Raw genomic sequence first — 72,089 nt, 5'->3', positions numbered from 1 at the left:
CCAAGGGGGGATGTTGGTTCCCCATTGCTTCCCGTTGTTTTTTCCCAGCCTTCCGGGGGTGTGCATCTCGTTGGCGACGCCTCGGCTTCCCACATTCACCCATCCCGTGTCCTTCTCCAAGCCTAGGGGGGCGCCTCTTGATTTTTCTGACCGGCGGCATGGGGACTTTGGGCTGAGGCCGTTGGGTGTGGTTGGGCGCTGGTGGGGATTCAGCGGTGGCTCCTCTGGGTGCGGGTGGGGGGTTAGGCGCTTCGGTGACGGCGCGGTCCGGTCTGAGCGGCCGTAGGCGTAAGGCTCCTACTACCGCATGTCTTCCTGTTTCAATACCGAGTGGTTTGCTGGCAGCCCCAACAGCGGTTTCTGGGGAGGGGAGAGCGGAAGGGGTTTCTGGGGCAGATTCCTCTTTTCAGCCGCAGGGTGTAGTGCGCATTGATGGTATCCAATGGGAGTCTTATGATGGAGGTGGGAGAGGTACGTGATTGGGAGGTTGGTAATGTTGCACCGGTTTGGACACACTTTTTTCCCTTGTACAACACAGTATACTTCCGCTCACATTTTGTTTGCTTTTGATACTTACACAGGTGCCCCCATTGCCTACGTTATGTTTATGCTGGTGCCTGGTTGTCTAGCTTTTATTGCAGTATTATACCTCTACTTGTTCTTGGTTTTGCTTTGTAACCTGCACACTTGTCATTTTTTCCTTCTGGCGCTTTTGCTACCCATGCCTTTTGTTTTCTCACAATTGTCGATTTTACCTCATGTTACTTAACGCCTGCTTTTGTAATCTGTTCACGTGTAATGTTCTCCTCATGTATCAGTCTGTTCTTTTTGGGGAGCGCTCTGGCGCCTTCTGGTGGGGTTTGCGCTTTCTGGAAACGCTTGAATGGCTGACTCACTACATACATATATACCTTTAAGTTTTGCATGAGTTGCAGGGGTGATGCTCAGAGGGAACTTGTGAGGGTGCAAGCTGTATGGTCGCACAATGAGGAGGCTGATGCTTATAGTTATCTCTGTATACCTGGGATGGGATACGCATGGGTATACTCTACGTGTTACTTAAGAATTGTAGAGTACAGAGGGCTAATGCATATACTAGTGCTTAGAGTTATTTCTATATACATAAGGAGGGGATACGAGTGGATATACTCTAAGCGTCACATCGGCATTGGTTCTGGGTACAATGGCCCCTCCTCGTACCCCTGTTTCTCCGGTGTGTAGTGGGGCTGGCCAGGTTTTCGCTACGTCTCTCCAATTAATTGGCAGGGCTTATGTGTGAACCCCTTTCCCAGCAGGTTCAGCCTGGGGCCCTTGGTTCACTTGTTTCCTCCGTCGGTTTGTTTGGGGGCATGGGGGTGTGTTGCCACAGAGCTATGCTCCTTTTCCTTTGGGAAGCAAGGTGGTTGGGCCTGACTCTATGCATGCTGCGGTGTCCTGGTCCGGGAGCCTGCTCCAGGTGGCGATTCATGCGCGGTTGTTTCCACTGCTGTGGGTATATCAGTACGGTGCAGTCTGGCTTGAGCGGCTACAACTGCAAGGTTACAGCTACAGTGCGTCGGTCCTCAGCTGACAGGACACAGTTACGGGCGGAGCAGTAGACGTTTCAGTCTGGGGTGGAGGGCACTGGAAGGGGATCTGGAGCGGATTTCTCTTCTGGAATGTGAGGCGCAGTGCGCAGCGAAGTTATCCAATGGAATTCTAACGTTGGTGGACTTGGTGATTGCAAGTTGCTTAGGGGCTGTGGGGTTTATGTTGGACATGATGTTGACCTTATTTTGGATGTCTCTAATGATAACCGGGAGGGGATGAATTACGAATTGAGGATGTTGCACATGTTCAAGTCACAAATGAGAGGGGTGGGTTGGGGCAATCTGTTTCTATCAGTATTTTGCAGGAGTACTGTGCGAACATGCAAAAGTTCAAGTCTCATCGTCAATCAAGTCGCGTCAAGGGGACCCTGAGTGGTTTCAACAGAGAATGTCGCGGTGTCGAAATGTAAGGAAGGCTGGTGGTCTGTTTGGCAACAAGGGGAGAGTCTCCCAGTTCCGTACTAGATCTATTGGTATTCGGGATAAGGTTGTTGGGGAGCAAGTTGCTCTTCAAATGCTGCTTGTGCGGCAAGCTGATGTGAATTATAAGTTTGGAGGGGACGATGCCGCCACGGACAGGGGACTATGTTCCGGGCTGCCCCAACGGCGGTTTTTTGGGGAGGGGAGAGAGGAAGAGGTTTCTGGAGCGGATTCCTCTTTTCAGGAAAAGGGCGCAGTGCGCAATGATGGTATCCAATGGGAGTATTACGATGCAGGTCAATCCCATGTCGTTAGTGTTTGCAGGAGTCTGGTGCGGACCATGCAAAACAAAGCCACGCCAAGGGGATTTCTGCGGTGTCTTGACAAAAGTTGGCGCAGTTGCCTAAAGGTCAAGAAGGTTGGTGGTCTGTGTGGCAACAAGGGGAGAGTCTCCCCGTCAAACGTACTCGTTCTCTTGGTTGGGGATGGGATGTTGGTGAGCAAGTTGCTCTTACCAAGCTGTCTGAGCGGCATGCTGCTGTGAAGTAAGTCAAGGGGATGATACCGCCATTCGAGCAGGGCGGACAGGGGATGATGCTCACACAATGCCTTCAAGTGAACGGGACCAGTCTGTTCGCAAAAAGTTGCCTTACTCTGGAATTGGTATGCCGTTAGGTTCACACTTATCGGAGAAAACCTACGTCTGGGATTTGGAGTAACGAGTTCGTTGATTTTTTTTTTAAGTTACCATCTCTGGCACATTGGCGGGGGTCTCTTTTTATGAGCTGCTGCCGTGGGGAAGAGATCCGGTGGGGGGGGGGTGTTGGTCAAGGTTTTGAAGGGCCTGGGTAGGCTGCAGTCTGTTTCCAGCTGTTTGCGCCGGCCGGTCACTTTGGATTGCTCCAACAAATGTTGTTTCAATTAAAGGGTTTGCTGTTCTGATGAGTTTGAGTATTTCAAATTTAGGTTGTGTTTTGGTGTGGTTGTTTTTTCGAGGGGGCCTTTCAGGCCTTTGAGGTTTTGGGCTTGCGGACTAGGGTGGGCATGACCAGTGAGGAAGTGATTCTTGAACCAGATAGGTTGCGCATCTGTTTGCGTGCTTCCAAAACGGACCAGCTGGGTAGAGGTAAGTAGGTTTTCTTGGTAGGAGTGGTGTTGTGGCTTTTTGCCCGGTGTGTGAGGGGGAGTGTTTTTGAAGTCTTGTGCTTTTTCGTCTGGTGTGATCTTTTGTCACGCTGATGGCAGTCCCGTTACAGTTGTCCGGTTATTGGCTGTGTTACGGAAGGTATTGTTAGCTCTGGGATTGGAGCTTTCACAATTTGGTACCCCTTCCTTTTGGAATGGGGCGACCACTGAGGCTGCCCGGCACGGGTGGGACTGGTCTCAGATCCGGAGAATTGGGAGGGGGAGGTCAGAGTGTTGCGAGCAATATGTGAGAAAGTAGCACATCTGTGCTTCGTTAACATTTCTTTTTCTACTAGGTCCTGGCTCAGGCTGGCTGGTTTAAACCGGAGGGTTTGGATTATTGGACACTCCTTCGTGTGGTGGGCCTCAGTGGCTGCAGAAGGATAACTTTGTGGGCGATCTTTGGGGCCCAGCAGTATAACACACGAGGTTGTTTGGCATGGTATTGGAGGAATGCGCTGGGGGGGGTTGCTTCAGTTGCTGGCTACTCTTTGTCTTAAGGGTGGGGGCCCGCCTGACCTGCTAGTCCTTCATCTGGGCGAGATTGACCTGGTCTCTTTATCTGGTTTAACTTTGATTCAGACAATGCAAATGGATCTGGAGGTCCTCAGAGAAGCATGTGCGAGCACCATGGTGATCTGGACAGAATTCCTACCTCGACTTCACTGGACTGGTGCAAGGAAGGATTCTGCGATGGAGAAAGCACGGAAGAAGGTGAACAGTGCTATGAGACTGTTTTGTAAGGATTTATGTATTTATGCTTTGGCTCACCCTCATTTGCAGGTTTCGGAATGGCACCTATTTCGTGCGGATGGTGTCCACCTTTCTACAATAGGGCAATCCTTTTATCTTTTAGAGTTACGTGATTTCATTGCCAAGGTGCTTGATGTTCAATTGTGGTGCTCAGTTTAACTCTTTGGGTGGGGCAGGAAAACTCTAAAGGTTTTCCTGGGTGGCGGATTTTTAGTGGGGGGGTGGGCAGCCTGGAGCGGGTTGGTCCATACTCAAAAGGCAGTTGTAGGAAAGGAAGGGGTATACATAAGAGTTAGGGGCTTCTGGTTTGTTTAGGGTTAACTTGGTGGGGGGGTTTATCAGTTGGTAGGAATAATCTGTTAGGCTGAGAGCTGTTTGAATTAATAATTAATTAAATAAATAAACAAGTTGTTTGATGTGTTCACACCTGTCTTATTAAAGTGGCCTTTCTTGCTGACTAAGAAGTTGTGGACAATGACTTTCTTGCGCGAATATGTATATATATATATATATATACAATCTGATATGGCGAAAAAACACCAGCGCCGACAGTATCACGGCGGGCCACAGCAGGGTTCGCCAACTCCAATATAATCCAAACAAACAGTTGTTTTTTGATATTTTGTAAACAACACGCTGCAGCCCATTCAGTTCCTTTGTGAAATTTATTCAGGCACAATCACCTGACGCATTTCGCAGCAGCCGCTGCTTGTTCACTGGTACGGGTACTAACACACTCCAAAAAATTATTTTGTTTGGTTACATCATGTGATAATTCTCACCAAAATGTGAAGACAGACTTCGTAACATTAAAAATATTCATGTCGTGATACAAATTGTTACATTCTTAAAGTCAAACCAAAACATTGTACCAAAATTAATGAATAAATCTTTAGGCATGAGCCGACATTTATCATTTACTCATTTTAAACGGTGCTCGGCAGTCAAAATTAGACAACCACTGACCAAGTACTAAACACAATAATTATCTAATGAGCATTAAGTCAATGTTTCTGCAATTTAGTACAACATTGCAAACAAAATAAATGGGAGAAAAAAATTGTCATTTCTAAATCCCAACAGAAGCCTCGAACACCTGTGTTACATGAATCAAAAGGGTTTTGTATTCCGTGCTTCTATCACTCCAGCTACGGAAACTATGTGATTAATTATCACAGTTCAGTGAAGGTATATACATAAACTTGTTGCCCCCAGTGGGCTAAGTAGTAATAAACACAATAATGCCACGATTTACAGCCTTACAATTATAGGTAACGCGACATGCCCCATTGGACTGATAGTTATGTAATGTAGCTTAAAGCTTAAACATAGCTCATTTAAGTCAAGGAAATATTCCATTTATACTTAACTATTAAGTTCTTCCCAAGTGGGCCAAATTCACATGTAAAATACAAAATGATAGCACCCCAAGCATTATATATTCACAATTTATACTTTGGCTCTTTAACTTTTCTTTGTGTTCTTCAAAGGATCACTGAAAGTCTTAAATAAAAAAAATAAAAAAAGAATGTCATGATTAAAACCTTATAATAACTGTGATGATAATCAGCAATCCCAAATTAATGAATAAAGTGAATCAGCTAAAAACAATATCCTACTCAGTTTTCATTATATTCTTACGGCAGACAGCATAATATATTAACCCAAATGTACGGCCAGTACCTCATCTACATTATGGCCTGATGGATGTAATGTATGATATCTGATAATCATTCTTGATTCCAATCTACGCAGTTCTTTTATTCTATCTGCTCCTCTTTCTCGTCTCGGAATGCAATCCAATACGACAAAAGACAGGAGACTTGTATTTTGTCTGTGTACATTAAAGAAGTGACGTGCGATTGGATATTGCTTGTCATGGTGGGTTATTGCCCTCAGGTGTTCCTGCACTCTTTTTTTAGCTTTATGTATTGTGCTCCCTATGTAATACTTATTACATGGGCACCTGAGGGCATATACCGCACACTCAGTTTCACAGGACAAATGTTTTTTAATCCTGAACGTGCTACAGTCATCTGACAGTTTAACTGTCTTACAACTGGAGCTGTACTTACAGGCCTTGCACCTGCCACATACATAGAACCCCTGTACAGCTCCAGTTGATTTTTTGTTGATTTTGGGTAGCAAAGCAGGGGACATCATATCTTTCAGAGACTGTGCCTTTCTGTAGGTGATCTGTGGGGAGCTACTGATACATTTTTCTAAGTCTGAATCAGTTTGCAATATACCCCAATGTTTTTCTAAACATTTCCTTTGACCCAACCATTTGTTGCTGTAGGTGGTGATGAACCTTAATGTATCTGATTCAACTCTTTCCATAGGTGTATTTTTTTACTTTTAACAAAGTCCATCCTTTTGCATGCCGTTTTTATGCAAGCCTTATTATAACCTCTTTTATCAAATAGTTTGATCATTACTTTCTTTTCTGATTCATAACTTTCCACCGTACTACAGTTTTCTTTTAGCCCTCAAAAATTTCCTATAAGGGATACTTTGGACTAAATTCCTGGGGTGGCAAGTTCGTGCATGTAGTAAGCTGTTGCCAGCTTTACTTTTGCTTCCGAACTTTCTTTTTTTTTTAACCATTTTTATTAGTATTTCATCACCCAGTCCAACCTCCTCCACCCCCCCCAACCCCCCGGAGAACAGGTGCCCCTTTTTGTTACACACAGGTATATGGAGACATAGACATAAACGTAACCGTTTCTCTTTTTAATGATAATACAACATTTCGGCCAAATATGTATATAGAAGATACAAAGAGTAAAGGAGAAAAAAAGAAAGAGAATATCAGTACACAGTGCTTAGTAACGGTTGTTCCCCTTAATTCAGTTGGTGCGCTTGTATCCATTCTAGTAGCGGAGCCCAAATTTGCATGTTCTTTCTCCGAATATTATGCCCTTTTTATTCCTATATATGGCAACCTCAAGGCTGCAGGTCGCTAGCAGCCTAGCCCTCCATTGCAGAAAGGATGGTGGTATCGGATCTAGCCAAGCTGATGCGACGCACAGCCGAAAAACGGCCATAGAGACAAAGATCATTCCTTGAATCGGATTGGGGCAGTTAGTGCTAGATGTACCCAACATGACCTCCTCCGCTGTGATGTTGACCCTTTCATGGGCAATGTCCGATAGGACGCCAGATATTTCACCTAGTAGATTGGTTAAAAGATTACATGAGGCAAACATATGTATGAGGTCTGCCGCAGGGAGTGCAGAGCCTGGGCATGTTGTGCCTTTCCCCGTCCCCCATTTTGAGATTTTATACAGGGTATAGTATAATGAAAAAAAAGTTTTATAAGATTGTGTTTGGAGTTTCATGGACATTAAACAGGTGAGTGACATTTCGTATGATTTGAGAGAGGCTCGGGTGGGGATGCCAAGTTTAGTGTGCCATGCCAGCACATGTTTGTCCATATCATCTGTTAGTAATACATTCAGCCCTTCATAGATCTCACCAATTCTGGGAGGAGTTCCAATACACAGATTCTCTATGGCTTGACAAGTTTGGAATTTAATACGGCTGCCCCCTTTCTTTAAAAGGAAATCTCTCACCTGAAGAAATTTGAAAAAATCCTTCTTCGTAATATTGAAATCAGATTTCAGCTCATCATACGATTTGATGCCATTAACAGTAAAAACGCATCCGAGCTGTCTGACCCCTGAGTCAGTCTATCTCCCTCTTCAGTCATCATGAAATATCTCTGGGAGATCCGTGTTCTGTGGCACGAGGGTATAGTGGGAATATCGATCTAAGCCTAATAGCTTTTTCACATTTCCACATACTTTGACGACACTGGAGATAGTTTTGAATTTGACTTTTTTTAAATAACCATCATTGACATGTTGCCACAGGCATCCCGCACTCCCATCCCCCAGGATAAGTTCTTGTGGAGTGGGTATATTCATTCTACACAAATTAGCAGTTAAAAGTCTCACGCTGTACCTCAACTCTGAAGCCCAATAATAAAGCTTAAAATTAGGTAGGGCCCATCCTCCACGCTCTCTTGGTAAAGTGATCCACCTGAATGTGCTGCGTGGTCTATTATATCCCCAGATGAACCGTGAGAACATGGTGTCTATATTTTTAAATACTTGCGGGGAAAACTCTAAACAGATTGCTCGGAAAAAATATAAAAACTTGGGGTAAAAAGAATCTTCACTACGTTAGTTCTGCCACCGATAGTTAAGTGCAGGTTGTTCAGTCGGATCAGTTCTTTCTTAGTGCGCAGTATGAGTGGCTCCACATTATTGGCAACTATGTCATCAACATTAGCACTAATACTGACCCCCAGATATGTCGCCTTATCGATTACTCTCGGATCCCTCATCACAATTCTGCCGTTAAGTACGATCTGGGTCTTGCTAGAATTTAATTTATATCCCGAGACTCCACCGAAGACTTGCGATTCTTTTTCAATCAAGTTTATTGCATTTCTCGGGTCCCCTGTGACGATAGCAATGTCATCGGCATATGCGAGACATTTTGTATCTAGATCATGCACACATATAGGAGGAATTAACACATTATTTTCAAGTTTGTATATGAATGCGTCAATATAAATTGCGAACAAGAGGGTGAGCAAGGACACCCCTGTCTCGTCCCCCTGGTGATTTAGAAATTTTCGGGCAAAACCCCATTGATCAGTACCCTAGCACTGGGATTTACATAAAGCTGCTGGATTGCTGTTATAAATCTCCCTCCAGTGCCACAGTTTGACATGGCGGCCCACAGGAATCTCCAGGAGACCCTATCAAACGCTTTCTCTGCGTCAAGTAGTATTAGTGCCATAGGGTCTCCTGTTGTTCCTGTGTAATCAAAGAGAGAGATGACTCTTTGTACATGATCAATCGTGGATCGCCCTGGTGCAAATCCATGCTGTCTTGCAGAGACTATTTTATTTATCATGGGGGCAAGTCGTGTTGCTAATAATAATAATAATAATAAGGGAGTTTTATAAAGCACGCGGTTACGCTCAACTAGCGTGTCCCTGCACTAAGACAGAAAACTCATGCAGGCAGGCCGCAGAGTCAGCTAGAGTTACCGTGTGTATAGATGTGTTTTTAGCTTCTTCCTGAAGTTGGCTTCAGACAGTTCTAGGCGAAGATCCAGGGGTAAAGCGTTCCAGCCCTTCACTACCAAGTAGCGAAATGATCTGCCTCCCATGCGAGCCTTTCTTATCCTTGGGACCTTTAACAGGCCACCGTGGGAGGAACGCAGTGCTCGCATAGGTTTATATCTGGAAACCAGACTCTGGAGTGGTGCAGGTGCCCTCCCATTAAGGATACGATGGCAGGTGCAGAGGGCCTTAAACTCTACCCTTCTCTTCACTGGGAGCCAGTGAAGAGTCTGAAGGGCAACTTTGGAGGCTGATCTTTTAGGAAGCTTCAGAATAAGGCGGGCTGCCGCGTTCTGCAGCACCTGGAGACGATTAAGTACCTTACTGGTTGCTCCTAAATACAGTAGGTTGCCATAATCCAGGCGCGATGTGACGAGGGCATGTAACAGCGTCCTGCGGGCAGATATGGGAAGTAGATCTAAGACTTTCCGCAAACTTTTTTAGGACGCTGAAACAGACACCCACCACCCGGCCTATCTGAGGTCCAAAAGACAAATCAGCATCCAGCCAATCTCCAAGATTCTTGGCTTCACGACAGGGTGTAGGAGCCTCGCCCAGGCAAACGGGCCACCACGCCGAAGGGCTCCCCCCCCCACCACGAGCACCTCGGTCTTATTGCCATTAAGTTTGAGGCAATTGGTGGACATCCAGGTTGCCAACTCCTGCTAGTTAGTTATAGTTAGTAGATAGTTTGGAATATATTTTTGAGTCCCCATTGATCAAGGTAATCGGTCGATATGACCCCATTTCCTGGGGGTCCTTATTTTTCTTAGGAAAGATGATTATTTTAGCTAATGACCAGGACTTGGGTGGATTCCCTCCCAGAAAAATATATTGAAAAAGTTCTGTCATAATGGTCCTCAGTTGAGGTGCAAATTTAACATAAAACTCAGTGGGGATCCCGTACATACCTGCAGCTTTCCCATTAGCTAGGGAGTTCATAGATAGTAGAATTTCCTCCCAACAGAGTATGCTCTCTAATAGTTCATGATCTTCTGTTGCCAGATGCTCTGTAATGAATGGGTCCAGATACGTTAAGGGGTCTCCACATTCATTATCAACCTCTTGATATCGTTTTTGGTAATACCCCTGAAATGCCTTGCTAATATCTGAGGGATCTGATTTTAAACCATGTTCTAGGTCCTTAATTGCTTTTATTAACATGATTGATGTCTCTTCCTGAGTTCTAACAGCTAATTGGTGCCCCACCTTCTTACTCAACTCATACGTTTTTTGTCTACGGAAACTGGCTCTGACAATCGCTTTTTCAGTTGATATTTCAGAGATATAATTTTTAGCGATTGCTACCCTGCTAACTTCACTATCTGTTGCCCTTCCCTCATGAGCTCGCAAACTAATTGTTGCTGCAGCTGTGCCGGAGGAAAACTATTCCGGTCTCGGTCCATCATTGATTGGCCGAGTGTTTTGATCGTAAACGTAGTGGGATCGAGCATTTTCTCTCCCTCCTTCTTGGACTAACAAGAAGTAAATGCACGCCGCTAATACACCTAGTATCAAGCGGAGTAATCGTCTAAGCAGATGTTAATCATTTCTACTGGCTCGGGGTAAAAGACGAGTCCCATAATCGTTGGATTTCCTTTGCTTCACGCACAAGTACTGTCCCCAGATAAACAGTCCTGATGAGACCCGGTATCTAGAGAGGGTCGAAACGCGTCGACGAAATAGATTAAAGAGACACACAACAAACAAAATCTTATTTTATACAGTGTCCTTTTCCTTTTGTTTCTGTACTGATAACCTCGATTTTGAATATGTCACAATTTTTCACTGTAAATATGGTTACGGTCACCACACTTGGGGTTATGTGAATGTTTTTTTCAAAAGTTGTTTTCAATGTTTATTTAATGTTTTTATGTGAAATGTATATAAATTGCTGACTTTTGTAGAAATAAAGTGCCTAGTTCAGTGAAATAGGCTATAACCATTGGGTTGTTCAGTGAGCTTGTCAGTGTAAAATGTAATGATTGAATCATAGTAATATACAGAAGAGATCACCAGTATATAGTTTTCTATCAGGCAGGGCAATCAATCAAATTGCCACAAATCTGTTATCAAAAATTTTAAATGAGTTCCTTGTGAACGTTGTTTCTTTAGTACAACTGTACTTACCCAGTTTGCAAGGACATATGGGTTGCTCTTGTTTTGTTTAATAAGAATACTTCCCTCATGTACTGCCTTAATCAAATCCTCCTCTGCTCTGCACAAATTTTGTTCTAATACCATAATTTTCTGTCTTTCTGCTTTATTGTGTTGAAAGGAGAATCTCATAGTTTCTCCCCTAACGCATGCCTTCAACGTGTCCCATACCATGTCCATTGATGTAGACCCCATGTTATCCTCCAGAAAAAGCCGGGATCCAGGTTCTCATGTGCTGGCAAAACTCATCATTATTCAATAGTGCCCTTTCAAATGTCCACATGCTAACTGTGGGACTATCAGGGCAACAGGTAAGGCTGAGTTTAAATGGATTGTGATCCAAAAGAATTCTTGGTAGCTTATCCATTCGACAGGCTGACTTTAAAGAGTTGGACATAAACATGTAGTCTAGTCTTACATGCCTAGAGTATGGGTGGGAATAATAGGTATAGCCGGAATCACCAGGATGTTTCTCCGACCAGCCGTCTATTAAGCCATGCAGCCCACACATGTCTTTTAAAGCTTGGAAAACTTTTCGTTTTCTGCCCTGGAATTTAAATTCTGAACCTGAAGACCAATCACCTGACAGGTGGATATTAGAGTCTCCACATTCTATCAAAGGGAGAGGGCAATGTACAAGTTCATTGGAGACACTATTGAATACGTCTGGGTCGTTGCTAATATTGCCATATATAGTGTATATTGCCATCTTATTTCTCCCCTTATTGTAGCAACATTCTGCTATTGCATATCGTCCAAATGTATCCGCTATTGACCGTGAGAACTGCTCCCCCCTCCTTTTGCTAATATGGCCACCCCCCTAGTGCGTGACCCTTGTGTTGTGGCAGAGATAAGTTGGTATCAGAGTGTTATGAGTAAATATTGTTGTGACCCCTCAATGTGTGTCTCCTGTAGACAAATAATATGTGCACCAGACAGTTTAAATCCCTCTGCTACTTTCTGCCGTTTCTTTAGATCATTCAGGCCGCATATATTTAGTGACAGTATATTTAGTCTAGCCATCCTGATCTCTGCCTACCCCCCGGCTGGTTTATGTGGCTTTTTTTCCTGCCATTTTCTGTGTGTACCCTATGTCCTCTGTAGAAATCCTGATCCCTGTTCTCCCCCACCCCCCAACCCTCCCTCCCCACCTTTCTTGAAGCTGCCAGGCTCAACCTGAGCCTGTGTGATGACGTCTGTCCAACCTCACCCACACCCCACACCACCTCTCTCTCTCCTCAATTCACCAGTGCTCCCTGTCTGACCTGAATAAATTAATCCTAAGTTATATCACATTATACTTTATACATTCTACATTCCAAATTGCTAGTAGCCAAGACAAAGCAGTTAAATGGACCACCGCCCCCCAAAAAAAAGAAAAGAAAAGAAACAAGCATTTACAATGCAACGGTTTCGCCTTTGGAAAAGTTTGAGCTATTGGCATTGTGAATGACAAACTTTTTATTTATGTGTTGGTTTTGAAAACAGATAAATAAATGGCATTGTCATTTACAATGGCAATAGCTCTAACTTTTCCAAAGGCGAAACCTTTGCATTGTAAATGCTTGTTTAATTTACAGATCCAAGATGGTGAACGCCACTTGCTGCAGAAAATATGTGTAAAATAAATTCTATTCGATCGAAGTGCCTTTTCTGGAAGCGTAGTGGCTAGTAGCAAACCGGAGTTGACAGGCCCACCAGCAATTGTAATATTCATTTTTAAAATGCTGTATAAGGACTGCGAGGGGTGGGCGAGCATTGAAGGAGTGGATTAATTAAAAAGAAAGAAAGCGGGGGGAGAAGAGTTGGAGGAGGGCAAAACAGGAACGAGGGCTGCATGGGGTGCTGGCATTTAGTAGGGGAGAAGCACAGGAGTGACGAGTTTAAACACATGCTCCAATATGTAGTCAGCCAATCAAAAGTATGATAAAAAGAGGCTATGCTGTAGGGAAGGAGCAAACACAAGCGCACTACATTTTTGGTAGGGTCCTCTAGCGGCTTTCATCAACGATCAGCTAGAAGCTGGCTGGTATATCTGGTAATGGGTACCTGTTAAGGATTGCTGTAAGTATACAATGCACGGACAAGATGCAGAATTACATTTGTAAAAGGCTGAGTGTACTTCCTAGATGGAAAATAGGCATGCATTCTAATGTAGGCAAAAGGATCTACCCGAAACGGCTAATCGAAAGAAAGTAAGATTAAAAGGCAAATCTTGAGAGATTCAAGTTGTGATTGACGATGGCTCAACAAAACAAACTGAATCTTCCTGTGTCAAAGAAAGCATCAGCTAATGGAGCTGAACCAAAGCCCCTTAAAATGTTTAGAATAGAGTAGGTTGACCATGACATGTCAAGACTGTATAGGACTCAGTCTACTGTTGCAGCCTCTGCAAACATGTAGCAAACACATTCTCGACTGCATTAAAATAATTCTAATTCAAGTGGTATACATAGTGAGAAACGAGTTCAAAAGTGCTGTATTTTAAGGCAATTACCCCAGTCACTGCTTACTTTATGACGAGCTGTGGAAATGCAATCTTACCCGATGCAGCACATCTCTGGAGTGAGAGGCAGCAGGACTGTAGGCAGCATCTCAAACCTGTCAACTTCTTGCAAGGCATGCAATGCTGGAATAGCCAGAGCAATGGTAGAGAAACTCTTTAATTCAAGGCATTAAACAGCAGGTTTTACCATGGCTCCCCAAAATCTAATCCTGAAGCACACTTCCTATATTTTACCAGAAATGCATTTTCCTGATGGAGAGCTCACATGATCCTTCCACATCTCGGTGCTATCTTTTCCAAGAGAAATCTCCATGTATTAGCTGTTCAAGCTTTTCCTGCTGGTCTTTTCCTGAAATTTGTACATTATTTCTTAGTGACTGAAACAGCCCAATTTGATATTTACTATCATGTTCCTTAGTCCCTAAGCAGCAAACCTGACAACAAAGCCTTGATACATGTTTTCAGTATCTCTGCCTTTATTTAGTCTAAGGATTCTTTTCTTTACCAATATTCGCTGCGTCTACATTGAAAACCAATTCTTATTTTCTATCAAAATTTGATGATGGTGTCAGATACATTCTCCATGGTATTTTCTGCACAGGTTCATATCACAGGGTCACTGCCCACCTGCTGTTCGCTCGAATGTTGGGCCTGTGTGTTTTAAGGATACTAATAAGTTGTTATCCTCAGTTATGCACACGCTTAAAGGGGTCTGGTTAAACCACCTCATATCAAGCCTGAACTTTTAATAGATTTGTTTACCAAGTGAGAATTTCACCTCTAAACTCTAAAGATTAGCACCATTACCTGCAAATAACAGTGTTCGGGTCCATGAAATACAAACACCCTGCTTCTAGAAGGAAGATGTGGGCTAGCACTTAGGTGATCTGACTGTAAGACATGAGTTGAAGTCACAGGTTCCTGACTTCATCACTTTGGGTAATGTTGGGCAAACTTCACCATCTTGCTGGGCCTCGGCTGCTTCCATATCTGCAGAAGTGGCCGAGGGCTTAGAAATGTGCTAATTTCATTTCAAATGCTTTATAAATCACTGGACATCATGGTCGGATTCGGGAAACTAAAATCAGCCCTGACATAAATGCTTAAACAAGCTTGTCATCTCGTCACACAATCTCTTTACACCTATCCATTCCCTCTCTCTACTTCTCTTCTCTCTCGCTTTTCCCTCGCTGATCGCTTTCTCTCTACCTTCCACCTCCCTCTCTCTTTCTCTCTCTCTTGAAACCTCCCCTCGATGACTCCAAGTAACCTCGGGGAGATGTGGGGGATTGACAGAGGCACCAAGAGTGGGCTTGGGCTTTAAGAACTGGCCTCAAGGGCTCCACCCTAACGGGGAAATGCCTAGTTGAATAAAAGACCTGTACGGTCATGCTGAACATTCATGTCTATCTTCCATCTTGTGTATTCGGAAATCTGTATGTACCTCAAAACGCTGATCTAGCATTGAAAGGCTTGTTTAAAATGCATTAGAAGCTGGACTAGCCCTTGGTCTTTCAGATTCCTCATTTCTGTCTGTGTAGTAGCTTGCTTGCCCAGCATCTCGAGAGCAGACTACTAATGTTCATGGGCTAATAAGATCCAGTCTACATCGGGTAATTCCTTCTTTCCATAAATTTAGCACTGTTGCTAATCTCACAATTACAGTTGCTTACATTTTTACAGACCATGTAAAAGGATCATCCTTAAGAAGATAAATGGGAATTAAATCTGTACCAGAAGCTTTCAGTATTTCTTAGACCTCGAGCCATTCCTCGACCATTGTATATGCTGCTACTGAAGTGGAACTAGGTATAACTTTCTGAACTTTTCTATCACGGATATAAAGGCTAACCTTGCAGGCTTAAGCTTTGCAATCTCCTCATTGCTTATGTTCCTTATACTTATTTGAAACTCTCTTAATTAAACAGGATGTAATTTATATATATCTGTTGGCACGGGTAGGACGTTTGCTGCACTGAGCTTTGCTGCGTAGTTTAATTCCACCACGCAGCGTCCTGCTTGCCTGGTCTGTCTGGGGCGCCCCAGACTTTTCGCTTGTGTCTACCCCCAAGAGACGTTCTTTATGTCCATGTAAAGTATACAGGACATGCACTTTATTGTCTCCCTTTTTTGCATATTATTCACAGGGCATGGTTCACATAGCTTCCATTTTCCCCATCCCTGTGAAGTGTAGAATTAGGTCTTCCTGGTCAAATGCCACGATCCACTATGGACTGTAATAGGTATGAAACATGTTGACCACTCCACCCATTAACTTTGTAGCTAATTAGATTGTTACATAATTTCTACGCTCACATCAGGTTTTTATCCTTGAAAAAGGGAACCTGGAATTAAAACTTTACTTCCTGTCCGGATCCCTTCAGTCAATTTTAACACACCTTTTTTTCATCCATTCTACCTCACACTTCACCACCCGTCAATGCAAAATACATTGGCTAACAAGGGTTCTCACCTCCAGCCATCGCTGCGCCTCGGTGAAAGCCGGCTCGCAGTTTTCCGTGGGGCTGTCTCTCCACTCCATGGCCGGCGGGACTGGTGCAGGCGCGGGCAGGGGTGGTCAGCGGGCGCGCCGAGACTTTATGCCGCTGCAGAGCTGAGCTGGAGTTCCCTCTGCCTGGCCCGTCAGTCCTGCTGCTTCAATGAATTGAACGAGGAAGCGGCGGGTCACACGCCCCTTCCCTGCTGCTACCGCTGTCTGGGGCACCAATGTAATAAAAAACCTGCGCACTCCCGCCACGGAGGAGGTTTGAAGCGATCCACTATGGACTGTAATAGGTATGAAACATGTTGACCTCTCCACCCATTAACTTTGTAGCTAATTAGATCGTTACATAATTTCTACGCTCACATCAGGTTTTTATCCTGAAAAAGGGAACCTGGAATTAAAACTTTACTTCCTGTCCGGATCCCTTCATTCAATTTTAACACACCTTTTTTTCATCCATTCTACCTCACACTTCACCACCCGTCAATGCAAAATACATTGGCTAACAAGGGTTCTCACCTCCAGCCATCGCTGCGCCTCGGTGAAAGCCGGCTCGCAGTTTTCCGTGGGGCTGTCTCTCCACTCCATGGCCGGCGGGACTGGTGCAGGCGCGGGCAGGGGTGGTCAGCGGGCGCGCCGAGACTTTATGCCGCTGCAGAGCTGAGCTGGAGTTCCCTCTGCCTGGCCAGTCAGTCCTGCTGCTTCAATGAATTGAACGAGGAAGCAGCGGGTCACACGCCCCTTCCCTGCTGCTACCGCTGTCTGGGGCACCAATGTACTAAAAAACCTGCGCACTCCCGCCACGGAGGAGGTTTGAAGAAAACTTTCTGCAGGACGCTCCTCCGCACAGCGGTAGAGTCGTTCCACAAATTGAGTCACCCGTTCGAGGAAAGCGGCGGGCGAGCTTCTTTCACTCCGACTGACTGGGATAAAAGTCAAACTGAACACATTCGGTAGGAAGAGACTCCTGAACTGAAGCAGCCGTGGGACTGGGAGCACGGTTAGGGGCTGGGCGGGCCCCGGGGTGGGAATCGCGTTCCGCTGGGGGCGTGGCACGGGTGGGAGAGTCAGGCGCTCCAGGTACTAGTCAAGGAAAAAAGTAAGAATGCAGACTATTGCGGTGGATGCGCAGGATCGGCACACGGAGGGGGGGAGGGGGGACGGCGGGAGGGGGAGGGAGGCGGGAAACATGCCGGGGAAAAACACTCACGATACCTCCGCCCCAATACATCGGTCCCAGTGCTGCTCTGGATGTGGTGCCTCGGGTGACTGCTCTGAAACAAACAAGCACCTACGAGGACAACACTCACGATGCCTCCGCCCCAATACATCGGTCCCAGTGCTGCTCTGGATGTGGTGCCTCGGGTGACTGCTCTGAAACAAACAAGCACCTACGAGGACACGGGGGGGGCGGGAGAGGAAAGGACGGCGGGAGGGGGGCTGGAGAGGACACAGGGGGCGGGAGGGGGGCGGGAGAGGACACGAACGGCGGGAGGGAGGCGGGAAACGTGCACAGGACAGCGAGGGGAGGGGGGACGGCGGGAGGAGGGACACAGAGTAAGGCAGGACAGCAGCAAGCACGGCCCGGCCGGACCAGATTCGGGGGCGTTCCCGGCTTTTGGCTGACGTATCATGACGTAGCCAAAAGCCAAAGACTCTCGGGAACGCCCCCGAATCTGGTCCAGCCATGACGGACGCCTCTCTGTTCCAATGGCTAGCCTCCATTTATGGAGCTAGCCAATGAAACAGAGGGGCGTGTTCAAAGCACCCATACTAGAAACTACAGATTTCTCTGGAGGCGGAGCTTACGCTCCGTTCCCCAGCGAAACCTAAAAACCATTGCATAAAGAGACAATTTACAGAGGCTCAAAATAGTCCAAGCATCTCAGATCACCGATCTGCATTTGCTTACATCATTCTTATACTAGTATCATAACAGTGGTGATAAGTTCTTATTATTGTGCTTCTATTGTCAATTTATTGATGACTTCCCCCTGCCGCCCCATTTTTTTCCGAAGTAATAGCTTTTAAAGCCTGCTCTGACTGTGTTTCAGAGGTAAAAAACATGGTCTTGCCCCGTGAGATAACTTTTAATTTGGCTGGGTTTTATAGAAAGGCAGTGGCACCGGCGCCAGCTTTACTTTTGCGATGCAAAATTGTATCCAGTCTGCCATTGCATGTTTCAAGCATCACATCTAAAATTCCATCTTATGTGAACTAATGTGACTTGTTAAAGATAAATTCAAATTGTTTTTGTTCAATGTAATTGCAAACTCTTCAGCTTCACTTTTTGTGCCCTCCCAAATGCAAAATAAATATCATCAAAGTATTTTGACCATACCCTAACATTTTTCTGATACATACCAAGCCCTGGACAACCTGCTCCTCCCACCAGCACAGTTCACTAAACTTTCTCCATCTTTTGAAATCCATTTGCAATATTTATTTAATTCACTAGCCCAGTAGTCTGCCAATAGGTCTTTCAGCCAGTACACCCAGAGCTATTCAGGGGTGCATGAAACAACTATTTCTGTGGTGTCTGTGGAATTTAAACAACATTTAGGGCATGGATCTCATTGGATTGAAATGCAAAATGTTTTAAAAAAATATATATATATTTTTTTTTATGTGTGTTAAATAAATGCCTTTGTTGGATAAGTGTGGTTGGTGTGTACCTTGCAAACCTTCTTTAGCCCTGTCGGTTTTCGTTTTTGTCATTGTTGCATTAAAGCTGTGTTGTTTAGCATGCTTCCTTTGTCTGGCCAATGTGTGTGTGCTTGTAATAGTGGGCCATCATTTGCCTTGGCTAACCCTCCTAATGTGGCATGGGGCCATTTTGTAAAGTCTGTGTCCAGATAGACCCGCTTGAGTTCATTGTTTTCGAGGCCTCCTGCTTGTTGTGAGTGACCATGTGGCTGGTGGCCATTTTGTGGTGGTAGTTAGTGTGCTTTTGCATGTATTTCCTTTGTTCCTCCTGGCTTTTTGCTTCTTGTTGTGGTAGTCTGGCCATGTGGCCGTTGGCCATTTTCTGAAGACAGCCAGTGTGCTTTTGCCATAGGGCTGCATTGTTTGTCTTCCTTTTTATGTTATTGTGGCCAGGCCATGTGACTGGTGGCCATTTTGGAAAGGAAGCCAGTGTGCTTTTGTCAGTGGCCTTCATGGTCTATCTTTCCTTTCTTGTTGTGGCCTGGCCATGTGGCTGGTGGCCATTTTGGAAAGGAAGCCAGTGTGCTTTTGTCATTGGCCTTCATTGTCTATCTTCCCTTTCTTGTTGTTGTGGCCAGGCCATTTGACTGGTGGCCATTTTGGAAAGGAAGCCAGTGTGCTTTTGTCATTGGCCTTCATTGTCTATCTTCCCTTTCTTGTTGTGGCCTGGCCATGTGGCTGTTGGCCATTTTCTGAAGACAGCCAGTGTGCTTTTGCCATAGGGCTGCATTGTTTGTCTTCCTTTTTATGTTATTGTGGCCAGGCCATGTGACTGGTGGCCATTTTGGAAAGGAAGCCAGTGTGCTTTTGTCATTGGCCTTCATGGTCTATCTTTCCTTTCTTGTTGTGGCCTGGCCATGTGGCTGTTGGCCATTTTGTGAAGGCAGCCAGTGTGCTTTTGCCATAAACCTGCATTGTCTGTCTTCCCTTTCTTGTTGTTGTGGCCAGGCCATTTGACTGGTGGCCATTTTGGAAATGAAGCCAGTGTGCTTTTGTCATTGGCCTTCATTGCCTATCTTCCCTTTCTTGTTGTGGCCTGGCCATGTGGCTGGTGGCCATTTTGTGAAGGCAGCCAGTGTGCTTTTGCCATAAACCTGCATTGTCTGTCTTCCCTTTCTTGTTGTTGTGGCCAGGCCATGTGACTGGTGGCCATTTTGGGAAGGAAGCCAGTGTGCTTTTGTCATTGGCCTTCATTGTCTATCTTCCCTTTCTTGTTGTGGCCTGGCCATGTGGCTAGTGGCCATTTTGTGAAGGGACAGCCATCGTGCTTCTGCATTAGGCCTGCAACGCTTTTTTTTGGTGGCCATGCCTTCTTGCTGGTTGTTTTGCATGCAATTTTTCTTCTTTCATCCAGCAAAAAATGTAGCACAGTTCACTACATTTTGTAATAAATTTGCAATGTCATTTATTTGAAACTAATTATATCCACTTTCGCAAAACTCTTAAGACCTGGCTTTTTGATCAATAAATACATCTGACTGCCCCACGTTCTTTGCTCCCTGTCCGCCATGGCGCCCGGAAACCCTTTTTGGGTAGCTGAGCGCCTTACAAGTCCAATAAATAAATAAATTGATTCCCTATGAGGCCTAGTCTGCCAATAGGCTATCCAACCATTAGGCCCAGAGCTACTCATGGGTGCACGAAACAACTGTTTCTGTGGTGTCTGTTGAATTGAAACATCATTTAGCGCATGATGGCGTTGGATTGAAATGCAATGTTTTTTCGGGGTATTTCACTTTTTTTCATGTGTGTTAAATAAATGCCTTTGTATGTGTGTGGTTGTAACTTGCAAACCTTTTTTAGGCCTGTGGATTTTCATTTTTGGCATTGTTGTATTAAAGTTGTGTTGCTTAGCATGCCTCCTTTGTCTGGCCAGTGTGTGAGTGTGTTTGTAATGGTGGGCCAGAATGTGGCATAGCTGAGCCTCCCCATGTGGCCAGGAGTCATTTTGTAAAGTCTGTGTATAACTCGATATAGGCCTGTTTGAGTTCATTGTTTTCCAGGCCTCCTGTATGTTGTGACTGAGTGACCATGTGGCTGGTGGCCATTTTGTGCTGGCAGTTTGTGTGTTTTACTGTTTTTGCCATTGGCCTGCATTTCCTTCCTTTTTTCCTCTTGGCTTATTTCATCCATCCATTGTCAGCTGCAGCTCAATGATTGATGCATCCCACGTGATGCACAATTTCAAAGCAGGTCCGTTACATTTGTATTTTTATTGTTCTTCTTTCCTATCATTCCTGAGTATACTGCACAGTACACCAACCTTGAAAGCCCTTGTTGTTGTCTAAGTCTCACAAATGACTACACTGTATTGTTATGTTTATTTATTAATTGAGGTAAGACATGTAATAATAATAACACTAACAAGTATGACCACACACTAAGTTATATATTATATTTGTTTGTTTGTACTAGTAGTAGTTGAACCAAAACAATGGATGCCACGTTTCACTGATGTTCTTCTTGCTTCTTTGATTTTAGGTGCACAAAATAGGAGATAATATCACCCAGTGTACTGCCAGACAGAATTCCTGCTGCGCACGATGTCCTGTGACGTGTGACTACAAACATTTCTTCAACTTGTGCCACTGCGTGCTGCTTACATCTTCAAGATGGCCCCAAAGAAAGGTACCAGGTCCAGTAACAAAGTTGTCAGTGAGAAGAAGGCTCTGCCACTTACCAAGACCGGTATGTCGCCCAAGACCTTTTTTGGGAAACCAAAAATTTCACCTGCAGCACCAGTGTCCGGGGAGCAAGCTGGGAGCAGCACACCCACATCAATAGACCCGCCCAACCAACCTAGGCCCAAGCCTATGTCTGTCGCAGCGGCAGCCAGTCTAATCACGAGTCCAATGCCAATGAGAAATGATGTTGAAATTGACTTATCGATATCTCAAAGTAGTACCCAATCAATGCAGGAAACTCAGATAAGTGGGCAACAACAGCTGCAACCACCCCCAATAGTAGTATTTCCTCCCGAAGTAGGGGCAGTTCAAGAGATCGAGCTTCCTGTAGAAGACGAAGAAGAGTAATCCATTCTTTCAGAAGATCCATTGTCTTCCGGATCCCCAGCAAGGAAAAGAAGGGTTAGTCCATCAACTTCTAATGCAAGCCTCCCTTCTGATGATCTAGATGCCACTTGGAAGCTACCTTAGTCTCAGAATGAGACTCACCATGAGATAAGGCTAGGGAAAAGGAAGGTTTCAGAAAGCCATAGAGTTATTGAGGTAGATGTAGAAGAGGGAGATGATGACGAGCCAGTCATCATGGACATCAGTCCGGCCCAGTGGAGACTGACATTGCCCCAATCCATATGGCTGTGAAGGGTATGACACGGATACCACCAACAAATATACCACCACCAACACCACCTCCGCTTCCATACTTTGCTGGCCTAGAAGTAGGTACTGCATAAGTGTCACACCCACCTACCAGCTCATCTGACATTGCAAGTGGCACAATCAGTGCCAGAAAATTGACCTCTCCAGTTTGGGACTTTTTTCGGTTAGCAAGAAGGAGGTGAACATTGCTATATGTTCCATTTGTGGACAGGGTGTTAGTCAGGCTAAGCTTGGTACAAACTATGGTACCGGAGGCCAAACAGCCCATCTGAGAAAACACCACTTGATCCAGTGGGAGGAACACCTTAGCGGCCAAGAAACTGGACATGTTGTTGGTGGAAGGGATAAAGAAGAAGATCCGATCACGGTGGAAGGTGAACAAGAGGGAGACATTTTCTCTGTTACACAAAGCAGCCCTGTCCCCAGCAGTGAAGTGGTACCGCCAACATCATCATCAGCAACATTGCAATGGCACAAGAGTCAGGCTGAGACACCAAGGGGTCCAAGGCAAGAAAGTACCTCAATGAAACAACATGCATAGAGCATAACATCTGGTGTCAAGAAGTCACCTTCATCAGTGGCACCAAAAAAAAAAAGCCAGACTGCCATTCTCAGCATGTTTAGGTCGGAGGGGCAGTGCGAACGCAATGAGAAGCTGGCTAAAATGTTAGTGCTAGACCTCCTCCCTTTTTCTTTTGTGGAAGGGGTGGGTTTTCATGAATGTGTGGCAGCCATCCGCCCCAAATGGAATGTTCCCAGCCGGTACTATTTCGCCAGAGTTGCTGTTTCAGCACTAAATCATAACGTGCTGGAATTGCTTGGACAAGCTTTCACACTAGCCACCTGAAACAGATATGTGGACCAGTTGCCAAGCCACTGATTACATGGGCATCACTGCACACTGGATCTCTTTTGTGGGGGGAATAGAAAAGATATTTGCAGGTGCTGACACTGCTGAGATTAATAATGCCGCTCGCAAACATGCAACTGTAGCCATGTTAATCATGGAGAAATCTCATACTGCTGCAAACATTTTGGAAGACTTTGACAGCAAGGTCTTTAAATGGCTGCGACCAAGAGGGCTCAACATTGGGGCTTTTGCCACAAACCATGGCAGTAATATAGCTAAGCAAACACAAGGAGATGATGGACAAAGTGCTGAAACTTTTCAAGCACTCACCCCCAGTCACAGATATGGGTTGAATCCATCATCATTCTTTAGCTCACTTTGCCACCCCAGTTCAGACACAGCTATATGAAAATCAGTCTTGACCCTGTGTCTCATGGGAACAGTCCAGCCCGAACTGCCAATCCATGTCTTCCCTGGACCAAAAAAAGCATCCTGGGACCGGTTTCAGGCTAACAGCCCTCTTCAGCCAGGCTAGCTTGAATCCAGTGGCAAAGTGAGCAAGGGGCCCACGTCTGGGCATACCCTGCCAACTTAGGGCAAACAACGCAAACACAAGGAGCCGATGGACAGAGTGTGAAACTTTTCAAACACTTACCCCCAGTCACAGATCTGGGTTGAATCCATCATTCTTTACCTCACTTTGCCACCCCAGTTCAGACACAACTATATGCAAATCAGTCTTGACCCTGTGCCTCAAGGGAACAGTCCAGCCCGAACTGCAAGCCATGTCTTCCCTGGGCCGGAAACAAGCATCCTGGGACCGGTTTCTGGCTAACAGCCCTCTTCAGCCAAGCTAGCTTGAATCCAGGGGCAATCGAGCAAGGGGCCCATGTCTGGGCATACCCTGCCAATTTAGGGCGAACAAAGGAAACACAAAGAGCTATAGTTAAAGCCATGGCCCATGGAGGCCATTTCAGGGTCCTGTGTTTGGTGCACTATATTAACATCATTGTTCAAGACTTTCGGAAAAAAAGAAGACCCAATCAGCAACTTAGAAGAATCTGCACACATTTCAGCCATTCTTTTAAAGTCCGGAAGCTGCTGAAGATCATTCAAAGTGATAATAGAATGCCAGTTAAAGCACTCATGCAGGAGTGCCAACACATTGGAACTCAACTTAGTACATGCTTGAACATCTGCATGAGCAGTACAGACCAATCCATGAATATATCACGCAAAGAGGGGATGCTTTTGTGAAATGCATGATCATTGAGATGGACCAATGGGGCCTAGTTAAATGTCTGACAGAGATGCTACTTCCTTTTGAGGTCTTCACACATGAAGTCAGCAAGGGGGGCTCTACTATGGGCCAAGCTATCCCATTGTTGCACATGCTACTACAACAGCTGAAGGGGGAGTCTGCAATGTATGTAGGTGTGGAGAAAGAAAAAGAAGCATAGAAAGTTGCAAAGAGGCATTGTCTCATCCAACCATTCATTACATTTGTGCCACAATTCTTGATCCATGGTACAAACCATTACTGCACACTTTATTTTCTTTTTCGGTCAGGGATGTTGCCAGCTACAAAACTTGGATAGCTGTACAAGCCAATCTACTAGAGAAAGAATGGCCGGGAATTGGAGGCCCGTTCCTACAGGGCACAACAAGTACTGCAGGTCACCCTTCAAGTTCAACTTCAGAGCCTGAGTGCAGTGCATTGGCTCACAGCAGCCAAAACCACCAATAACAGGATCAGGAGCATCAGCCTCAAAATCGGCACAGGAATGGTTTCAACAGGCAGGGCTTAAGTCCCGTGCTGAGGCAAAGGCAAAAGAGGTTGTGCAAAGCGGAGCACCCATACGCATTGAGTGGATGGTCCAGGCCTATCTGGATGACCCAACTGAGATCTGCTTTGATCAAAACACATTGCTGTATTGGCATTGGAAAAGGCGCCAGTAGCCAGTGCTCAGCAGTCTGGTGCTAAACTATCTGGCTTGCCCTGTCGCAAGTGTATTTTCAGTGCAGCTGGTGCTGTCTGACAGTGAGAAGGACCAGTCTCTTGCTCCAAAATGTGGAGAGATTGACCATGATCATAATGAATCTTCACTTTATACCACTGGAATACACCATACCTGAAGTAGCACAGCAAGAAGATGATGACGGCAACTCAGGTAATGGAAGTAGTGTGTTAGGTGACCTACTTCTGGGTGAAGCACCAGAGTTTGAGGATGAGCTTTACTTCCCTGACAACTAGACTTTTGAGTTACTTTCTTTCTTCCTTTGACGCCCCAAAAAAAGCACCCAAAAAGATATAACTAAGGAATATTATTTACTTTATTTGTGTGTTTCACTGTCTTTCTGGTTCAAATCACAACAAATCCATCAGAGTCTGTACTCACTCCAGATACTACAGAGTTGGACACAATGACCATACCTGTCCTGTACCAAGCATACCTTCTGGGCCCTACCGATGCTCAAGATGGGTCCACCTCTTGAGAGCCCCAAGTCTGGAGATATATATTACGCAGGCTTTAGGATGGTCAAGCGGGAGAAGGAAAGGATGGTGACAGCAGGGAGGGAGACCTGTTGAAATAGGAAGAGAACCTTGTAATACACTCCTCTAAAACCACATGAGAACTACTCTTCAAAAAACATAGAGGAAAACAATGCTCAATTAACTACCTGCAAAGGAGAAAGACATAACCCCCTGACAGGGGAGGAGAGCAGGTGATCATGAATCCTCAATACTAATACACTTTAAAGGAGAGAACAGGGAGAACGTAAGTATCTCCTATTCTATACCTACATAATCTACCTAGGAAAAACAATACCTATCAACCTAACCTCTGTATCAGGTTGAGATCCCCAAAGATTATGTACCCGCAACTGAAACTGCAGTCCCCTACTACTGACCACCCCCTGTCAAGTTAAACATAAATAGTTGTCAATATGCTGATTATCAAAGTTTTGAAAAGATCCATAGATGAGCACGCATCAATATGTTATCAATGTTACTGCAAAGGATGTGTTCTTTCAATAGTAAATCACAAATAAATCAACATGGATTATAGCTGGAGCAGGTCCTTTCCAACCGGAACCTGCTCAGGCACAATAAGAAAGAAATCTCTCATATGGTGCTAAAACTGTATATAGAGAGTTTACTTCACTTTCCGAATTTCCTGTTACCACACTGTTAACCTGTAAATCCTCTTCCCTGCATGAGCCAAGGAAACAGGCTCGCCAAGATCAGGAATAATACTGTTGTTACTCTCAATACTGAATTGTACGCACAGCATAAGAGCAATTGCTGCCCAGCCTCTTGCTCCCTCGCATCAGCCCAAAGAAAATAGGAATCGCCAACATAGGGAGACCTTCTGGTATATTTCATGAAGTGGCCTAAAAGGTAAACATGTCCGTGTAGTGGTGGAGGCGAGTGTGGTCGTGTGACTGACAGCAGTGCATTAATTTTGTTACTTAATTTGGAACATGCTATGTTGCTGTCTGTGTATGTGTGCTCGATGCTATCGGTCTCAAATTCTAAGCTAAGTGGAGGTTGGGTGGGGGGGCCTGTTGGAGGTAACTGCTGAAACAGGCATGATTTAGCCATGCTGACTCTGAGTCTTCTTACTGCACTCCTTTAAATTATGCAGTTTAACTTTTCTCCTTGATTTTTCAATATCCTTTTTGTTTTTCAATTTACAGGCCGGCCTTTACCTTGCGCTATACTGGGAACAAAAAAACTCACACTTACCTTACAGTCCAAGGAAGGACCAAGAGGAATGCGGAGATGCAACTCCCATTTTGGCAATAATTATAGAACCATTTCATTTGATTTATTTTTTCTCTTCATTCATTATGACTGTGTGTGTTGTTTGTTTTCTTATATATTTGACTCCTACACATATTCCTTAATTTTCTTTGCTATCTTTCAAAGGAAGGCAGGTACAACAACAGAACATAAAATGTATGTAACTTGGGTCTCTCTGGGGGCAGACAAGCAAGACAATGCATATTAATTAATTATGTACTGCCCTGTAATAGTACTACATTCATCAAGTCCTCGTCATGCATGCATTTCCTTTTTCTCCCTTAACAGATTTATGATGGTCGGCTCCCAAGATTATGTGTGTTGTGTGTGTTGTCCATGTGTAGTATTTGTCTTTGTCAAACCTTTCCCTCAAATCCACCTTCTCAACCATTCGTCAAACCCTATTCCTCTTCCCCCGGGCTGTGTGGTTTATATAGAGGTGTGACTAAATTAAATTTATACCAATTATTGATGGCACACTTGCTGGGGCGGATGTGTTGAAAGCAACTCTAACTCAAGGCAGGGTGAGGATCTTCTTCTGCTGTAAGTATATATACTATAGCCCACACTGGCAATATTAGATTGCCCACCCATGGACAGTATTAGATAATCAAATTGTTTATCCAGAGGAAAATAATCCATTATAATATAATTGGTTGCCAGCATCGAGTCATCAATCATACTAGTTCCAGCACTAAAGGTTACAAAGCCGCTTCTCCGCTTCATTGCTTGAGTCGACTTCAGTTTGTAACTTGTAGTAGGACAGGCATTCTGGTTTATTTTACTTTAGCATTGCTTATTATCATCATGGTTTCTTGTTTGGCAGTTCTCTTGTGTACTGTACTTCTACTACTTGTTCCCTAGTCTCCCTCAGGTGACTGACTGTCTCATTTTCTTTTTTTGCAAATGCTAGTCAGTGTCTACTACTCCTACGTCACCTTCGGAAACCAACTCATCACCATGCCGCCTAAGTATAAACATCAATCACAGGTAAGATAAGAAGTGTGGGGGAGGCATAATGTATTATAATGTATTGTATATAATGTATTATAATTAATTAAACACCCACACCCTTTCCGAGTCCATAGGGGTTTTAGTTGCAGATGCATAGACTAGGAGGAGAGACTGACAGTACTAGAAGGACAAGTGAGGGTACCGCATCTATCTGTTGGCGTGTTACACTATCGTAGATTTCAATCAAATACTGGCTGCTGCCCTGCAGTAAGGGAAACCGTGTGAAGTAAAAGAGTAACCCCCCACAAGAGATTTACATCATATGTAAACTATAAATAATATATTCCCCTAACAAACTAACTAGACCCGATCAATGTCCATCATTAAGAGTCCAATGTCCATCAATTAAAATGTCCATAAAAAAACCCAGGTTTTCCCTAGCGCCCAATTTCCACCCACCAATAAAAAGATTAAAAAGGGGGCAACGCAACGGAGGTCTAGCGGCGGGCTCGTCGGTTCTTCCTCTCCAGGGTGTTTATCCGCTCCTCTAGGTGTGCCATTCAGAAGAGCACACAGCGCTGAAAATGTCTTGCAGTTGCATGAACAGGGGTGGGCAGCAGTGTTTAAAGAAGTGTGGCAGGTGGGTGCCAGACACAGCGCTGTACGACTTGAGGCACTAAGGGGGGCCTGGCTGGGGCCTGCGGCGTTGGAGGAGGCTGCAGCTGCTGCCTCCTCCTGCTCCACCAGAACCACCAGCTACCGATATTCATCACGGATGGACTCCAGCTTCCATTCCTTCCGTTGCCGGGCCGTGGCTACTAACGCCTTCCTGTTGTGTGGTTGTTTCGGTTGGGAAGGAGTAGCTATGTCAAAAAAGAAAGAAGACCAATACTCTTAGCAAAACAGTAACACAAAATTAGTTTTACACATGAAATTATAGTGGCAAAGTAGCACTAGCAAGCACAGTACATAACATTTGTGGTATTCCCCCACTTCCTCGGCTTCTTCTCTCTCTTGTTCAGCTAAATTAACCTGGTAGGCATTCCAGCTCAGTCAGCTTGCACCCTAGACAGACATACGTGTGTCACAGTTGCAGACTCATGTTACTTTACTACTGTCTGCAGGTGGGGCAGCTGTAGTCTACAACGACACAATTATCAATTTTTCTGTTATGGCCATACTCTTTTAAATCAATGGCAACTGCTCAATTTCACTTTCGCCCAGACTACTACAACATGCAGATGTTATCTGATATGAAAGATTATATGGGACAAAGTGAGATACTATTATTGTTTGATTGTGTAACCATGCAGCCGCAAGGCCACTCATGGCTGACACGGTCGAAATGCCATAGGTAGGGAGTGGGCCTCGGAGTCGGAGGGAGGCGATTGATAATGGGTGGGTGTGGGTACATACATATACCATATATATGTTGTGCTCCCAAACTAATATGAGTCAAGAGAGTATTCTAAAATTCGACCTTGAATCGGAAACCTTAAAAAAAACTCCTTGTTTCTTCCCAGCTATTTTTACATTTATCATTGCATTGCTCTGCTAGCATTCTTTTTTTATTGTAATATTATTCTTTGCATCTTTTTCCTTTTACATTCTCTTCATCCAGTGACAGTCTGCACCTATGCTATGATTGAATACCATCTATGCATCCTTCCATTCAAAGTAAACATGTCTAAAATTCGTCTTAATCTCTCAACATACCTTTCACCAACAATATACATTTCTAATTGTTTAAACCCCCACCCATGCATCCTTGCTTGCTTTTGAGTTTGACCCATTAAACCCCCCAGGAAGATTCCTATCGCCCATACAGTTTCACTCACCCAGGCAGGCATCCTTTCTTTCTCCTTTCACCCATCCTTCAACCACCCCTGCATCCTATCAGCCACCTTTGAAGATTACATTTCTGCCACCATTGATTTTAAACTGTATTGTATTTTTAATGTTTTGTGTATATGGAGATTAAGTATGGGCGAATTTTGCGAATCCGCGATTCGTGAATTTGCGTATTCACGAATTCGCAATCTGCAAAATTCGCAAACTTTCGCGAATTTTCAGATTTTTTTTTGTGTTTGCAAGGGTTTCCGCCAGTTCGCAAGGGTTTTTTACCAGTTCGCAAACGCGAACTTACTTGTCGGATCGCAACGGTCGCGACCATGTTGTTTCTACGTCTGGTTCATCACAGCACCCTCTGTTTCACCACTGCCACCCTTTGGTTTACCATGCCACCCTCTGGTACATCACTGCCACCCTCTGGTTCATCACTGTAGATTATGGGGGAAAAGTACACCTGCCCTGCCTCAACTGACATGAATTAATTTGGGGATGATTAATGTGTCACTGAATTTGAGCTGGCACCTGCTTCCTTAGCTGTAAATGCTTCCTGATTAATGATGAGCTTGAACTTTTGCACCTGCTAAGTGCTTTCAGTTTTGCTAAATTCGTTAGCACACCTGCCCTGCCTCAACTGGCATGAATGAATTAGGGGCTGATTAATGTGTCACTGAATTTGAACTTCCAGTCTGGCACCTGCTTCCTTATCTGTAATTGCTTTCTGTTGCAGTGTAATTTTTTTTAACAGGACCTTTGTGGCATACTTGTAGCTATTCACTGAGCCTGCTGTGAGGGTCAGAGCAGGGTCATAGAATAGTTACAAGTAGGCAACTGAACCATGGAGGGCCCCCTCAGGAAGCACTACAGGGAATGGTTACTAATGATGAGCTTGAACTTTTGCACCTGCTGAGTGCTTTCAGTTTTGCAAAAATCGTTTGTCTGCAATTTCGCGGGTTTCGCGGGGCTCAAATTTGCGGGAGATGAATTTGGCAGCCACGAATTCCATTCGAATATGCGATTTGTTTTTTTGTGGCGTGTTAGTTCGCGTGTTTTTTTGCGTTTTCGCGAGCCGCTTGTAGTGCAACGACGCGAAGTTACCCTAGCGGTCGTACATGGGCGCGGCCATCTTGTTTGCGTGACATATTTCCGTTTCCGGGCGCTATGTGTAATCTCACGAAGTGTGCGGCTCGCTAGTACAAGTTCACGTGTGATCGCGGGGGAAATCTCACGCAAACTTACCCACGCGGTCGTGAACGGGCACGGCCATCTTGATTCTCATTCATTGCTATGGCTCTGGGCATGCTTTCTGTATCCTCTCTCAATCTCTGCCATCCTTTGCTTGTTTGAAGTTTTTTTAATCTATTTTACCTATTAGCTATCCCTCTATTTTTCTAGCTCTATATTTTTGTGTTTTCTGCTACTTTTGGTTAATTTTAAACTACTTTTTTAAACTCTTTTCTTCTTCCCTATTCTATTTCTTATTTCTTATTTACCTTCCTTTCTGCCCAGACCATGGTAAAGGGAGCCAGGAAGCAGCCCGAGAAGGGGAAGGGTCCCGCACCCCGTGCCCGGCTCCCGTGCGGGCGTTTAAGGGGGGAGCTACTGATGCCACCGGAGATCTTTAGCGCGGAGGAGGTGGCCGCACTAGTGTTCTATGTACAGCGCCGCCTCCCCAGGACCATCACGGCAGACGGCAAGATCGCAAGCAGCTACGGGCACCGGGAGCGCCGAAAGCGGTGGGCGGAGGTGTGCCGGGCCATGTATGAACACTCTCGGGTCCAGTGCACCTACAACCAGACCACCCACCGTTGGACGGATCTCCTGGACTGGGAACGCGACCTGCTCGACCTGCTCGGCGTCGAGATCCCCGGGCTTGGTGAGTAGTAGTAGCTATTTCATCACTACTCTGTTTTCTCCTGCTCTGTGTGTTATTATATTGCAAATTTTTGTTTTTTACCAAGAGCAATAATGCTGCCGATTACATTGTAGATAAATTATATTTCATAATCTTCTGTGCATTTCAGGTGCGCTGCTCTCCTTCTCAGTAGCGTTGCCACTATGCTTATTTGTTTTCGATTATAATGTATGAGTGTAGTTTACAGAACTCCGTAATGCTAGACACTAAGGGGCAGATTTGCAATTACCGGCACATCCCTGCAAAGTAGCAGGGATGCGCCAGTAATTGTGCGCCACGCCACCACCACCCAGGGTGCGCCATATTTACAATGCGGCGCACCATGGGCCCAAAACTTTACCGAAGCGTTACGCATCTGTGCCGTAAAGGCGGCGGATTGCTGGAGTTGTGTTGCAATGATGGCGCAGCTCCAGCAATGCTCTGGGGTGCCCTATCTCCCCAATGCTGCGTCAAGCCATACGTCTGCTTCAAGCAGGCGCAGGGTTTGAGTGACGCATCATTGTCTTAAAAGTGACTGATTGAAATCTTGTAGATTTCCCTCAGCCACTTTTAGGATGCGTTCCTGCGCAGGAACGCCCTCCCTTGCGCCGGAACGCCCCCTGATGGCGCAGGGCTTTACAACGTGATGCATTTCCCATATGCGTCACGTTGTTAATATACGCCGCACCGTGGCGCCTCTTTTGTTCTGTCGCTGCGTCACAAAAGTCAAGCAACAACGGAGCAAAAGTGCCGCAAGGGGCTTGTAAAAGTGCCCCTACAGACTCAAGTCCAGTCCTTCCTTTGTACACCTGGCAATATGAAGAAATAGTGGTGGTGGATTGATAGTTTGAGTATTTTAATGACTGGTTAATGTAGTAGGAAACTTTTTAGTGTTGTCACTGATCTGCAATCACAATGGAGTTTGTCTGTCACTTCGCGTGCTGTGGACTGCTGCCTGCCAGTCCTAGGCGAACCTTTTTAGTAGGTTGTTTAGTGAGTTACATAACTTTCCAAGTCGACGGTCCGCAAATCAAGCAATACTAATATCGTAGTAGACCACATGAGATAGGCCAATATATCCTGTGGAATAGTTGTCTTTTTGCTATTTTGCCAAAATACTTTGTTATTGTTCTTTTGAAATGTTTGATTTGGTTGACGACAATCATCCATGTTTTCAGGTCTTTCTTTCTTTCATGTTGTACATCAGCTCCCCTCAGGGGCAAGAGGACAGAGGAGGAGGTGGTATCGGCTGCTGCTGCTGTAGAAGGCCAGGATCGGTCAGGCGAGGGCTCCTTTGCTGGCCCCGGTAAGTTTTCATTTTAATATAGAGTACCTATTTTTTTCCTAGCGTTCCTCATTCGATTTTTTTTAAATAGTCTTTGATCTTCTTGTAAACTGTATCTAAATTCTTATCCTGTCTCTACTATGACTCCCTGTGGTATTACTAGATTATTCTTATTAGTCTGTCTGTGTAGCTAACTAAGATTGCACATTTGGCAAAATGTGTTAAACGAAACTCCCAAAAAAATCACTGCTATGTTGAAGTAAATGTAGAGGAGGCTACTACCTGGTTGATAAAAACTTTGTTCTAAATTTGAAAGTCTTCTTAACAGTATAGTAACTTAACTGTAGAACATATATACTACACCCGTGCAGAGAGCACACTCTGCAGTCTGCAATCTCAATAAATAAGGAATTAAACAGCTTACCACTGCCCGCCACTACCGTGGCAACCCTCACAGCAGTTTCCTCCGGCACTTGCACCGCCTCCTCCCCAGAAGTGTCCTCCTCCACCTCCGCGCTGGCCCCGGCACCAGATGTTCCACCTACAAAGTACTTTTAAGAATATTAGATGTCATAGACATACACCACTCACTAGTATTTTGTCTAGAAATGAAGAAATGTGAATACAGAAACCAATCTAATAATTTGTGACTGTCTACTCTAAAGTAAAAATGCGCATTAGTACCCAAGACGGCGCAGATGAAGAAAGAAAGACCCGGAGACGCGGCGGGCAGCGGCGCGCAAGGTAAGTGCCTTTTCATTATTACTAACGTTTAAATTAAAGGATTTAGGGAGGGCGGGAGGGAGGGTGGCCTGCGGTGCGTAGTGGGGCTACGCGGAATGCGGAGGTGGGCATAGTTTCTCGCCCACTTCACGAAGCTCCGCGAAGCCCCACTACGCCCAGGGCTAATTCAAACCACTTGCAAGCAAGCAAAAGTATCCATACCCAGCATTGCTCCAAGACTCGCAAACCCCCCCCCACAAATACCAAGAACCCCCAGAAAAGCCCCCCGAAAACGGTAGAGTGAGCGAAATCTCAGAAAATGCAAAAACTTTTTCCCCAGGGATTGCCTCCAAAACACTTTCTTTCGGGTATTAGACCTTCCCAGCAATGGCCCCAGAACTTTCAACCCGGACAAAAACAAGTTTAACACCCCCAACAAGCCAAAGGCAAATCCCGGGAAAAGCCACACTTGGAAAACTTTGAGCCTACCTGAAATTCAGTCCAAATGTGCTCTGCAGCTAGGCCCCAACTCCCCTTTTCCACAATGGATTTCCTGAAAAACAAATGCAATCAATATTAGACTGTGGCAGCAGTGCTCCCAGACCCCAAAACCCACCCCCAACAACCTAAAAGCCCCCCAAACAGCACCCCAAAGACAGGCAAGTAATCAAAAGCGCAAAAACTTTTTCTGCTCCGATTTTCTCCAAACCACTTATATCCGGCATTAGACCTTCACAGCAATGCCCCCGACCCGTCAACTCACCCGCAAAGAAGTAGAACACCCCCACAAGTGTAGAGTCTTTCTTCATTGGGCATAATCCAGCCATCTGCTGTGAGGGAAATAGGAGTCTGGAGGAGGAGGATAGAGGAGCATGTTCTTGTGAACTTGTGAACCTGAGGAATGCAGACTGCGTCACCTTCAAATCAATAAGCAAATAAGTGAAGACAGTTCTGCTGATGGGCTTGTTTTTGTGATTAGGTGATTAAAGTTTTTTTTTATATAGACTTTGCAAAACAAAGAAAGACAGACTGTGACGAGGAGGACCCGGACTTGGGCCCTCCAGGCTTACCTTTACCTGTGTCCCCTCTTTTTGCACAGCATACCGACACATGGAAGACGGCTGAAGACTGGTACAACGCCGCACAGGACCCCCGAAGAGCCGTGTTACTTTAATTGGGCGGAGCTGGACCCTGAACACGCCCACCAGCCTGAGGTAAAACAATGCCCAAAGCACTCTCAGGTGTGTGTTACACCCGGAGGGAGTGGAGAGTGGTGGCGTGAGGAAGGATCGGAGTGGCATACGGAGGAAGGAGAACCAAGGACGAAGATAGCGAGCGAGGAAGAGGCAGGAGACCAGTGGCGGAGGACGGGAGAGGAGAAGAGCGTAGAACATCGGCAGGAGGAGGCGGGAGAGGAACAGCGGAGGACGGAGGCAGGAGAAGAGGAAGACAGCGACTCACTGACCCGCGGAGCGGAAGGGAGAAGTACCCGAGACGACTGCGACAAGCTGGGAGGCCAACGGTAAGGCGCATCGCCCAGCCACACTTCCCACGAAGTGGGGCTAGAGCAGGTACGGTCACGGTTCACGGGGTGGGCGGGACGTAAGTGGGGCAAGCCACCGTGAGACAGAACACCCGACCCTCTGTGCACCAAAACCCCACCCTTCACCATATCGGCACCATAATCTTTGAGAGCACGTGTGGTCCCTCACTCCCCTACCCTAAACAGCCATCAAAACCTTTGCCTAAATACTGGTTTCTTTCTTTCTGGGGCGGCGTTCCGGACGGGAGACGAGACGGCAGAAGCAAGGCCTACAACTCCCAGGAGGCACCGGGAAATTCGGCGGTTTGGGACAGCGAAACAACTGGCAGAGGACGCCGAAAACCCACTCCCCTTTTACAGAGTGCCTGTACAGAAGAGACGTCAATACAAAACAATAAAACTCTTGTTACCCAGATCTCCTTTGTCCGTGAGTTTATTCGAGAACCCGCACGAAAGCTCACACAGACACACAGGAATAAAAGTGAATAAGGAAAAAAAGAAAGTTAGTGATTCATTGACTCATTTTCAGGGCTCGGTGTCTGGGAAGAAGAGCTCATCCTCAAACTCTGAGAATTCAGACGGGAGTAGGTCAGTTAACAGAGAACAGCACCTCATATAAGTTGGTGTCCTCCTCGTCTTCTTCCTGCCTGCATTCTCGTATTTTGTAATCTGGTGGTATGAGGTGCTGATTTATCTTGATCATTGTTAACCTCTCCACATTTTTGAGCGAGAGGCGGGTCCTTTTGGAAGTTACAATGCCACCAGCAGCACTGAAAACACTTTCAGAAGACATGCTTGCAAGTGGGCAAGACAAGTAATTTATAGCTAGGTTGGTGATCTCTGGCCACACATCTCTTTTCCCATGCCACTACGCCAATGGGTCATGATGAACATAGACCTCTGTTGAGTCATTCAGATAGGCCTGCACCATCGACTCAAGGTTCTCCAGGGTTCCTCCACTTTGCTTACTTTTTTCTGAGACCTTTTGAGAAGCAAACCCAAGCTGAGTTAGCCAATCCTCTTCTTCACACAATGTTACTGTTATCTGGTGCAGATGATACGGTTGCTGGTGTCGTTAACGGCTGAGAGAGAAAATCACTCACTTCTGCCACAGCCACAGATGCAGAAGTGTTTTTTTTTTACTCCGGATGGCCTGCTGATGCTTATGTACTGCCTTTTTCTTTCAATTTCCTGCCGTTCTCTTTCAAACCGAGTGGTTGAGACAGCTAGCCAATGTTTGTACTTTGTAACATCTGCGTCATCAAAAGGAAAGAATGCTCTGCCTGCCACTGCCTTTTTGTTCCGTGGATCCAGAATAGTAGCAGAAATGTAATGCTGTTCTGCGTGGATCTTTTCAAGATGTTCATCGCAAAGTAGGCGCTGTAATAACTTCTCCGCCAACTCAAATGCTTCTTGCTTTCCATCTTTTTGAAACGTACAATACACCGCCTTCAGTTGGTGCTCTAGCAGGCGCAACAATGGGATAGCTTTCCCCAAATTACAGTCCTCCCTGCTGACTGCGCGCGTGAAGACCTCAAAAGGACCAAGCATGTTGGTCAGGCTTTTAACTAGCTTCCATTGCTCCACCTGTATCCTCAGGTCTATCATAGGTGTACCCAGTTTAAAGAAATACTGATCGACTACTGCATTCTGCTCATACAGATGCTCAAGCATGTAGAAGGTTGAGTTCCAACGTGTTACCGCCTCCTGGATGAGTGCATTCACTGGCACTTTACGTTCATGTTGCAGGCACCTCAGCTGCTTCCGGGCCTTAAAAGAAAGGTTGAAATGTGTGCACATTCTTCGGCAGGTGGTCAGTAACTCGTACACTGGACTTTCTTCACTCAAGAATTTTTTTAACAACCAGGTTTATACAGTGCGCCAAACACGGCACTCTGAAATAGTTACCCTTATCCATGGCCTTAACTACATTGGCGCCATTATCCGTGGAAACATAACAATCATGCGTTTTCTTGGGGACAGCCATTGAAAGACCTTTTGTGTTAAACTCATGCAAAATGTTTTCTCCTGTATGATTTTTCTCCATGGCAAACATGGCTAGTGTTGCATGTTTCCGAGCAGCTTTATAAACTTTGTCCGTGTCAACACCTGCGTTTACCTTTGCTTTAACCCCTGAAAAAGAGACCCAGTGTGCAGTGATGCACATGTAATCAAGGGCTTGGCAACTGGTCCACATGTCTGTTTTCAGATGTATTGTGTGAACAGCACTCTTCTGCAAAGCTGCCCCAATCACCTCCAGCACATCTTCATGTAGTGCTGGAACCGCAACTCTGGCAAAATAGAACCGGCTAGGAACCTTCCATTTAGGGCTGAACGTTACCACTAATTCAAGAAAACCCACCCCTTCCACAAAAGAAAAAGGTAGAAGGTCCAGCGCTAGCATTTTAGCCAGCTTAGTGTTATACAGACGCACCGTTGGGTGGTTGCGTTCAAATGGCGCATCTGAAAACAACATGCTTCTAATGGTGGGCTGGACCATTTTACGGGATGATGATGACTTCTTCGACCCAGTTACGCTCAGTGATGATGAACTTTTTCGCATTGGTGTCTCACTCTCTCCCACACTCTTAGTGTGGCTCATATATCTTGCAGGGGGTGTGCTGCTGACAAGGGTACTGGGTGTAACTGAAGAAATGTTTGACGCTTCTTCCTCCTCGTCATCATCAGATGAAACATCAACGGATACAATTTGTTGACTTGCAATTCGGGCTGCCTTGATCTCCCTTAGGTGCGCATGCCATTTGACAGTGTGCTGTCTCTCAAGATGACCTCTCTGGCCTCCGGTACCATAGTTGGTACCAAGCTTACCACGACTAACTCGAACCTTACAAATGGTACAAATGGCTATGTTTTCCCTTGTTGGGCTATCACTAAAGAAGTCCCAAACTGCGGACTTCAAATGTCTGTGGGGGGTGGAGGAGGCGATACTGGGAATGCTAATGCCAGATGAAGTGGAGGATGTGTGTTTCCGAAATTTACTACGTTGTGCACTTACAGCACCACTAATTGAGGAATTGGAGGTCGAGGTGTGTAGAGGTCCCTTCTGGCGAGAAAATTTGGAAGCTGTAGGGGGTGGTGTACTAGTTAACTGCATCGGTGGCGGTCCCATTGACACGTCACCAACATCACACTCAGCAGCATTTCGGGATAGGGTAAAAATGTCTGTTTGCTGCATGCCCGCTGAGGCTGGAGTGACAAGTATGATGTCTGCGTCGTCGTCGTGAGAGTCTTCATCAGCAGGAGAATACGCCACTTCTTGTTCAGCGTCATCATCACACTCCATAACTATGAGACTTTCGGGGACCTTCCTTTTACGCTTAGCTCCCTTTGTCAGATCATGGTGTGCCTCACTCGCAGACGGCACTGGTGGTTCCCAATTTTCATCCATATCATCAGAAAAAAAGGGGGTTTGCAGAAGATGTAGACACCATCCTTGATCTTTTCCTTGCTGGGGATCTGGAAGACAATGAATGATCAGGAGGAGTGGCTTCCTCAGATGATACCTCGGCTTGAATGTCGATTTCCTGATGTGCCCCTACTTCGGGAGGAACAACTATTGTGGGCACTTGTGCCGCTCCATGCACCTCTGCTTGCGCCTCTCCTTGCGCCGTCTCTCCTTCCACATGTACTTGGGCTTGTACTTGCACATGTGGTTGTTGTTGTGGTTGTGGTTGTTGAACACTCGTCAGATGAGTTACAACAACCTGTGTTGATTGAGGGATGCTGCTACTTTCTAGCGATGAGCCAACATCACTGGTCGATGGTGATTGAACAACTATACTGGCTGCCTCTGCAGCACTCAAGGGCTTGGGCCTAAGTTGGCGTGGTGGTGGTGGCACTGAGCCCAATGGAGCGGAGGTGCTGCTCGCAGCTTGGTCCCCAGCAGACCCCGCCGCTGCTGCAGGCGTACTTTTTTTTCCAAATAAATGCGGCGGTCGGCACACCAGTCTCCTTGGTAAGTGGCGCCACTTGCTTCTTCTGCTCCTTACTGGCAACTTTCTTGCTAGAGGAGCTATGGGAAACTTTTTTTGGGGCCATCTTCTTCAGATGTCAGAACAGTAGGCCACAGTTGCACAAGTTGCAGAGTTGTATGTGGCCACACGTGATGTTGTGCTGCACACACCACAGCAGCTCTTGTTCCTGGCACTGATGAGGAACAATGAGGCTGATGATTCGTCTTTCTGCACCTAAAAGCAAACGAAGCCAGAGGAACATCAGTTAAATAAATGTTGCATATGTAGCGCTTCAATTAATAGTTTGCAAGTAAGCATTTTTATTATACCCACCCCCCAAAATGGAAAGACCAATAAAATGCACCACTCACAGAGTACCCCTGGGAATAATGGATGAAAGCATGGCAGACTGGTTGCAGGCCTATGGCACAACAAAGCACACTGCCTGGCTTCAAAATGGCCCTAGACCCCCACCCACATGGCCAGGCCCTGCCTGGACCAGGCCTCAAAATGGCCCCCACCCACATGGCCATGCCCCATCAACACCCCAAAACAAAAACACACAAATCACCACAATTCAATGCCATCCATGCCCTCCATGATGTTTACATTAAAGAGACCCCACAGAAAGACTCAGTGCATGCACCACTGAGTACCCCTGGGCAAAAGGCCCCAACAACAGCCAAAAAATCGAAAAACACACAAAAATCACCACAATCCAATGCCATCCATGCCCTCAATCATGTTCAAATTCAAGATACCCCACAGAAAGACTAGGCCCATGCACCACTGAGTAACCCTGTGCATAATGGATGAAAGCAAGGCACATTGGATGCAGGCCTATGGCACAAAGCACACTGCCTGGCTTCAAAATGGCCCATTGACCCCCACCACATGGCCAGGCCCTGCCTGTACCAGTCCTCAAAATGGCCCCCACCTACATGGCCATGCCCCATCAACACCCCAAAAAATTGATAAACACACAAAAATCACCACAATCCAATGCCATCCATGCCCTCCATGATGTTTACATTAAAGAGACCCCACAGAAAGACTCAGTCATTGCACCACTGAGTGCCCCTGGGCAAAAGGCCCCAACAACAGCCAAAAAATCGAAAAACACACAGAAATCACTACAATCCAATTCCATCCATGCCCTCCATGATGTTTACATTAAAGAGACCCCACAGAACGACTCAGTCCATGCACCACTGATTACCCCTTGGCAAAAGGCCCCAACAACAGCCCAAAAATCGAAAAACGCACAAAAACCACCACAATCCAATGCCATCCATGCCCTCAATCATGTTCAAATTCAAGAGACCCCACAGAAAGACTCGGTCCATGCACCACTGAGTACCCCTGGGCATAATGGATGAAAGCATGGCAGACTGGGTGCAGGCCTATGGCACAACAAAGCACCCTGCCTGGCTTCAAAATGGCCCCTAGACCCCCACCCCCATGGCCAGGCCCTGCCTGGACCAGGCCTCAAAATGGCCCCAAGCCACATGGACAGGCCCCAACATCACCCCCAAAAATCGAAAAACACATAAAAATCACCACAATCCAATGCCATCCATGCACTCAATGATGTTTACATTCAAGACAACCCACAGAAAGACTAGGCCCATGCACCACTGAGTACCCTGGGTATAATGGATGAAAGCATGGCAGACTGGGTGCAGGCCTATGGCACAACAAAGCACACTGCCTGGCTTCAAAATGGCCCCTAGACCCCCACCACATGGCCATGCCCTGCCTGTACCAGTCCTCAAAATGGCCCCCACCCACATGGCCATGCCCCATCAACACCCCAAAAAATCGAAAAACACACAAAAATCGCCACAATCCAATGCAATCCCCCCCCCCCCCCCAAAAAAATGGACTCCTTGCAAAAAAAAGTGCAGGCAAATGTCAACCTGAGGAGTTATTCTGATAAAAATCATCATTTTCAGAAGGTTTATGCTGCCTGCTGGTGGATCTCTTGTACAGAATTGCAAATTTTGCAATTTCGCAAACGCGAGATTGTTGCTGGCAGCCGCATCTACGTGTTCGCAATTGTTTACTCCCGCGATGCATGATCACTGGCCTTTATGACGTACTCGCGTTGACAAACTCTCGATGTGCAAGGTGGCAAGCCGCGATGAAGTAATCGCGGTCTTCAAACTCCCGCGGGATCCCGCAGCAAGATCCAAAATCCAAGATCCGAAAATCCGCAAATTCCGCGAGCGGAACGGATTTTACGCCCATACTTAATGGAGATAATTATAATACCATCTATATAATGTCATCAAATTGATGTCTTTTTGAAGAAACAACTGTTTCAATATGAATGTCATATCCCTGCTGGCCCCTGAACTGGTGGTCGGTATGCCTAGACAAAACATTACACATTTTTTAGATGCCATATATGCCATATATGCCTCCCCCTATTTTTTTTTCTCTAGCAAGATTGAAAATAAAATACATACATACACCATTCACATCACTAGTACAAATCGGGTACTAGGGTAGAGTAGACCGTATGTCCTATCGTATCAAAAATAATAAAATATCGATTGGGCATTTTGTTGGTGCCAGTTCTCGAAAAGCCTCTCAAGAAGAGGACAATCCAAAGGACTAGACTCCGTGGCAAGAGCTATTGGTAAATCTGAGTTTTAAAACTTCAAAAAAAGACAAAGTGTGGCAAAATGGGCGGACAATTGGACATGAGGTCTCTTGAGTCTCCTCTTTTGGTTGGAAAATATAATTGTGCCCTCCTCCTCATACTACCTTCCAGCCATGGTGCACTCTAATCAGTTGTTCACAAGCAACTGCTGCTAATAATAATAGTACTAGGCCTAGATGAGAAAAGGTAAACATATACCACTCTGGGGTGTCCAACGTGACCATGATTTAATTTACTGATTGAGCATGAGAAAGAAAGTAAAAGGAAAGCCTTCTAATCTCAACAAACATGCGTAGAATACCTTAGTTGGGCATGCAATCTGCACAGCAGAGTAGTAGTAGTAGTAGTAGTAGTAGTAGTAGTAGTAGTAAAGGACCAATGTGGTCTCTGAGTCTTACAGTAGTAACACCACTAGACAGTCAACAAAATAAGAGGAGAGGGAAAACTGACTGAAAAATCTGAATAAATTATAAAGCAAGCTCCAGACAGACTAATTGACATTAGAAATATAAATAACTAAGTTGGTAGATAATGCAGGGATAACAAGAATTTAGAAACGGATAGATCAAAGAAGATTTGGTAAAAATGTGAATTAGGAAACGGAATTTAATCGTTCGAAAAACATAAGGTGCAGTAAAAGTTAGGGAAATATAATTATTAACAACAGGAGGACTTACTGGGGCCTGCAGCAGAGCCAAATGTAGAAGAGTGATCCTAGGAGGCACCTCCAGGTCCCGCCTCGGCAGACCCCAAATAATAAATATTTGAGAAATCTCTCCAAAAGATTTTTTGACAGGAAATTGCAATAAAATTGACCTATGTAATCAGATCAACTAGTAGTAATAGACTAGTGTTGCGGGCCGTCCTATCTCTTTATTATTCCACTGTTCCATTACGATTCCAAAAGCCTAAACCTAAGTACCACCTAGTTTAATCATTAAATATTTCTCCCAGCACTGGCAAGTGTCAGCATACATTACATAAATTACAGATATCAACAATTCTGGTTTTTCGTTGTATTGTTAGATTTATTCTCTTACTCCTTGTTTAGTTCTCTTTTTAGCCAACACGCGTTTCATCGCCAACGGTAAGAGATGGCGACTTCATCAGGGCTAAAAGATACAAGATTATTTATTTGCTTCAAGGATATGATGCTTTGAAAGTCTTTAGGTATAAATGACTTGTGTGCCTCTATTAACCTTTGTTCTCATTCAAGTGACTTCATAGTGGCAACCCATGCACATTAATTAGAGCGTAATAATGTAATTACACAAAAAAAGAATTTTTGAAAAAGTTTCCAAATTTAGTACACAGACTTAGGGGGCCATTATGATGGCGGGCAGATCACCATAACTCCCCGCCAGCCCGCCATTTACCCCTGCCATATTACCATGGCGGGGGTACCGCGGCGGACGGAAAGTCCGTTGGGTGCATTTACACTGGTCAGCAATCGTCACGATTACCGGCCGGGCGGAACTCTGACATTATATTGTGGCGGTGTCTGGAAGACCGCCATCCATATTAGGATGTCTGGCGGTGAAAGTCTTTCCATGGCGGCAATGCCGCCATGGAAGGGCATGCAGGAATTGGTTTGAGAGCCCGTTACAGGCCTGCTTGGGGCTGCATTGGGGGGGGTACCATATACATTGACATACACAAGGTGGCAGGCACCACTCAGTGCCTGTCACGTTGTGCATGGCAATGCACAACATGTCTATTTAACATTGCTGCGGTGCTGTTTACTGCACTGCCTGCCTCAATGTTAAAATCCAGAATGCGCCCGGCGGACCCATCCTAATTGGCCTTGTGGGACCGCCACACTTCTGGCGGTCGGTTCCGTTTTCCGTTACGGTGGCGGGCGGACTTTGTAATGGGGGCCCTTAGTATTTCATTTTCTCACCTTTGATTGTTCAATTTATGTCCCCGATTTTTCAAAGTTCCAGCTCAGTTAAATATTTGGATTGACACCATAATCTATAAAATCCTGAAATGCATTTAAAATCGCTTCACACATTGGTTACCTTCATTTTCTTATATCCTACATTTATCTAGGAAACATGTTCCCCAGTAAAACAAATTGCAGGCCTGTTTACCTGTATATGAAACGCCAAATGTTTGTGAACCCCAACATCATATTTTCTGTGACGCCGTTATAACATATAGTGTACCTGTTGCATTGTTGCGTTAGTGTTACTTGAAAATATATTGAATAGAGACAAGAAATTTGTCAATTAAAAAGTCCATAATTTGCTATTGAAATCCTAATGTCAATATGTTAAGTTCAGCATGTAAGGGCTAAATGTCCCTATCCTTCAGCTGGTTTTAATTCAGTCCCGGTCTCCACAAATCATCCTGTGTTTTCGATTATGTTTTCTGTTCCAACAGTATCAATGGTGTTGTCTCAAATAAGTTTTTTCTCAATTTTCCCGGATTCTGAAATTTTAATAGGATTGAATTTTCAGACTTATGTCCCATATATAAATCTAGCTGAACTTTTAACCCCCTCCTCTGCGGGAAATGTTTGAATATTTTACCCGAGTAATTACTCGTGCAGCCTTCCATCATCTAAGCGAGTACGCTTTGACAGTTTCCCACGATAAGCCAGCATTTTAAGTAAATACGCGTGGGAGTAGAAAGGGGACTACCCACTCATCAGTCTATGTTTCTATATTCGCCATTTTGAAATGGCATATAAACTACTTTCACAATTCAATTTAACACAATATATGTGCTTGGATATGCCGAAGTACATGTCTAATGTAAGACATGTTTTCTACCTAATCAAATTTAACAAAATGAGGAGCCAACAAATTAAGGCAGTAGTTTCGCTTCTATGTTAGCGATCGGGTTTTTGACTTGTTTCATCTTTTCCAGGGCAGCCATCTTTACGTGGCATCTAGTATTTTCTTACATTGAGGCCGAATATGTATGTCAATATGTGTCAATCCTCTCAGTCGTTCTTTGTAAGGTTTAATATTATAGTGTAGAGTTACTTCAGTAATTTCCCCTGAGAAGTGGTGGCTGAAGCCAGAAATTCCTTTTGTCTCGATTGTTTTCTTGGGTCTTATGTATGTATTGAATAGTGGTGCATGTTCACCAAGACTTGTACAGCTATATAAGCATCAGCAATTCAGCATGTGTCCAGATCTGTGTTAAGACCCATTTCAACACATCTCAAGCATAATACCCAAATAGCTTCCTTCCTTCTGAGGATGAGTTCCCTGTTTCCTCCACGAGGGTCTCTAGGAATGTGCTCTATACCATAGAAGGTGAAAGATCTGTGTTCCCCTTGCTTGTTTCAATTCAGTTTGTGTGGCTATGCGGTATCTCATGTCATTCTGTATGACAGCTCTCATATGTTCACTGATTCTTTACCGGAAAGTCCTTATTGTACTGCCCACATACCTCAACTTACATTTATATACAATTGAATATATCACGTATTTAGTGTTACAGTTAATGTTTGAGGTAATCTCAAATATGTGTTTATGGACACCCTCAAACTCCTTCTTTTTATCTGAAGCCCATTTTCATGTGACACAGTGACCCCACTTGATAACGCCTTGTATGTGTTCCTGCATCCAATGGTGTTGTGAGGTGTAAGACCGACAGCTGGGACTCAAAATATTTCTGAGAGAGATTCCCTCACGAAAGGTAAAGTCAGGTTTGTCTAAGGTGAATCTTTCAAAGCTTTTATCTGCCTAGAGGATATGCCAGTGTTTGCCCATGATGTGTGTCAATATTTTGGAGCTGTTGCAGAAGTCAGTCACCATGTGTACCTTGTTTTTGTTGTCTTGTTTCTCTATCTTTCAGTGTATCCGTTATATGCATCTTGTATATTCTCTTGGTAGCTTTCATTAATGTGTTCTTATTGTAACCTCTATTAGTGAATCTTGTGTATATATTAATTACAAAGTTATGAAACTCCAAATCACGACTGCGGTTGCGTCATGCACATACCAGCTCTCCATATGGGATGGCATTAATCTGATGTTTGAGATGGGAGCTGCTGGCATGGAGTAATAATACATTGCAGGAGCTTGGCTTGCTGTACAGTTTACTGTGTATCCTGTCCTTCTGTATGTAAAGTTCTACATCCAAAAATACCAGTCTTTGTGTACTGGGTCGGTACAAAAATTTAATGTTGCTCTCATTATTGTTTAAGTGGTGACTGAATTTGTATAATTTATCTATGGATCCAGTCCAAATCATGAGACAATTGTCTATAAATCTGCCGCAGTATAGGATGAATTATTCCATTGTGATGCCTTATGACCCCAAATCCATTCCACCTCTAAGCGGCACATAAACAAATTGGCGTACGAGGGGGAAAATCTTGAGACCAAAGCCAGTCCTTGTGTTTGCTTATTCCAATCATTTTTAAATAGAAAAACATTATTGGACAGAATCTGTCTCGTCATTTCCACCAGCAATTACTTTAGGTTTTCATAAGGTTGCAGATCTTGTATTTAACATATGTTCCAAAGCCTGGATCCCCAGGTCATATTTAATGCGCGTGTATAGGGAAACAACGTCTAATGTTACTAGTCATGTTGGGAAAGGGAGATTTTAATGTATTTACGATAGGGTGTATATGCATGGATATCTAGGGTGGTTTATTTTGAGATACATGTATTAATTTTAGTCTTTAAGACATCCATTGTGCCTTTGCCTTAATGAGTGGTTGATTTTATTCATCAAGACCCATATTTGGTTGTTATCTAATTTTTCATGGCATATATGGTCATTCAGCTTTGGGAGTATGTTATGTTCATAGTCCTTAGTGTTTATAGGAACTATGTTGCCCCCTTTACCAGCTTCTCGAATAGTAAGGATCGTTCTTCTTTAGTACTTTTAGTGCATTATGTTCCACTTTGGTAAGGTTAGCTGGTGTACTGTAACATGTTACTTTTTTGGCATGTATTTTGGCCAGGTCGTTTAGGACTAATTTGTGAAAGATATCAATATTGCACCCAAAAATAGATTGGGTGTCCATTTTGCTTCATCTATTAGTCCACTGATAGTCCATTCGTATATTTAAGTCTTTAAGAACTCTAATGGTTGTCGTTGGGTCTCCCTCAAAGTCTGTTTTTTTTTTTTTAAACTTCTTTTTTTATTGTAAAAATGCATCTTCCACATTGCATTAGTCCACATCATCCTTACAACAATAATTATGAATTTTCTTTTCATCACACAATATAATCACGTGTGCCCCAAATTTTACTGTATTAATATTGTAATTTAATCTTCATCTGCATCAGAAATTGAAAATCTAATCTGGACAACTGGAGCTGTGCATAGGAGTCCCCGATATTCATTCCGTTTGTTCCATATCTTTCTCCACTTCTGGGGGTAGCCTCTGTTAGCATAGATTGTCTTTTCGGCCACCATACATCAATCTAAATTTTTTTCCCAATAATACTGCTATCTGTTCCCCCTCCCCTGGTCCGTCGCATCCCATACATTGAGCAGGCTTCATTTGGCCGAAAGTTGCAAACACAATGGGTCTGGATGCTGCCCATTTTACCCAGTGTGGTTCATGGTCCTGTGCAATATCTTCAGCTGAATTAGGCAGAAGCAGGACCTAATAGCTATCTCTCTAGGGGAGGCTAGGGCTTCTGGCCATTCCTCCTCTTGTATATCCAGGATATCTCTTCCCCAGTTATTCACTAGTTTCTTGTATGCTAGTGATATCGCTTTCTGGGGCATGTGTTCCTCAAGTAGCCTGTTTTCCAGTGGTGATGATTCTGGTAAGTTACCCCCCTTCGGAATCTTTGCCTTCAGGGAGTTGTATATAACGGAATATAAAGGAATGCCTCGGTTGGGTCTAAGCTAAATGGTTTCCGCAGATCCACTAATGGAGTTATCCCCTTTCCTGAGTATATGTCACCCACCCCTGAGATACCCAACAGGTTCCATTTATCAACTCCCTGTCTCTTGTCCATATCTCCGAGCAAGTCTGAATCCAATAAGGGTGTTGCTTGGGTTATCTTGTTTTTCCAGCATAGCGATTTGAGCGTGAAGTGCCATGTCTGAATTGTTAGTGCTGTAGGTCCCTCTAAATGGTCAGTTCTAGGTTTAGTGTACAGTGTTCAAAGGTATCCCCATGGTTGTAAGACTAAGCGATCCATTCGGAATGCTGGTTCCGTCATAGGTTGGTGTCCCCATTGGTTTATGACAGTCAATTGCGCCGCCCAGAAGAACGTTTGGATATACAGAAGTGCAATCTCACCATCGTACCATACCAGGGTTAATTTGTTTAGGGCAATTCCAGTTGCCCCCATCCCACAGTAGTGTTCTGACCTCACCCTGTTTGGCACTAAACTAATTATTAGAGACGGGGAATGGCGTGTTCTGCAAAATGTATAGAAAACTTGGCAGAGCCTTCATTTCAAAGAGTGCTGCTCTTCCCAAAGCAAGAGGGGGAGTGAGCACCATTTCCGCACATTTTCCTTCAAATGGTTTAGTGGCACGTGTAACTTTTTTATGGTGAATAGGTCTTGGTGAGGCGAAACACACCCAAATAACGGAATCCTTCAGTCACAACCTGTGCCTCACAGTATTGGGGCAGACGTGGCATTGGTCTGTATAGCACAAAGATCACTGAATTGGACCAATTGATCGTTAATCCGTAATATCTCATGAACGTCCAGAACCAGTGCCAATAATAAGGGGGAGAGAGGACAGCCCTGTCTATCGATGAAGCGGATATACCTTCAATATTTTCCCGTTCACCACCACCTGGATAGGTATCAGGGACCCAGACCTCGGTGTTCAAACACTGTCATTCGGTATGGCTACTCAGTGGTGTTAAAGGCCATGCGGGCATCAAGCGAAAGAACCACTGCATCCTCCTGGATCCTAGTTATACACCCTAGCACCCAATGCAGCCGGTGCAGATTGAGTGCTGTATTTCTTCCTGACATGAACCTGGATTGGTCAGGGTGTACTAGTTGAGCATTGATTGGAATAAGTCAGAGAGCTAATAGTTTGGCCAGAATTTTTGCACCAGCGTTAAGTAAGGATATGGGTCGGTATTACCCACATTTATCTGGTGCATTACTGCGATTGAGGCAAGTCTTTGGTCTCTAGGTAAACCACCCTTTACCACACTGCAAATAGGATGCTGTGCATTTTGTTGTCTGTGTATATAGTTCAATTGGTCGGCCATTGGGACCCAATGCCTCCCCCGATGCAAGCGCTGCAATGGCCAGCGCTACTTACTCGGAAGTCAAATCCTTATCCAGATGTTTTTTGTCTGTAATTGGGAGCACTGGCATGGGTCTGTCCCTAAGGAGGTATAGGGCATCTTGTGTGGTAGTTGTCATCTTAGAAGTGTAGATATGTTCATAGTGGGCAGAAAATGTCTCCGCTATTACCTGAGGATCAGTGCAGTTTTCACCCGACGATGATTGAATAGAAGCAACTCATCGGCTTGTTTTTCCCCGCTTCTCTAGATCTACCCACCTTATCCCCCTGTTCATAAATTCAGTGTTGCACTAGTTTGTGGCTACAGCCTCTCCTGTTGTCAGGTCCTTATATTTCTGTTGTTTAAGGCTCAGTAGGTTTTTTGTGTTATCATTAACTCTGGTTAATTGTATTTTCAATTTTAGGAGGTCACTTTCCAACTCGTCTACCTATTTTTTGTGTCTCTTTTATGCCCTACCATCAGGAAGAGGGCTTTGCCTCTTATTACTGTTTTGTATGGCTCCCGTTGTGTTACTGCTGAGACTACTGAGCTACATTTTCAACATTTTATTGCATTTGTAATCTCTTTCTTGAAACTTGTCCTGAAAAGTGAACAGGGTTGATGGTAAAAGTTTTACTAGTTCTCTTCCGTCTCGTACCATATTTCATCCAGATTGGGGAGTGGTCGGAAATCCCTCGAGGTAAGTGCCGTACATCACTAAAGCCTGGTAGTTGTGGTGCTAGGGAGATTAGCTGATCAATACGTGAGAAGCTGGCGTGGACACCTGAGTAAAAGGTCATTCTCAACAGGTTACATTCAGTGTTCTCCAAACGTCCACCAATCACAGGGCATTGAAAAACTCTGCCAACTGTGTTTGTGTTGTGTATTTTCTCCTTGCCGGAAGTATGTCCAGTGTATCTTTTAATGTCATGTTGAAATCTCCACCCATGATCAAGTGCCCTGTGGGTAAGCCCAACACTAATTTCCTGAGCTCTGGGAGTGGCGTGGCAGGTAGTAATGAAGAGGTGTACACTGAAGGGATATTAATCTTTTCACCCTCCCATCTTCCAGAGATTGCTGCATATCTACCCTCTTTGCCCACGTGTTCTTTATGATAAATGGGAAGCCTTTCTTAAACAGTATACCCACTCCTCTGGACCCAGATGTGAATCCTGTGTACACTACCATTTTATATCCTCAGAGGTCTAATGCTTTACACGCGTTGCTGAATAGGTGTGTTTCTTGCCGGAGAGTGACGTCTGGGGAGTGTCTTTTCAGAAACTGGAGTACTACTCCACGTTTAACTTTGTCTCCTAAGCCATTCACATTTTGGGACTACACTAGAAGCCATGTTGGATGAATATGCTGTTAACACATCGGATCTTAGGTAAGTCTACTTTACTTTTTGGCCCACGTGTGGCTTTTAATGCTGACTCTAGGCGTGTCAGTTGCTGTGTTATGGCTTGCAGGATTGTGTTGTTGTCTTATTGTGTGTCGGGCGATGAACAACCTCCAGGCAGAAACCTGCTTCCTCAGAAGTGTAGACAGTATCACTCTCTGTTTCGAACGGTATGTGAATCAAGGGTTCTTTCTCCCATAGCCACTATTCTACTCTCAGGAATGAGAGGTAACGGTGTCTCCTGTACCCACTTATTCTCTTTTCCTAGGCGGGATAGAGCATCAGCCTTACCCTGTTTTATCCCTGGTCTGAAGTGTATCAAAAAGTCATATTCTCCAAAAAATGCCACCCAACGTAGCTGTCTTGGTGTAAGGGCTTTGGCTGTACGAAAGTATTGTAAATTCTGATGATCAGAATAAACAGTGATCACATGGGGGGATCCTAAAAGGTAGTGACGCCATTCTTGAAAGGCTCGTTTGATAGCAAGAAGTTCTCGTTCACCAATAGTATAGTTTTGTTCTGATTGAGTCAAGGTTTTTGAGAAGTACGCAACAGGATGGAGGGTGCCTTTTTTGCAGTCCCGTTGCGATAACACAGCACCCACCGCGTATTGTGAAGCATCTACTTCCAAAAAGTAGGGTTGCGTTTCGTCAGCATGTTTCATAATAGGAGCAGAAGTAAAACTGGCCTTAAGGGCCTGAAATGCCTTTTCAGCTTCCGCATCCCAGTGGAACTCAACTCCCTTTTTAGTAGACGTGTAATGGGTGCTACCAGGTCAGAAAAATGGCCAACAAATCTTCTAATTGGCAAATCCTAAAAAGGATTGGATCTCCTTCACCGAGGTTGGACTCGCCCAATCTATGATGGCAGATACTTTGGCAGGATCCATGTGTATTCCCTCGGGGGAGATAATGAACCCTAAAAAGGCTACACTGTGGGTATGAAAGATGCATTTATCAAGTTTCGCAAACAGGTGATGTTCTTGTAGTTTTCCTAAAATGGCTTGAACATGGGACACGTGTTCAGACTCATTAGAGGAGTATATAAGTATATCATCGATATACACGATGACAAAAATGTAATGTAATGTAAAATGTAATGTAAAATAGCATTTGTACCGCGCAGCAGTCACTCCAAGGAGCATCAAGGCGCAAGATGCTGATTCAGAGATGAAAGAAACAGGTAGGGTGGAGATGGAAACTCACCCAACTGTTACACTAGTGCTCTAACACAGGTGTCCTGTAGCTTGAAAATCCAGGTTTTCAGTCCCTTTCTGAAATCTTTTTCCTTATCTAGGGCACGAAGGGAGGGGGGAAGAGTGTTCCACGCTTTTGCTCCGAGTACTGGTAGGGATTTGCCACCTCTCGTGCTAAGCCTGAACCTAGGTACTGACAGGAAATTAGAGCTAGATGATCGGAGATTGCGAGAAGGATGGTATCTGGCAAATCTCTGCTGTAGGTATTTTGGTCCCAGAGCATGGGTGGCTCTAAAGGTAATAATCAGTATTTTAAATAGGACTCTCTTATTTATTGGGTGCCAATGTAGAGTATTTAGTGCAGATGATGCAGAGGATTTCTTCGGCCATTTAAGGACTAGCCTAGCTGCAGCATTCTGAACCATTTGAAGTTTATGTGTGGTGGTTTTGGTAGTACCTGCATATAGACTATTACAATAGTCTATCCTCGACGTCACCAGAGCGACTGTTACCGTCTTCCTAGCCTCTAGTGGAAGAAGGTCGAAAAACTTCCTGAGTCCTTTAATGATGGCAAAGCAATTACCTGCCACTTTCAAGGCTTGCTGCTTGAAAGAGAGATTGCTGTCAAATGTGATCCCTAGGTTTCGTGCCGATTGAGTTCTATTTGGTGGGATTTCTGCCTTTTCCGGCCACCAGGTTTTGGGCGTAAAGTTGTTATTTGGGCCCATTGGCACGATTTCTGTCTTGCCTGTGTTGCATTTTAGATGATTGACTTTCATCCAATCGAAGGTTGCCGTGAGGCAGCTTTTAAGTTTTTCTTCCCATTCCTGTGTGTCTTTGTCCAGAACTAATATCAATTGAGTGTCGTCGGCATAAGCCACTACATCAATTCCAAATGACGATATTAGTTTAATTAAAGGGGCGGTGTAGACATTAAACAGTGTTGGGCTGAGGCTTGAGCCCTGTGGGACGCCCATCTTTATTAATTTTTCCTTGGAGCGAAATTCTCTGAGAGTAACTACTTGTCTCCTGTCACTCAGGAAATTTTTGATCCATTCCAACACTGTGCCAGAGATGCCAGAGGTTTCAAGTCTGTTAATCAGGATGGCATGTGACACAGTGTCGAAGGCCGCCGATAGGTCTAATAAAATCAGGACGGCCTTCTTACCCTGGTCCAGAGCCATGCGGATGGTATCTGAGGTGAGCAGGAGGGCAGTTTCCGTGGAGTGTTGAGCCCTGAAACCCGATTGATTGGGATGCCAGGCTTCATTTCCTTCCAGGAATTTGGTGATCTGTTTGTTTACACAGGCTTCAGTGATTTTACACAGCATAGGGAGGAGAGATATTGGTCTTAAGTTGGATAGGGTGGTAGGGTCAGGGAGAGGCTTTTTTTGTAATGGTTTAACTGCCGCTAGCTTCCATTCAGCTGGGACTGTTGCTGTGGTCAAAGAGGAGTTCACAATACTGTTAATCACAGGGTTAGCTACCTCGACCATCATATGTAGCAGTGCCGGAGGACATGGGTCAAACGGGGAACCTGACTTGGCAGCTAAGATAGCCTTATGGGTCTCGTCCAAGCTAATGGGAAGGAAAGTTTCCAGTCTGTCTCTTTCCATGTTTTCCTCATTTACCCTAACTTCAGAAGTGATGAAATCCTTGGTGAGTGCTAGTACCTTGTTTTCAAAGTAGTCTGCGATGGTGTTGCATAGATGTTCCGAAGGCAGGATTTCTTGTTCTAATATTTTGGGTTTATTAAAACTATTGACAATTTTAAAAATAGTTTTTTGTTTGTTTCTGGCATTTTCTACTTCCGAGGTGTAAAAGTTGGTTTTGGCTTGTTTAATCAGAGCATGATATGCGCTTCTGGTTGATTTGTAGTTATTCCTGTATTCGATGCAGTAGTTAGTTCTCCATCTGCGTTCGGCTCTACGCACCTCTCCTTGTTTTATTTTTAACATGGGGTTAAACCATGGTGCTGATTGTTTTTTAGCCGTTGGTCTAGGTTTACGGTTAGTCGGGGCTGCTATTGCTTTCAGGTCTGGCATCCATTTCCTGAAGTTGTCATTATCAGCTTCTGGCTGTCCTGACCATGAAGGTTCATGTTCTTTTGCTATATTAAGCAGTTCTGGGTGTTTCATGGCGTCTTTCCATTCTAATTGACTGCTGTGTACAGTTTTCCCTGCCAGTTTATTATTTCTAAGCATTTTAAATGGTAGTACAAATGGTATTAATGTATGATCTGTCCAGGTTTGGATTTTATGGGATTTGATTTGAATGTCTTGCAGGTTAGTTGATATGCAGTCAATCGTGTGACCCGCCTCATGTGTGGGCTGTGTGACGCATATAGTAAGGCCTAATACATCCATGGTATCCCTAAAGGCGGTTGCTGAGGTATCCGTAGGGGAGTCAAGATGGATATTGATATCCCCTAATACAGTGAAATTAGAAAAGCGCGTAGCCAGGGGGCTCAGTGCCTCTCCTATGCTTTCCAGAAAGCTTTTGCATGGGCCTGGGGGGCGATAGATTAAAGCACCAGCAAAGGTAAAAGAGTCTGTGAGTTTAAGTAAAAAGCACATCCCTTCCGCATCCTTAAGCTCTTGAAGTTTCATTGTGGTGCAGTTAAAGGAATCTCTATATATTATTGCTATTCCACCCCCCGAATCTCCTCCCTGTCTATTCTTTGGATCTGATATCCCAGGGGGAGTGCCTGCACTATGTCTGGCGTAGACCATGATTTTAGCCACGTCTCTGTGACGAGCAGGCAATCAAGATTTTCTTCTACAATGACATCATATATGTCAAGTGCGTGTTTTGATAGGGATCTGGCATTGATCAGTGCCCCTTTTAGATCTGCATTGTTATTTGCATAAGCAGCAATCTGCTTCGGGTAGAACACTATATGGCATTGACAGCAATTTATCGGGCCATTTAGTGTCGCCATGTCAAGTTTGCAGCAGCAGGTCGTAGCAGAGCTACCGATGGCCAATAGCTCCTGGCTGCTGTAAGTAATGAAAGGCCTAGTACTGACAGCGTTTCCAGCCCTATGCCCGGTCTGTGCACGGACGGGCACAGACGGGCCTACCTTTGGCTTACCTTCGGCGCGCCCGCTGCGCCCATCCGCTGCGCTCCTTAGAGGGTGGTCCCATTTTGTAGCTGCGAGGGCGGGAGGGTCCGAGCACTAGTCCGCTTGTTTACTGTTTCCCTCACCCAAGATGGCGGAGCCTAAAACGCGGTCCCCAGGTAGTGATTAACTCTGCTACTAGGTCGGCGTTTTGAGCGGGAGGGTAACGGGGATCCCTTACAAGTCAGGAATCATTTGCCAATTACACCACCAGTGAAATCTATTAAAATTCGGCGCTATTACAATTTTTTAAAAGCGATGCAAAGTGGGTGAATAAGCGAGCAAACAGTTCCACAAATACATACAATTTCACCCAGTCCCGGCTTTTCGCCTCAGGACACCACGAAGCACTCAATCAGTCTGGGCTCGTGTCTTCCTATTTCCTTTTGTAGCTGCGAGGGCGGGAGGGTCCGAGCACTAGTCCGCTCGTTTACTGTTTCCCTCACCCAAGATGGCGGAGCCTAAAACGCGGTCCCCAGGTAGTGATTAACTCTGCTACTAGGTCGGCGTTTTGAGCGGGAGGGTAACGGGGATCCTTTACAAGTCAGGAATCATTTGCCAATTACACCACCAGTGAAATCTATTAAAATTCAGCGCTATTACAATTTTTTAAAACGATGCAAAGTGGGTGAATGAGCGAGCAAACAGTTCCACAAATACATACAATTTCACACAGTATGTCGTTGATGAAGAATTGAAATGCTGCGGGAGCATTGCACAGCCCAAAGGGCATGACGTTATACTCGTAGAGCCCAAATTTTGTCCGAAAAGCGGTTTTCCATTCATCCCCTCTTTTAACTCGGGTCAGATGGTAGGCTCCTCGTGAATCGAGTTTGGTAAAAATTGTGGCTTTCCTAACCTGATCAAGCAGCGTGGAAATGAGGGGAAGAGGATATTTGTTTTTTATCGTTGCTTTATTCAACACTCTGTAGTCTAAGCACGCTCTGAGTCCCCCTTCACGTTTAGGAATAAAAAAAAGGGGGGATGACACTGGGGAGGTAGAATGACTGATGAAACCCTTAGCCAACATGTCCTGCAAATAGTCCTGGAGGTATGTAGTCTCTGTCTCAGTAAGCGCATAAATGCGACTAACAGGTAAATCAGCACCAGGTACCAGGTCTATCCTACAATCGTAGGGACGATGTGGCGGTAGAGCTACAGCTTTCACATCATCAAAAACGTCAGAGTATTGTTGATATTCAGTGGGTAATGTAGCCCCATCAATAGTGGTGGAAGCACAATACACAGGAGAATGCCAGTGGTTTATGTCTCTATAACAATGAGTAAGGCAGTGAGCGGAGCGGAGGGTGACATTCCTGGCTACCCAATCAATATGGGGGTTATGAGTCTGGAGCCATGGGACTCCCAAGATAGCACCGAAGTTGGGTGTATCGATGAGGTCAAATGATATACTTTCACTATGGCCATTGTCGCACAACATAATAATCTCAGGTGTATGGTATTTCAACATCCCAGAGGATAGAGCAGACCCATCCACCGCCCTTACGTTTTCCGGTATGTCTTTCTTAATGAACTGTATGTCCAGAGATTTAGCCACAGTAATATCCAAGAAGTTTCCTGTAGCCCCTGAATCCAAGAGAATAGACATGGAATGCCTCCCTTGCAAAGGCAACACTAACACCACTGAAATGGTAAAGGGTTTCGGAATAGGAGAATAGGTGTTTGCCACATATTTAGAGGTCTGAGAAAGCGAGGGACTTGGAAGAGCGACCTCGGTACTCCCCAAGTCAACTAGTTTCCCGAAGGCATGGTTTTAGCATATTTAGGTAACCCTTCACGCATGGCACTTTTAGGTTTCACAGGGCATTCTCGAGCAAAATGGCCAGCCTTTCCACAGTATAAGCAAAGATTAAGTTTACGCCTTTTTTCCTTTTCTTCAGGCGTTAGGGGACCACGGATACCTCCTATTTGCATGGGTTCGCTAGTGTCTTTGGGTTCTCTTTTTTCAGCTTTTGTTATCAAGAATTTAGGGAGGTCGCTACGCGTTTTTTCTCCCTTTCGTTCGGCTAGTCTGTGATCTAATTTAACCACTAGGTCAATGAACTCGGAACAGTTTTCTGGGGGGTCTACGATTTGCGATAAGATGTCCTTTAGTTCATCTTTAAGCCCTCTATAAAATATCGAAGTTCTCTTATCGTCAGGCCAGTGGGTCTCGGTCACTTATCTATTGAAGTCTGTGATATACGTTAATAAATCTTTTGAACCCTGTTTCAAATTAAGAAGTTCATTATCGCTAGCCTGCATATAAGTATGCCTAGCAAAAAGGCTTTTCATCCTTTCCTTAAAAAGGACAAGATTATATAAAACAGGATCATCATTTTCTACCAAGGCCACCGCCCAAGAGGCGGCATTCCCACTTAAGTAGGAAATGATGAAAGCGATCTTAGCCGCATCATCAGGGAACGAAGTGGCTTTACACAAAAACATCAGGTGGCATTGATTCATGAAGACCTTGAATTTCTGACTATCTCCACTAAATCTCTCTGACATGGCCAAAGGAGTTTGAGGAGGGGTAACCACTGTGACCTGAACAGGAGTGGTAGGAGGCGTAGATGTTTGAGAGTCCCCAGGGGAGCTAACGCTAGGCACTTGAAAATGAGAAGGGTGTATGTAACTTCTTTTATGTCAAGCTTGTATTTCTGGGGGTTTACTTGCTTCTAGCAATCTAGTATTTTCAGTCAATAACCTTTGATTTTCATTTCTAACCAATTTTAGTTCGGTTTGTAAATTCACAACTGTGGTGGCTAGGTCTCTTAATGTTATCTCATCAGCTTCTCCTAACATGGCTGCGTCATCCATGACTGTCTACACTCGGGAGGAGAGATCAACGTGGGCTTGGTTTTCTGTCAGGCGATGAACAACCTCCAGGCAGAAACCAGCTTCCTCAGAAGTGTAGACAGTATCACTCTCTGTTTCGAACGACACCGCACACCCAGTGAGTATTCTGTACACTAAGGTTAGCGGCGTCACCAAAAAAGAGAGAGACCAAAACCCCTAGGTCTCCTGAAGTGAAGACTGGGCAATCAGGAGGACCAAATGGAAAGGACGCAGTATCCTGCAGAGGAGAGAAGAAAACAGAACAAGCACCTGACACTTTAGTATTCTCAAAAAGGTAATAAGAAGGAGCTATCTATCTCTCTGTACCGAGTGTGCTGCAATGCTCTTACCTGCCCAAAGATAGTATCAAACCCAAAAGGAATCCTTGGAACAAAAGTAATATACGAAACAAAAAAGGGGTCGACACAATGATCTCTCCAGATAAAGTAAATAGTTCCAATAGCGTCGTGAAACACCTTCCAAATAAGCGTCCAGCAAAATAGAAAGGCAGGTAAGCGATAATCCTCGCTGTGCAGGTAATTCCAAAGAAAAACGAAGGTCACTCCAGAAGGACTGAAGACAGACGGAGGCGTTTCCCCTATGGGTTAAGGAAAACCGGCAATGTTCACCCGGCTTACATGTGTGCAAAATCAAGAGAGGAAATGAATGCGTCGGCAAACGCTTAGACTTCAACAAATTGCCGAGAATTAGCAGCAAACATTCCCCTCGTTCGGGTCTGGTTCGGCAGGGGAGCCGAGGAGGGGCTCAAGGGACGGAGTAACGCTTCCGAGCGCCACACCTGTGAGCCCTTAGGCGGAGGAGGAAACAGATTCAAAAAACCCAGCGTTTGCAGCGGCCAGGGATTCAGACTCTCAAGGCCGACAAGGGAAAAGTCCATAAAGTTCACTGCATGAACCCACACGGTATCAGTAAGTCTTTGCTCAGGGTGAAAGGGAAACAGGAACACACTTCCAACGGAACGGGAGGAAAGTATTGGGACAGGACACAGGCAGGAATCCAAGCAAGAAAACCAAGCGCCGCTAGGAAGAGGGAGGAGGCATATGAACCTCCCAGTCTGTGTCTGATTGGTGCAGCAAGGAGCATGGTCTCCCTAGGACGCCTCAAGGCATCCTGGGACTTGGAGTCCCAATTAGGCTAAAAACTAAGAAACAAGTAGGGTCTGGCGTACAACACAGTAAGGCTGCGCCCTATCAAGAAATTAACAAAACAGTTTGCCAGTACTGTGAAACAAATGATACAAATTACATTTGAAGAGCTCTCAATTGCTCTCTCAAGCTGACCACTTTTTCAGTCAATGCAAATTAGAAACAAAAGGACTTTCAAGATGGTTGTTTATTAAATTTAACTTTAAAGTTAAATTTAACAAACAACCATCTTGAAAGTCCTTTTGTTTCTAATTTGCATTGACTGAAAAAGTGGTCAGCTTGAGAGAGCAATTGAGAGCTCTTCAAATGTAATTTGTATCATTCGTTTCACAGTACTGGCAAACTGTTTTGTTAATTCCAATTAGGCTAAAAGCACACTACAGCACACTCAGAACAGGCACTAAAGACCTAAGCCCTCCCTAAGAGCCCCGAGTCCTAACATTGTGTATCCAAAAATGCAATTTGCACATATAACAATTTAACTAACCTCCCCCCAACAAGTTTACTCTTCCAAATTAACCTTCCTTCCTGCATCCCTGCTTGACGAGACCATTGTGACCCGCCACCCCCAACTTAGAAGAGTGCCTGTCGACCCCCCAACTTGATAACCTACTGTAGAGGAACGTTGACCACCGCAATCCCAACCCTCCTGCTTAGAGGCAATTTATCTCTTCTCCCGAGCCCCGGACTCAAGAGATGGGGCAATGAGTATTGCGCCCCTCACTGCGCTCACCTCGTCCTTGGTTGTGTCTCTTCTTAGTCTTCATCCTTGGGGCCTCTTAGGAAATTCTCATTCACTCCTGGGTCCTGTTGTTTGTAGACCGAATTTTCTGTGCATATTACAACTTGCAGATCTTCAGATCTGTGCAAACATTCAGTCCTCTTGGTTTGTTGGGGATAATTCCTCCCCTCTGTTTGTGCCGTGGCAGCCTGTATTGCAGCGGTTGCTGTTTCCAGATGATGTCTTCCATGAAGCTGTTTGGCTGAAGGGCCCCCAACAGTGCGCCATCTCTCAAGCCATTACCACGCGAACTCTGGTGTGTCAAAGTCCCATGCTTTGCCTTCACCTTCAATTTGTGACTTTGCTGGAAAGAGCATAGAGTATTTTACACTTTTGGCCCTTAATTTTTGTTTTAATGATTGGAAGCTGCGTCTTAATCTTTGCACCTTCAGGGTGAAGTCTGGAAAGAAGGTTATTCTTCCTTTTTCGTAAAGCACCGGCGGAGCTATCGGAGTCATCTGCAGTATTACATCTCGATCTCTGAAGTTGAGGGTAGGTCTAGGTGGTGCACCCGGTTGGCTTTTACCTCCTGGCACTCTGTGGGCTTCCTCAACTGAAAAGAATTTCGATAAGCCATGTGGCTGCAGATGTTTGAGGATTAGTTCTTTCACAAATTGGTCTGCATTTGGCCCTTCGGCTCGCTCACGGACCCCTACTATGCACATGTTATCATGTCGCGACCTCCCCTCATAATCATCTAATCTTGCTTCCAGATTCGCCATGGCTGCCTGTAGGGCTCTGTAGATCTCCAACCTGGTCTTTGAGCATTTTAGAGTCTTGCTGCAGGTCCACCGTGGTGTCTTCAACTTCCTTAACCCTGGCCCCCATGTTCCGGAGGTCTGCTGGAATGAGGGATATTTCCGTCGTGATGGTGTCCATGCATCCCTCTAGGGTTGTTTGTACTCCTTGAATCGCTACCATTATATCACTAAGCGACACTGCGTTCAAGGTTGAGGTATGAGATGGGACACCAGATGTCTTATCCCCAGGGGCTACTGGTCTGTATGTTCCTTTGGGGAGGGCAAATTGGTTTGATGAATTCCTTTCATATTTTTGCAGCTGGACATTTCTACTGGGTCTGTTTCTAAATTAGTGCCAAGGGTAATGGCCATCAGGTTCCTACCTGCTGCCTGCCACCAGGCTGAGCTGTAGCTAGGCGGCATGTCAGGTTTCTCCTGGTGTATTGATGCCTCCTGGATGTTGTGAGTACCTCTGCTGTCGTGTTGCTGGGTTTTCAGTCACTGTTGCTGCCCCAGAGTTGTGATGTTCATGGTGTTACTTCTTGGGCAGACAGGGCTAGTGTCTCAGTGGCCACTCTCATTTGTATTCCTTTCACACGTTCCGTTTCACGTTCTCCACAAACAATGGGAGGGAAAGGAGCGCGCCGGATCCCAATCATCAGACAGCCGAAAGCAGTGCCGGCCCTCAGACCTCATCCTTATGACAATTCAGTGCACACCTGTCACTACGCTCGGGAATTGGCACAAGTCTGCTATGTTCACTCACCTGTGTTGGAGTCTCCGGTGTCTTTGCAACATGGCTGTGTCCTTCTCTACCACACCCTTGCTGTCTCGCCGGCTGGTGTCCCGGCCCTGAGATCCTAATTTTGACTGCTGCCATCACCTCCGCAGCCAGGCCGCATCGTGTTTATCCCATAGGCCGATGTTGCCGGTTTCGGAAACAAGCTCATCAGGTGCCCGCTTAGTTTACATGCCTCCGATCACACAGGCCAGGGCCTTTGATTCTGATTATGGTACAGATATTGGAGGGAAAGGTGTCAGGTTTCGGAGCCTCTTTAGAATGCAGCCATCTTCTCTGGCGGTTGCCTACACCCCAAATTCTGTTATTGAGAGTACTGTCTGTGTCATGATTTCCTGTATAGATAAGTCACTCAGCATACTATCATGTTGAAATTCCATTATTGGTTTATTGAGCTGTGGGTTGAGTACAAAATATTTCTTAATTTTCAACCGTCTGATGAATTTATAAACTGCGATTTTCATTTTGCAGATATCCTCGACACTATTGGGGCATAAGCTCATTCGCTTTTGTAGTAGTGAGATCATGTCCTGACTTGTTAGTTGAGTTAAACACTGTGATATCTGTTTCTTTTGTTTCAAGAGCGTGTTTTCATTCTCCCGTATCCTGCCTTCTGTGCCGACCATCCTTGTGTCCTTATAGTGTCCACACGTTGCGTTTGTTCCCGGTTGCTCTTTTTTATCCTCTGTACTTCCCTTAAAAAACGATTGCTGGAGGAGGTGTCATGGGAAGCTCCCTGTCTCAGAGACGATTCACTTTCACTAGTCTGTGCTGTGTTCATTGAAGTACAGCTTTAGCTCCTTGATATATTGCCTGATGTCTTGTTAAGCTTATCATGAGGTATGAGATGATCATATTTTTTAGCAAATGTGAAGACCCTCCCCCTTTCATTTTGGTTTTCATGCAATATTTTGTAACTTTTGTCAGTCGCCTCAGTAAGGTTTAGGTTTCTTATCTCTAATTTTAAAGTTTCTATTTCTGTTTGCACCTTTCTGATTTTTATTTTTGAATTCTCTATAAGGATGTCCATCAAATTGTTAGAGTTAGATGTCAATTCATTCTCCCAAGCTGTTAATAGGTCTGGGTCTTAACAAAAATCATGAGCTTCAGTACTTCCTGGGTGAATACGAATGCTTGAGAAGTAAATAAAATATATGTCTGTGTTAAAAGATTGGTATGTTAAAAAAATGTGATTAAAGGATGTTCATTGCAACGATTGATTCAAGTAGGTCATATCAACTGGCATATAATTACATGCGGAGTCATAAAATATAATGTATTCTATACCCATTGCTAGTAATGTCTAATGTTGTGATATGTAATGTGATGAATATAGACATCTGGACATGTGGATGCTTATATAGCTTTACAAGTCTTGGTAAACGCGCACTACTATTCAATACATACATAAGACACAAGAATACAATCAAGGCAAAAGGAATTTACTTGCTTCAGCCGCCATTTATCCGGGGACATTACTGAAGTAACACTACACTATAATATCAAACCTTATAAAGAATGACTGAGAGGATTGACACATATTGACATACGTATTTGGCCTCAATGTAAGCATATACTAGATAGCACATAAAGATGGCGGCCATTGAAAAGTTTGAGCCCTGGGGGTGGCTGTCCTCGGGGCTTGGGGGGCCTTAGCCCGGGGGGTGGCAGACACCGTGGCTGCCCGGGAGTCTGCGTGCCCCCCGCAACTCATCAATCAGGCCCCAGGGAGGTGGGATTGGGTCCCTCCACACACATTTTTTTCAGTGCCCCTGGGACCTGGCCCACCCGCGTGCTTCAATACAACGAAGCGCGGGAGGACGCATCTTTTTTTTTTTCTTTTTTTCTCGGCCTGATTTGCAACCCCCGTGTTAATTCGACCAATTAAAAACAAAAAAATGCTTTTTTGGTCCCTGGAGGACCTTGTGGGACCCCCCTGAGCGGGCCTAGGGGGTCAGGATGTTTCTACCCTGCCACCTTTTCTTGTTTTTGGCGTTTGTTTAACTGTTTTCTTGTGACTCGGTTTTACCGAGTCATAAGATGACTGCCAGCACTTCCTGGTTTGGAGTGTTGACAGCCAATTAGAATAAAGCTGGTGGTCGAGAGGATCTACCATGCCTCTAGATATCGATATATTTTTTTTAAATTTCCCAGCAACTACTGAACGGATTTACACCATTTTAAAAAAGGTCACTTTCTGAACCAAGCACTACCTTTTTGCAAAATGTGGTGTCATTCCGTTCAGCAGTTTGGGCTGTAGCCTTGGTTAAAGTTAACATGGAGAAAACACTTTTTGGGACCCCCCTTATTTCTCAGCCCCTGCTTGACGAATCACCCCAAAATTTTCAGGATAGGAGCTGACTTGGATAGACTCTTTTTCGAGGATTTCGCGAAGATTCGGCAAACCACGACAACGTTATTAGCAAATCAAAAATGCTTTTCCTATGGAAACTAGGTTCTAACTATAACTATCTACTGACTGCCAGTAGGTAATATATGTATGTATATATATATTCAATGAAAAAACCATTGGTTTTAGGCCATATATAGTTAGGAATTAGCATTTACAAAACCTTATTTTACTCGCATAAAACCATTGAAATTCCATATATAGTTAGAAGCGCTAACTATATATCGCGCACCCGCAATCCACTGCTGATGATGTCACATATTACATCATTCATGACATGGTCAGTGACATCACTGATGACATCACTGATGACATCTCAAATGACATCACTGATGACATCACTGATCACAACATCCAGTGATTGTATGTGTCTGTAAAGTTTAAATATGTTTCACATATTGAAGAATGAGTGGATGTATAAGTGTCTGGATGAAGAATTTAGTAGGTGCATGACTGACTGTATGAGTGAGTGATTAAATGTGTCTCACTGAGTGCATGGGTTAGTGACTAAACTGTCTTAATTTGTGCATCAGTATGTTTGTTGTTGTGTAAGCTGCTGCATGTGTTGATCAGTAGCTATAAGAGTGGCCATATGGGTTATTGATTGGTTGCCCAAGTATTTGAATGGGAGGCTGAGTGTGTGTGTGGGTGGCTGGGAGGTGCGTGACTCTGTGCATAGATGTGTAAGCAGTTGATTCACTAGGAGTATGAGTTCAAGAGTGCATGTGGAAACAGCTATATGGGCGGTTGACTATGCATGGGTGTGTTGGTGAGTGAATGGATTTCTCATTGCTACATGTGCAAGTAAGTACGTATGTAAAACACAATACATGTGAGAGTTGAGATATATAAATAACTGAACATAAGAGCCAGTGAATGTGTGAGTGGCTGTATCGATCACTGTGAGCTTGTATCAGGGATTATATAAGAGAATAAATATGTGTTATTATATGTTTGAATAAGTAAGATGTGTATAACTTTATAGTTGAGGAAATGGAGGTGTGATTGATTCTTTGCATGACTGACTAGGTGTGTGAGTAACTCCATGGATGAGTGACAGTCTGTGAGTGTCTGTTTATACTGAGTGTATGTAAGGTTATATTAGAGTCTGAAGAGGTTCATTGTATTATCACATGAGTGATGTGATCAGTGATGACAAATGAGATGTCATCAGTGATGTCATTTGAGTTGTCATCAGTGATGTCATCAGTGATGTCATTTGAGATGTCATCAGTGATGTCATTTGAGTTGTCATCAGTGATGTCATTTGAGATGTCATCAGTGATGTCATCAGTGATGTCACTGACCATGTCATGAATGATGTAATATGTGACATCATCAGCAGTGGATTGCGGGTGCGCGATATATAGTTAGCGCTTCTAACTATATATGGAATTTCAATGGTTTTATGCGAGTAAAATAAGGTTTTGTAAATGCTAATTCCTAACTATATATGGCCTAAAACCAATGGTTTTTTCATTGAATTTTCAAGGTTTTGTAAATGCAAATTCCTAACTATATATCCACTATAACCTATGGTTTTTTCTGTGAATTTCATTGGTTTTTTAATAGCAAATATGAAAAGCTTTAAAATGTCAAGTACGTGATAGATAAAAACATTTTCGTATTTATGCACGCTGATGTGCTTTGAACGCTGCACCCCCCCCCCCTCCCCTCTTTTGTCTTAGTAGTACTCTCTCTTTGCAGATACTGAAGGGTAGTTAACGCAGGCCTTTACCCCCGTTGTAATCCGTCGTGCCTCCTTGTCTCTCCATTTGATTGATTGTTGTCCAAGCATTTACTGTTTTAGAATTGGTTCTCTTTGGATCATTCTCTATTTACAAACAAGCACAAAGTCGCAATACTCTGTTTAGTCTTTGCAGATAGTGAAAAATCGTGTAAAAAAATAAAAGTAATCGAGCAAAATCAGTAGGCCACTAATTGGATCTCTTTTTGACCTCGCTAAAATAGAAATATTAGGAACAACCCTTCATGAGAAATACGAAAATAGTGAGATGAACTGAGCTCCACACCATGAGGGCTGCAAGACAGCTCGGCTCCATCACCCATCCCGCACAAAATAACGACAAACCCTATGCAAATATTAAAAATATAGACAACACACCAGCAAAGAAACAGGGTAAAACATTTTATTAAAAAACTATTTACATAACGTTGGTTTATAAGATGATGTCAGTAGTGGACCGATGTGTGAATAGATCGAAAACAGCACAAGGCTCCAAGATCCGGATGGCAAGCTCCTGGATGTTGGGTGCCATAGTTTAGAGTTCTGAATTTCAGCCTTTTTCAATGCCTGTGCTTTGTTGAATCAAAATGGCGGCTTGACACAAAGCTGACTCAAGCGTTGCTACTGATGCTATGCAGACCAAAACTGGTTTTCAGTTTGTACATTTTTCTAGATTTTTCAATCCAAGTTTGGTTGACTTTGTAGAACGATGGCTTCAGATTTTCAACATACGGTGTGGTGGCGCTGACTGGGAGGGGGCGCTTCGCTCCTGCCCCCTCCCCAAGTAAGATTTTCATACGTGAAAGTACGTTAATGGTTTTGGTCCCTGAGATGCTTCGATGTCACTACCATTCTCAAATAGCATAAGTTCTGGATGTTGGGTGCCATAGTTAAGAGTTCTGAGCAGTGCTTGTAACACTGTCTGAAGCTTATTTCCACCTACTGCAGCTTCACTATTCTCAAAGTAAGTGAGTGTCGTTTGTGGACCTGACTGCATTAGAAAACAATGTGATATGTTACCTTCCTAAACAGCTTGACGGAGGCCCCTGAGGGGCGGTGTGATGGCCATGGACTCGGAGAAGACGCTTGGCTCCGACACCCTCCCCAAGTCTTATAGCACTGGTGTAGCCTGAGATCGCCCCCGACATAGGCGGCCGGCTCCCGGGGTCCGGCGGAACTTTTTGCCTTTTGATGACTCTTCAATTCTGGACCTTGTCCCACAATCCGTTTGACCTGAAGACAAGCTGTAGTGGGGCGCCCCTTTATCGTTTTAGTTGCCATTCCGCCCGCTTTTGCTACACTGTGCCTCTTCCGCCATTCAGCTGTTTACCGCCCGCTCTTGCGACTACAGCGTCTCGCTCACCATGTAGTTGAGATGCGCCCGCTCTTGCGGTGCAGCGATAGGCGGCTGCCACAGGACTCTCAAAATGGCGGCCAGCTCTTCGGTTTTGGGCCTGGTCCACTAAAATGGCCCTGGGACACCTTGGAACTCGGACGCTTGTCTGCTAGGGCTTGGGTCCCATTCTCGAAAAGCGTCCCCTCAGCCGTGAAGATTCTACAAAAGTCTTGGGGGCCTCCGACTCCCGCAGGCTTCTGGTGGGGAGCGGCTGCCATGATTGCTCGTGGAATGGCCACGACGGAGCTACGAGATGGTAGTGGTCTCATGCTGACGCCAGCTTTAGTCTGAAACATCCAGAAACACTATAGACTACCAATTCGATCAGTTCCGGTAGCGCCCCAACATGACCCGGAAGAGAAGAACTTGCCCTCCCCTCTTTGACTGATGGTTCTTGTTGCCTGTCCCCTCTGTTGTCATTTAACAGAACTTTTTGGACTGCTGAAAGGGGTTGTGTTCTGAACGCTGGTTGGTGGAGACATTTAGACTATATTCTTGACCTACGTTGTCGCGTAATGCGTTTTATGACACGCCGCGTTAGCGCACCCGGAAGTGATCCGAGGCGCGGCGCGCAGCGCGTAACGTAAGCATAACAGGTCATGTGACTTGTTAATAAAACTTTTCATTGGTTCATTTTACTTTTGTTAATTTAATGATGAAAAGCTTGGTCATATGACCTAAAAATTACGCTTTTTATTATTTTCGAACAATATTTTTTTTTCAAACATATGTTATAATATTCCAGGCTAATGTACTTTCCCGGAAAATTTACAACTGTCTTGCAAGTAAAATATATTCCTTTTTCGAGAAAAAGGGCGTTTCTTCCTTCCATGACGGAGCCGTTGAGTAAAAGAGATTCGGCCTGCTGTCTTAGTCGCCGATACGCCTGATTATCAGATTCTTATCGATCACTTTATGTTGCAGACATGAAAAACACAACTGCCCTTGACCATTTATCTTTACTGCGTTCCTACATATTATACCTTTTATCCGTCATGTAATTGGACTGCTTTATTTCACTTGCCTTTTACTGATTCGAAAACAGTCACTAAAAGTAAAAACTTTACAAATGTAAATACTACTACCGTGTTTTGTTTTAAAAACCTTTATTGTGAAAATGTCAGTATACAAATACGGGCCTATAACCACGTGGGCCGGCCACGGAGCAAACTGAAATCGTATATGATGAGGAGACATTTACACTGTAGAAGAACGTAACGAGCGGGCCATTAGGTGACAAGAACAAAGGTGTCTAACAGTTGCGGAATCGGTGGACGTACATTTTGTAATTAAAATACGACAGGGCCACTTACAATAACATTTTCTAGATATACATTTGCGGGCAAGGAGTTACGAGTCCCATTTATACCGGCGCCATTTTGGGCGAGGCCGGGCAGGTCCAAGATATAGTCAAAATGTCTCCACCAACCATCGGCCAGACCAGAACCCCTTTCGGCCCTTTATGCTACAAGATGGTGTCTTCCATTCAGAAAATATTGGTGGCAGCATTTTGAAAGGAAACAGAAACAGCCGTTCTCCTAGTGAGTTTCACATTGTTACATTTAGGAAGAATGTTGAAGAGTAGTATGTGGAAAATCTGAAGCCATTTTTCTACAAACTCTCAATCAGACTTGGATGGAAAAAAAAAACCTGAAGAATGTACAAACTGAAAACCAATTTTTGTCTGTATAGCACCAACAGTAACGCTTGAGTCAGCTTTGTGTCAAGCCGCCATTTTCATTCAATCAATAGCGTCCCCCTGCACACATTCAGGGACCTGGTCGTGTCTTCAGATGAAACGCATTGTAGGAAAAGAAGCAGAAAGGAAAAGGAAAAAAGTTCCGCCGGACCTAGTGAAGCTGCAGCAGGTGCAAATAAGCTTCAGACAGTCTTACAAGCACTGCTCAGAACTCTCAACTGAGGCACTCAACATCCAAGACTTGCCATTCGGATCTTGGTGCCTTGTGCTGGTTCCGACCTATTCACACATCGGTCCACTACTGACATCACCTCATAAGCCAACGGGGCACCCCACGCCGACTTTCGGCGCAGCATTGTAGGATGGCCACACCAGTGCGGCAACTTGCTGAACACAAGATCGGGGCCATCCAGATCTCGGCGCGTTCGACTCACTGTACCGCAACAGTGACCGCAACTCAGCTGGACACGCCGTCTTTCGGCGCAGCATTGTAGGATGGCCACACCAGTGCGGCAATTTGCTGGACACCACCTCGGTGCCATCCGGATCTCGGCGCGTTGGAGTCACTGTACCGCAACAGTGACCGCAATTCAGCTGGACACGCCGTCTTTCGGCGCAGCATTGTAGGATGGCCACACCAGTGCGGCAATTTGCTGGACACCACCTCGGTGCCATCCGGATCTCGGCGCGTTCGAGTCACTGTACCGCAACAGTGACCGCAATTCAGCTGGACACGCCGTCTTTCGGCGCAGCATTGTAGGATGGCCACACCAGTGCGGCAATTTGCTGGACACCACCTCGGTGCCATCCGGATCTCGGCGCGTTCGAGTCACTGTACCGCAACAGTGACCGCAACTCAGCTGGACACGCCGTCTTTCGGCGCAGCATTGTAGGATGGCCACACCAGTGCGGCTGGACACCACCTCGGTACCATCCGGATCTCGGCCCGTTGTGCTGCCTTCGGCCTATTCGCACATCGGTCCGCTACTGACGCCGCCTCACGTGCCAACGGATTTTCTACGCTTTTTGTAGCCCTATGCCGCATAACAGGTCATGTGACTTGTTTATAAAACTTTTCATTGGTTCATTTTACTTTTGGTTTCCTAAAGATGGAAGGCTTGGTCATATGACCTAAAAATAACACTTTTCATTGGTTTAGAACATTTTTTTTTCCCAAACGATGAAAGCCCCACCTTGTTTCTGGATCATTCAGACTGAAGCTGGCGTCAGCATGAGAGCACCACCATCTCGTGGCTCCGTCGTGGTCATTCCGCGAGCAATCATGGCAGCCGCTCCCCACCGGAAGCCTGCGGGAGTCGGGGGCCCCCAAGACTTTTATACAATCTTCACGGCTGAGGGGACGCTTTTCGAGAATGGAGCCCAAGCCCTAGCAGGCAAGCGTCCGAGTTCCAAAGTGTCCCAGGGCCATTTCAGTGGACCAGGCCTAAAACCGAGGAGCTGTCCGCCATTTTAAGAGCCATGTGGCAGCCGCCTATCGCTGCACTGCAAGAGTGGGAGCAACTCAACAACATGGTGAGCGAGACGCTGTGGCCGCAAGAGCGAGCGCAACTCAGCTAGATGGCCGCCACCTGGGGAGGCCCGTTCACGCCGGCTCCCCCACGCCCCCCCCCCGGGCCGCCGCACGCCAATTTTCGGAGCAGCATTGTAGGATACCAAAACCAGTGCGGCAGTTTACTGGACATCACCTGGGTGCCTGTCGTACATGTTGTGTCAGCCATGTGACACTGGACACAGACCGCTACTGACGAGGCCTCCCCCCGCACCACCCGGGACGCCCCACGCTGTTTTTCTGTGCTGCATTGTAGGATCCCTAAACCAGTGCGGCATCCAGGCGACATCACCTGGGTGCCGTCCAGAACTCTGCACGTTGTGCTGCCTTGGGACTATTCGCACAACAGACCGCTACTGACGAGGCTTCCCCCCGCACCACCCGGGACGCCCCACGCCAATTTTCGGAGCAGCATTGTAGGATCCCTAAACCAGTGCGGCACCCAGGCGACATCACCTGGGTGCCGTCCAGAACTCTGCACGTTGTGCTGCCTTGGGACTATTCGCACAAAAGACAGCTTCTAACCATTGTTGCTTTTTGTGTTGAGAAATGTTTAAATGTTTTTAGTTTTTGTTCCGTTCGTTAAAGTTAGTAGTTAATAAAGTTTTATAACCTTACTTTGTTGGAGTGTTATCTATTTTTTTAAAAACGGGTGAATGGGGCCTTGAATCGGGTTATTGTCATGTGTGGGCTTTGGAAGTGTGCTGCTGCAGGATCGGACATTTCAAACTCAAATGCACGTTCTTTTTCTTACCTTTCCGAAGCATGGAGCGCAATAGCAGGCAGAGAAAGGGTGATGCACGTGTTGAACACTATCTGACCTGGCAAGTTGCTGGCAGTGCCCCCCCGCCCGCTCCTGAAAGAGGGCACACACACACCGCCGCCCCGAGTACTTCACAAATCTTTAAAAGACCATGCGCTTGTTCATGAGGCTTAAATGGTTTATCACCTCTTCTAGAACCCCTGCATCGACCCTCTGACGTTTCATGGAAAAATTACCATGTAACACAATACCAAGCCCTGTCAGCTGAAACCCCCAAGGAATCGTGGGGCATATTATCAAGGGGGTTTATCTCCGCTTTTTTGGCTTTAAAAGCCATGAAAGCGGAGATAAAATTATTTCCCTATTACCAAGCTGTCGCTAACACCAGTTAGTGACAGCTAAAAGGAGATAGCGACCATCTTGGGCCCCGCTTTGCATGTCAGTGATACTTATCACTAATGACATGCAAAGTGGCGTGCCAAGATGTTAGCGACTGGAAACAGTCCCTAACATCGCTACCTTCTATTACCAACTTTTGGAGATATTCGCGCTAAGCGCGAATATCTCCAAAATCTAACACCTGCCCTGAGCAGTTCTTAGCCATGTTATCCAATGGGAGGTGGATAACATGGCTAAGAGCATTAGGTCGATAATACATGAATATCGCTGACTTTTCTGCGATAATAGCAAGGTTTATCTGCGATAAAAATCGCCGATGTGCGGCGATAATTTTTGTCTCTAAACAAGTTAGAGACAAAAATTATCGCTAGTTGTTCGTAATATGCCCCCGGGTTTTTGCTTGCAGAAATCGGGAGGCGGGAGACTAGCACTGAAATCAGTAGTCACACGCCTGAATCAGGAGGATTGGCATGTCTGAATTCTCTACAGCTGGGGCCATAAACTACATCCGCAGGGTTAGGTGATAGCCTGGGACCAGCCTGGCATCTAAAATGGCTGCCGTGCACGACAAAATTGTGGCATTCGAAAAAAGGCAAGATGGCGCAGCCGCTGGAAGAGATGTATCAACATATATCAGCCTCCTCAGCCACCCTCAGGAAACATAGGGGATTAGGATACGTCTCCCGCACCCCCTTATACCTAGTACTTTAATTAACGAAGCACAAAATGGCGAATTCCCGTTTCGCTACCAGTTTGCGGCCCAGTTCGCGGCCCGTGAAGCGCTTCTACCGTGAAAAATCATTTTTTTTTTATTTTCCCCACGGGACCCTTTAATAACCCCAACAACATTCCTAGGGGGTCAAGAGGGGTATACCTTGCCCCCTTTCAATAAATTCCCCCTTCGTTTTTCACCTCTTCTTCTCTCTCGATCCTACCGAGAGATAAGATGGCGGCCGCTCCGGACTATTTAGAATGTTGACAGACACCGGAGAGCCAATCAGCTTTCTGTTATCCAATGGAAGGTGGA

This window comes from Lissotriton vulgaris, unplaced genomic scaffold (assembly GCF_964263255.1).
Source record: "Lissotriton vulgaris unplaced genomic scaffold, aLisVul1.2 SCAFFOLD_1506, whole genome shotgun sequence".
Taxonomy (NCBI): domain Eukaryota; kingdom Metazoa; phylum Chordata; class Amphibia; order Caudata; family Salamandridae; genus Lissotriton; species Lissotriton vulgaris.
Note: the sequence above shows the minus strand (reverse complement) of the source record.